This window comes from Hevea brasiliensis, chromosome 6, assembly GCF_030052815.1.
Source record: "Hevea brasiliensis isolate MT/VB/25A 57/8 chromosome 6, ASM3005281v1, whole genome shotgun sequence".
Taxonomy (NCBI): Eukaryota; Viridiplantae; Streptophyta; class Magnoliopsida; order Malpighiales; family Euphorbiaceae; genus Hevea; species Hevea brasiliensis.
In genome coordinates, this window is record NC_079498.1 from 41,941,950 (window position 1) to 42,014,038 (window position 72,089).

Genomic DNA, 72,089 nt, shown 5'->3' on the forward strand with positions numbered 1-72,089 from the left:
GGGAAGAATTATAACACCCTCACTATAGCAATTTTGTACATTATACTATTCTGGTGACCGGTGTCGGTCTGGATAGTTAGAATTTCTAGAAAAATATTTAGACTAGAGTGAGGAGTCATAAATAACTCAAATAATGGTAAGAAAAATTTAGAAAAAATTTTAGAAATAAAATACAACCGAGTTAAATGAGCCAGTGCCCTAGCGATGGATAACCTAGTGGGAAGTTGTTGTTTTTGCAGCTAGAAGCCCTAAACCCAGGGTAAAATTCATGAAATAATTTTTGGGACTCCAGAGAAGAGTCATTGAGGCTTCTATAGCATTAGAATGCCAAGAAAATGTTTAAAAAAATTTTTAGATTGGTACAGACAATTTTGGCTCGATAAGAAAAATAGAGGGCATTTTGGTCATTTCGTCTTCAGAGATGATTTTTGATCGACTTGTCCTGTTAAGTAAATAATTTATGTGACATAAAATGTGAATAAATATTGTTGAAAAATTGAATTGAAAATGAGTAAAAAAGAAAAGAAAAAGAAAATAAAATAAAACTCAAATTATGATATCACATGATGTCATTAAAGCACTCCCACCCAATCACATTGTGACACATGTCCATAAACCACTTAAAATGAGTCAATGGGCAGAAATTAAAGAAAAAAAAAAACAAATTCTTCTTTCTTTCTTCTTCTTATCGAGACTCCCTTTCTCTCATCCACCATTTTTCTTTTCTTTAGCTCAATTTCCCTTAGGTTTTCATCATAAAAACCCTAAGTCCCAATACTAAAAATTGTCCTAGAGTCTTGCTAAGGTGATTGGTTGCTAAGAAAGTGAAGGAAAAATTAAAGTTAGCTAAGGAAAAATTCTGCTCACAAGGTTAGTGCCATATCTCTTTCTTTTCTCTTTAAAATTGATGTTAGGAGTGTGAAATGAGTTAGAAATTTAAAGAATTGAAAGAATATGTTAAGGAATTGAAAGTCATAAATTTCTATAGCCATGAGGAATCTTGAGGAAATTATGATTTTGATGGAATTAAATTTTATTAGTATTGTTCTTGATGAGTTGTATATGGTAGAAGTTGAATTATAAGGTTTTATGCATGAATTGAGGTATTGAAAATTAGGGTTTTGAGCTATATTAGGGTTTGGCCATATTGATGGTAAATGGAAGTTTTAATGGTCAATTAATGACCATTTGGCTAAGTATAATGAGGAATTGAAGTGAATGGTAGCTTGGGATTTGAGGTTGGGTGTGCTGCCTTGAGTGCCTTGCAGGTCTAGATGTGAGTCCAGCATATTTGGGCAGCTATAACTTGGGTTGTGCAGGTTCAATTAGTGTAAGGCCAATTGGACATGAAATTAGACTCATAATGGCACAAATTTGATGAAGGAACCCTATCCAGAAACTAAACTTAGGATGCCCTAAAAATTGACCAAATCTAGGTAACACCAATTCTGCCTGGGCAAAATGACCAAATGAACAGTGTTTATTCATTTGGTCATAACTCAGTGTAGAAAGGTCCAATTAACTTGAAATTTATATCAATGGAAAGCTGAGGCAATTTAGAACAACTTTCATGTAGAACACATACTCAAATTCTAGACTTAACTAAATGCAATTGCTAGCCAAAGTTGAATTGCCAAATCTAGCAGAACTAAAAAATTGCCCAGAAATTCTGGGTAAAGGCAATCTGATTAGTTATGGTGAAATAGCCATAACTTGAGCTAGAAAGCTCCAAATGGGGTGATTCAAAAAGTGAAATGTAATTAGACGCAATAAAGAACAACTTTGATCAAGAACACTTAACCAAATTCTCATTGTATAATGGCCTAGTGGAACATTGAACTCTAGCACCCAAAACTGAAATTTTTGATTTATTTTCCATTGGTTAGAAGTATGGATTGGCAACTAATACCAACACTTTTGAGAACCAAAATGTGGTAAATCTATGTGATTAAAACTCATGTAACTATTATATATGGAAAAGACAATATTTTGACTTAAATGACCAAATGAACAGTAACCTTACATGTTAAGTACAAATATTCAAGAAATAGCTTTGTAATATGCCCTAGTAGGCCTAGTGTGATTGGTTTGGATAGGTTGGCATGCCAATAGGGTTCTGATAGTAGTACTGCATATGACTTCATGCCATTCTGTGATATGATTGCCTATGACTATACTAATTATGATGTTATACTTGGCTTTATGCCTTGTTGCTTTTATGGCTTATTAGCCAGTCTGTCTATGCACCGGGAGACAAATTGTGACCGATGGTGTGACGGCCTAAGGTACCTAGTACCCAGTGCTAGTTTACACGTTTATCCAGTTCGGTCAATTTGTATAGGTTACTTAGGCATGGAAAAGTATAAATGTTACTGAATTAATTATTAAAAGAAGTATGGAGATTAAATATCAAGATAAAGAACGAGAATGATTATAATAAAAAGAGGCTCAAAATCATCAAGAAAACGATTAATAAAATGATAGAAAGAATTGAAATGAACTGGACTGATGATAAAAAAAAAGTTATCTATTATTGGATGCACTGGGAACTTTAATTATTATGAAATAATTTAAGATAACCTATAAGGTATTGAATTAAATGATACAAAAAGATTAATAATAGAAATATAATTTAAATAAAAGTTACAAATGTACCTTGCATAATAATATTAAGTTAAGAATAATGCTATTAGAATATTAGTATATTGTATATTCTTACTGTAACCTTATGAACTAAGCATCTCCAAAGAGGACTAGATTAGAAAAAAAAAAGGATATTAAATGTTAAAAACCTTATTGAAGCATAATTAGATCTAAATTATCTGAACCATGTTTTATTTCTATCTATATTTTGTATATTATTTTCTTTGTTATATTATTGCACCACTAAGTAGTAATGCTTAGCGCGGTGGATTTGTTTCCTCGCGTAGGTACTGAAGGTAAAGCCCATCGAATATTAAACAGAGATTTTGGAGTTCTGATCTGCAGAAGTGTCTGAAGTATTCAAGGTTGTCACCTCCTCAGCAATGCATGTAGATAGGGCCCATATAGATCATAATTTGTATGTTGTATAAAATGCTTAGTTATATTATTGTAATATAAATTATGAAAATGTAATATGTGATGTAAATTAATAAATCGGTTAATTTATATGTGATTAAATTGTATATCATGTAAATTAATGAAGATTAAAAATTTTCATATATGAGTTGAGCATGAATGGGAATGTATCCAATTGGATATGAATGAAATTGTATGGATTTGAATACGAAATTGAAATATATAGATGATGCATAAAATGATGAGATTTTTATTGTGAAAATATTGTTGAATTTCAAACAGGTGAATAGTAAAACACGTCAAACGATAATAAAATAGGGAAAACTCCGTTGGTTTCTCCATAGAAAAATAATTGATATTAAAATATAATGAGAACAGATTATTAAATGAATAAAGTAAGATAAAATAGGGTGCTCCGGCACCGAGTGTGACATGTCTTGCTCGGCTACACTGTAGTCGGGTAAGGGGTGTTACATTTATTGGTATCAGAGCACGATTTAGGCGTTCCTTGGCATAGATAGATGGAAAGGAATAGTGTGCATAACATGCATTGCATTCATATGGGTCGAGGTGACACTAATGCAGATCCGTTTTCTCTGGTAAGGTGAAGAAATAAGAAAGTAGCAGCTCCTCGACTATTTACATAGGGTAAATTTCAAGGACAAAATTGTTGTTAGAGGGGAAGAATTGTCACACCCTCACTGTAGCATTTTTGTACATTCTACTACCGGTATCGGTCTGGACAGTTAGAACTTCTTGAAAAATATTTAGACTAGAGTGACGAGTCATAAATAACTCAAATAATGGTAAGAAAGATTTAGAAAAAATTTTAGAAATAAAATACAACCAAGTTAAATGAGCTGGTGCCCTAGCGATGGGTAACCCAGTGGGAAGTTACTATTTTCGCAGCTAGAAGCCCTAAACCTAGGGAAAAATTCATGAAATAATTTTTGAGACTCTAGAGAAGAGTCATTGAGGCTTTTATGGCATTAGAATGCCAAGAAAATGTTTAGAAAAATTTTTAGATCAGTACAGACGATTTTGGCTCGATAAGCCAAACGGAGGGCATTTTGGTCATTTCGTCTTTAGAGATAATTTTTGACCTACTTGTCCAGTTAAATAAATAATTTATGTGACACAAAATGTGAATAAATATTGTTAAAAAATTGAATTGAAAATGAGTAAAAAAGAAAAGAAAAAGAAAATGAAATAAAACTCAAATTATGACATCACATGATGTCACTAAAGCACTCCTACCCAATCATATTATGACACATGTCCATAAACCACTTAAAATGAGTAAATGGGCAGAAATTAAAGAAAAAAAAAAAGATTCTTCTTTCTTTCTTCTACTTGCTGAGACTCACTTTCTCCCATCCACCATTTTTCTTTTTTTTAGCTCAATTTCCCTTAGGTTTTCATCATAAAAACCCTAAGTCCCAACGCTAAAAATTGTCCTAGAGTCTTGCTAAGGTGATTGGTTGCCAAGAAAGTGAAGGAAAATTGAAGTTAGCTAAGGGAAAATTCTGCTCACAAGGTTAGTGCTATATCTCTTTCTTTTCTCTTTAAAATTGATGTTAGGAGTATGAAATGAGTTAGAAATTTAAAGAATTGAAAGAATATGTTGAGGAATTAAAAGTCATAAATTTCTGTAGCCATGAGGAATCTTGAGCAAATTATGATTTTGATGGAATTAAATTTGATTAGTATTGTTCTTGATGAGTTGTATATGATAGAAGTTGAATTATAAGGTCTTATGCATGAATTGAGGTATTAAAAATTAGGGTTTTAAGCTATATTAGGTTTTAGCCATATTGATGGTAAATGGAAGTTTTAATGGTCAATTAGTGACCATTTGGATGAGTGTAATGAGGAATTGAAGTGAATGGTAGCTTGGGATTTGAGGTTGGGTGTGTTGCCTTGAGTGCCCCGCAGGTCTGGATGTGAGTCCAGCATGTTTGGGCAGCTATAACTTGGGTTGTTTAGGTTCAATTGGAGTAAGGCAAATTGGACATGAATGTAGACACATAATGGCACAACTTTGATGAAGGAACCCTGTCCATAAACTAAACTTAGGATGCCCTAAAAATTGACCAAATCCGGGTAGCACTAATTCTGCCTGGGCAAAATGACTAAATAAACAGTGTTTATTCATTTGGTCATAACTCAGTGTAGAAAGGTCCAATCGACCTGAAATTTATATCAATGGAAAGCTGAGGCAATTTAGACAACTTTCATGTAGAATATAAGCTCAAATTCTGGACTTAACTAAATGAAATTACTAGCCAAAATTGAACTACCGAATCTGGTAGAACTAAGAAATTGCCTAGAAAATCTGGGTAAAAGCAATCTGATCAGTTATGGTGAAATAGTCATAACTTGAGCTAGCAAACTCCAAATGGGGTGATTCAAAAAGTGAAATGTAACTAAACACAACAAATAACAACTTTGATCAAGAACACTTGACCAAATTATCACTGTAGAATGGCCTAATGGAACAGTGAACTCTAATACCCAAAATTGGAATTTTTGATTTATTTTCCATTGGTTAGAAGTATGGATTGGCAACTAATGCCAACACTTTTGGGAACCAAAAAGTGGTAAATCTATGTGATTAAAACTCATGTAACTATTATATATGAGAAAGTTAATATTTTGACTTAAATAACTAAATGAATAGAAACCTTACATGTTAAGTACAAATATTCAAGAAACAACTTTGTAATATGCGCTAGTAGGCCTAGTGTGATTGGTTTGGATAGGTTGGCAAGCCAATAGGGTTTTGTGAAGGAGTAGAAGCATGAAAAACACAAGTTTATACCATTGAATTCAAAAATTTTCACCTAGGGTCACATGCATCATGCAAGATTTATTTTTATCTATTTGATTTCAATGATAAACAACATATTAAAACTCTTTTAACATGTTTTTGGATCTGTATTTGCCATTTAAGATTTTAAAATTAATCAGATTAATTTTAGAACCCTAGATTAAATCAAGAACGATTAAACTAACCTCTTGATGCACTGCAGCGTGTCTGCGCCTTTGAGATTCGTCTTCAGGACACCAGATGTTGTCCCTCTAGCTTATCCACACCAAGAACACCTATGGCAGCCCTTGAACAGCTTCTAAAGCTCTTTCTATTAATTAGAAATTCAAGTTATGCCTTTTAAGAGATTAGAGATGTAAACAGGACACTAGAAACAATTTCTAGCGTTCTTAATTCAAGAGATTGATGGCTAATCTCTTTGAATTGATGAGAGATGAAGAAAAATAGATGAAAAGCCTCAAAGTGGCGTGACAAAGGAGAGGAGTGGCTGCTGGTTGCTTTTTCTTTTCATAACAACACTTAAATAGCTAGGTTAACGCATTAAACCCTTGCCACATGTCACCCTTTGATTAGCTCTAGGTTTAAGTGACCCAATCACATTGTGCCAAGTGTCAAACCTATATTTAATCTTGATTTTAATCATCTTACATGATTAAAAAACATTTGGCAACCTTATGTGTAATCCCACGTGTCACCATCTCATGGTGCCACGTGTCACACTGTGAAATGACCAAAATGCCCTTGTGTCTTAACTTTGAGTTCTTAACCCAAAATAATTATTTTTCTTCTTCTAATCAATTTATATAAAATATAAATTAATTAATTAATCTCTATTAATTAATTTCTCATTAATTAAATTCATATTTAAACACTTTAAATATAAATTTAATTTATACTACACATCCAATAATCTAGATTTGGTTTCAAGTCATGCTAGGGACTTTGCAATTTAATTGCAAACCAAACCTATTTAATTAATCAATAAAACTCTTTAATTAATTAATTAAATTATATTTAAATAGGTGATAACTTGTGTATGTGTGTGACTTACTAGGCTCATCACTAATTGGCAATGAGACATGATATCAACTCTTAATATCATCAGAACTCTTTCTTACCATAAATGATTTCTCTAAATCATTTTATGAACCTCATAGACCATGGTTAACACCTAGCATAGCATGCCATGGCCACCCAATTAGTAATAAGGTTTACCTTAAATGAACCCATAATCATATGTTACCATGCACTAGAATCTCTCTGTTATAAAATCCCAACTCAAGCTAGAGTCATGGTTTATGTCAAACTCCATTTGCTATGAATATTATATTCTCTTTTAATTCTAGTTCTTGATTAAAAGGATTTTCTCATCAGAAACTCTTTTCTGAATAAATCTATCTGTGCTGGCCAGGAACTTGAAACATCAAGAACAATTAAATGAACATAGGATTTTATCTCTATTTACTTAGAGGAACAGATTCCATCTTGATCAACACCTACCTCCATATATAACTAGTAGGAGCCAACACATGCCCATATACCCATACATAGTACAAGTATGAAAGCAGTATCAAACTCAAACTACCTACATACAAGATAACTGTGCTATCTCAGGTCTAAAGATTATATGCACTGATATGATTTATGACAAAACATTGACAAGAGTAAACTCCATGTGCTTGTCATAAGTGTCACCGGTGGTTACCTACTTATCATTTATAAGTGCCTATCATGTTTGTTATATGGCATGAGACTCACCATTCCATCTTATTTATATCTCATATAAATAACTTGGGAACAAACATGAATACAATCTTTCAGGATAACTCATGTCCTTATTATGAAGTATCCTCGATTGTGAACCTATTTATGATACTTTGTGCTAGAAATATTGTCACTCTTATTCTTAACAACTTAAGAATAATATTTCTAACAAAATATCAATGGACCTTTTCTATTACACATAAATATATTATGTAAACGAAAAAGTGGAAATGCCTTTTATTAATAAAAATATGTACAAGATACATACTAAATGATATGCTCTAGGGCATACTACTAACAATCTCCCACTAGCACTAGAGCCATTCATTATAATATCTTAGACCTATCTTCTCAAGATGTCGGTCTAACTGTGTCTGTGACATAGGCTTAGTGAATGGATCAGCTGGATTTTCAGCTGATGCTATTTTCTGCATGGCTACATCGCCTTGCCCAACTATTTCTCTGATAATGTGGTAGCGCCTTTCTATGTGTTTGGATTTCTGGTGAGACCTTGGTTCCTTAGCTCAGATGATCGCTTTGCTCCATTGTTGTCACGATGTAATGGAACCGCCGACTTAATGGAAGGAACTACTGTAAGTTCTCATCACGAACTTCTTTATCCAAACAGCTTTCTTTCTTTGCGAGATTCGATGCAACAATATACTCGACCTCTGTAGTAGAATGCGTAGTCGTGCTCTGCTTGGAACTCTTCCAACCGATCGCACCCCATTACAAATGAACACATATCCAGAGGTAGACTTTCTATCATCGATATCTGATTGGAAATCAGAATCAGTATAACCATCCAATTGTAAGTCTCCACCTCCATAAATCAAGAATAAATCCTTAGTTCTTCTCAAGTACTTAAGGATATTCTTGATAGCTATCCAGTGTTCCAAACCTGGATTGGATTGATACCTGCTAGTCAAACTAACAGCATATGCGATATCCGGCCTAGTACACAACATTGCATACATTAAACTTCCAATAGCCGAAGCATATGGAATCCTGGCCATCTTATCTCTTCTTCAGGTGTCTTTGGAGACATTTCTTTAGAAAGGTGGATACCATGTCTCACTGGTAACAATCCTCTCTTGGAATCAAGCATGTTAAACCTCTTTAACAGCTTTTCCAAGTATAGACTTTGAGATAAACCAATTATTCTTTTCGCTCTATCTCTATAGATGTGAATCCCAAGAATATAGGTTGCCTCCCCTAAGTCTTTCATGGAGAATGTATTTGACAACCATACCTTTATAGTCGTCAACATACCTGTGTCATTACCCATCAACAGTATGTCATCCACATATAAGACAAGGAAAGTGATTGCACTGTCACTAACCTTCTTATATAGACATAGCTCATCCTCATTTTTGATAAAACCAAAGGATTTAATGGCTTCATCAAAACGGATGTTCCAACTCCTCGAAGCTTGTTTCAACCCATAAATGGATCGCTTTAGCTTGCATACCTTGGAACCATCTTGGGATTCAAAACCCCTAGGTTGTTCCATGAAAATGTTTTCTTCAATGTATCCATTGAGAAAAGTTGTTTTGACATCCATCTGCCAAATCTCATAATCATAGTATGCAGCTATTGCTAATAAAATCCTAATTGATTTAAGCATGGCAACAGGCGAGAAAGTCTCCTCATAGTCGATTCCTTGCCTTTGGCGAAACCCTTTCGCTACTAGCTTTGCCTTATAGGTCTCTACCTTTCCATCAGAACCAATTTTCTTCTTGAAAACCTATTTGTTCCCTATAGGTACAATACCTTCAGGTGGGTCAACAAGATCCCAAACTTGATTGTTATACATGGAATCAATTTCGGATTTCATAGCATCAATCCATTTTGAAGAGTCTATATCTGATATAGCTTCTTCATAGGTAAGTGGATCATCTCTATAATCTACTTCTTCATAAGTAGACAACTCTTGTTCTTCTTCATGAAGAAAACCATATCTCACTGGTGGGTGAGATACCCTGGTTGTTCTACGAGAAACAGCTGTAGATGTTTCATCAACGGGTATAGATTGACTAGATGGATCTATATCCATCTGATCTGTTGGTTGGTCAGAATTCTCCAATTCTAACTTTATTTGCCTTCCTTTGCCTCCTTCTTGAACAAACTGTTGTTCAAGAAATGTAGCATCTCTACTTATCATAACCTTTTGTGAAGTAGGCAAATAAAAATAATATCCAAAACTATCTTTTGGATATCCAACAAATCGACCTTTTTCTGATCTGGTCTCCAATTTATCAGTGTTCAGCTTTTTGATATAAGCTGGACAACCCCAAATCTTAACATGCTTAAGACTTGGTTTTTCTTCCATGCCTTATCTCATAAGGTGTGGAAGAAACTGATTTTGATGGAATCCTATTCAGAATATACAAAGCTGATTCTAATGCAAATCCCCAAAAGAAGATTGGCATATCAGTATAGCTCATCATACTACGTACCATATCCAATAGGGTAAGATTTCTCCTTTCAGATACACCATTCAGCTGTGGCGTTCCTGGAGGAGTCAACTGAGAAACAATGTCATGCTCTCTCAAGTATTCATCAAATTCAGTACTCAAATATTCACCTCCACGATTTGATCGAAGAGCTTTAATACTCTTTCCTGTTTGATTTTCTACTTCAGATTTAAATTCCTTAAACTTTTCAAAGGATTCATGTTTGTATTTCATCAAATACAAATACCCAAACCTTGATTTATCATCAGTAAAGGTAATAAAATAATGAAAACCCCCTCTAGCCATTTCTTTAAATGGACCACATACATCACAATGTATTAGCTCCAAAATATTTTTAGCTCTTAGCCCTTGTCCAACAAAGGGTGATCTAGTCATTTTGCCCTGAAGGTAAGATTCACAAGTTGGAGTAGGCTCAAAGCCCAATGAGGATAAAATCCCCATTTTCTCCAATTTTGCAATCCTATCTTCTACAACATGACATAACCTTAAGTGCCAAATATATTTTGAACTTGAGTTGGTTTTCACCATGGCATTGTATTCTTTTAGATCACTTGCATTCAATTTGTGTTTGTCATTATTATCCAAATAATAAAGACCATCATTCATATAACCCGAACCAACATATTTATTTCCAAAATAAATATTGCAAACATCATCTGTGAACTGAAATTCATAGCCATTTCTAGTCAAACTAGATATAGAAATGATGTTCTTAAAAGCATCAGGTACATATAAAATATTATCCAAACACAAAACATGTCCAAACATGTAAAAAGATTTAGATCCTATGGCTAAAGCTTCAACAGTTGAACCATTGCCAATCCGGACTCTAATATCTTGAGAATGCAAGCTGCTACTGTTTGCTAGTTCCTGCATATCATTAGAAATGTGAGAACTGGCACCAGTATCTAAAACCTAAGCTGTAGATGAATTATGAGTATCATCAGAATCTAAATAACAAGATATGGACATACCTTCCGAAGGTGTATCCTTCTTGTCCTTTAGAGAAGCAAGATACTCTGGGCAGTTCCTTTTCCAGTGCCCATCATTTTGGCAGTGGAAACACTTTCCTTTGCCTCTATCAGCTTTAGTCTTCCTTTTCTGTTTAGCTATTTTCTTGGAAGGACTAGGAATCTGAGGTTTCTTTTTCTTATTGCCCTTCTTCTTGTTGGACTTTCCAGCAGAAGAATATGCAACCAAAGCTACCTCTTTTCCTTTATTGACTGGCATATTCTTTTGGGCAATAACCAGCATGTTGAGTAAACCAGCTAAGGTGCATTCCTGTTTAGTCATATGGAAATTTGTCACAAAATTCCCAAAAGACTCAGGAAGGGACTGAAGGATGAAATCCGTCTATAGTTGGAAATCCATGTTGAAGTCAAGATGTTCCAACTGCTCAATCAACCGAATCATCTTGTGGACATGATCCCCAACATTCTATCCCTCAGACATCCTCATACGGAATAACTGTCTAGATATCTCATACCTAGCATTTCTGCTGTGCTCACCATACAACTCTTGTAGGTGAAGGAGGATCTCACTCGCACTCTGCATGTTCTCGTGTTGCTTCTGTAACTCATTACTCATGGAAGCAAGCATGTAACACTTAGCTCTCATATCATGCTCCTTCCACTTGTCCAAAGTTTCATGTTCCTCTTGTGTGGCCTCTAGAGGTAAGGGACCAGGAACATTTGAATCTAGAACATATCCGATATGTTCAAGGTTCAGGACAAGTTTCAAATTTCTTAGCCAATCAGACAGATTAGGTCCTGTCAACCTATTGTGATCAAGTATGCTTGCAAAGATATTGGATGGTGGTGGTTGTTTTGTGCTCATTTTTATCAGAAAATTAACTACAGAAAATAACCAGATTAATTAGTAAATGTATCATGTAATTAACCAAAATGATTGTGGTCTTTTAATCAAATTGGTCCTCCCACTAACTTAGCGAATCCTACACTTCCAAAGTAGAAAACAGAAATCCTAGTTGGATGGATTTCTAGTGGGTGATTGAATTCTTATAATTCTATTGATCATCCTCAGGTACTTCCATTATTGGAATTACAATAAACTATAAGTGAGCAACTCCTTGCCCATCACATCTCATGTGAGGTTCAATCCTTTACCTAGCCCCTAATGCTGAAAATCTCAGGTACATCTATTATTGACTTATCTTGCATTAGTTAAGTTGATCCCATTGAGCCAGTAATTATACAAATAATTTTAATGTCCTCAGGTACGTCCAATATTGGCCACTAAACCATTTACATATTTACAACATCTCATGCTTAACAATTATTCTTAAGAAAATCTCTTAAATTAATTACATCTCATGCAACTATTTAAAATTTCTTAAAATAATTGCCCTAATGGAGGGCCTATGTTATAATTACTTTAATTATAGAATTTCCAACTTAATCATTTGTTTGGAAGATTTTATGGTCATTCTAATTACTATTAAGGTCTCACTTTGCACATTATCAAATTAGCATGCATATATCATATAATAGCATACATTCCCATACATCTCATGCATTCATGGAAAAGCAATAAATATGGTATGATCATGGACTTTCTAAGGGATTCAATTCTGAGCCACCAAGAATTGAATCAGGGCATTCCTAGGTGCATTTCATTCATTCATTCATTTTACAAGAGTTGCTGAAGGAGTACATAATCAACACTTGATCTTGAATTCCTCCCACTGGTCCCACCAATGCTCTTGACCTCCTTGAACTTCTTGCAATCCAATATTACATAGTAATCCTTGGCATACCAAGGCGAATTTACAAGAACTTAAATAAATGAAATTACAACCCAAAAATTATTATAAACTTAATAATACATGCCCAAAATAAATTAAAATAAATTAATTAATTTACAATCCCAAAGAAACATAAAAGAAATAAATCTAATCACATTGGTCTTTTATAGTCCATGATCATCCATCATGCATATCACTATTTAACAATTAAATAAAACATACATACTTAAATTAAATTGAATATCTCATATTTAACTTAAAAATCCAGATTTGAATATGATTCAAATAAATTTAAAAATTCAGATTTGAATCTCATTCAAACAAATTTAAAAATTCAGATTTGAATCACATTCAAACAACTTTAAAAAATCAAATTTGAATCACATTCAAACATTTTATAAAAAATCAGATTTGAATCACATTCAAACATTTTTTAAAAAATCAGATCTGAATTTTATTCAATCAATTTTAAAAAGTCAGATTTAAATATGATTCAAACAACTTTAAAAATTCAGATTTGAATCACATTCAAACAACTTTTAAAATTCAGATTTGAATCACATTCAAACAATTTTTAAAATTCTGATTTGAATCATAATTTAATTGTGTGATTAAAAATCCTAATTAAACATTTTAATTAGTCATATGATAAACCTTTCATCATGCAACAATTGCAGAATTTAATAACAACCATGCGCACCATGTTGGAGTTCATCAAGCATGCCGCCACACCTCTTAATCCAACCAGCAATGGATCAATAATCTCAGGATCAAACCACATAATTAAATCATATAATCAACAATCTAAATGGAAAATATAGTGGCTCTGATACCAATTGAAGGAGCAGAAGCGTGAAAAACACAAGTTTATACCATTGAATTCAAAAATTTTCACCTAGGGTCACATGCATCATGCAAGATTTATTTTTATCTATTTGATTTCAATGATAAACAACATATTAAAACTCTTTCAATATGTTTTTGGATCTGTATTTTCCATTTAAGATTTTAAAATTAATCAGATTAATGTTAGAACCCTAGATTAAATCAAGAACGATTACACTAACCTCTTGATGCACTGTAGCGTGTCTGCGCCTTTGAGATTCGTCTTCAGGAGACCAGATATTGTCCCTCTAGCTTGTCCACACCAAGAACACCTATGGCAGCCCTTGAACAGCTTCTAAAGCTCTTTCTATTAATTAGAAATTCAAGTTCTGCCTTTTAAGAGATTAGAGATGTAAACAGGACACTAGAAATAATTTCTAGCGTTCTTAATTCAAGAGATTGATGGCTAATCTCTTTGAATTGATGAGAGATGAAGAAGAATAGATGAAAAGCCTCAAAGTGGCGTGACAAAGGAGAGGAGTGGCTGCTGGTTGCTTTTTCTTTTCATAACAACACTTAAATAGCTAGGTTAACACATTAAACCCTTGCCACATGTCACCCTTTGATTAGCTCTAGGTTTAAGTGACCCAATCACATTGTGCCAAGTGTCGAACCTATATTTAATCTTGATTTTAATCATCTTACATGATTAAAAAACATTTGGCAACCTTATGTGTAATCCCATGTGTCACCATCTTATGGTGCTACGTGTCACACTGTGAAATGACCAAAATGCCCCTGTGTCTTAATTTTGAGTTCTTAACCCAATATAATTATTTTTCTTCTTCTAATCAATTTATATAAAATATAAATTAATTAATTAATCTCTATTAATTAATTTCTCATTAATTAAATTCATATTTAAACACTTTAAATATAAATTTAATTTATACTACACATCCAATAATCTAGATTTGGTTTCAAGTCATGCTAGGGACTTTGCAATTTAATTGCAAACCAAACCTATTTAATTAATCAATTAAACTCTTTAATTAATTAATTAAATCATATTTAAATAGGTGATAACTTGTGTATGTGTGTGACTTACTAGGCTTATCACTAATTGGCAATGAGACATGATATCAACTCTTAATATCATCAGAACTCTTTCTTACCATAAATGATTTCTCTAAATCATTTTATGAACCTCATAGATCATGGTTAACACCTAGCATAGCATGCCATGGCCACCCAATTAGTAATAAGGTTTACCTTAAATGAACCCATAATCATATGTTGCCATGCACTAGAATCTCTCTGTTACAAAATCCCAACTCAAGCTGGAGTCATGGTTTATGTCAAACTCCATTTGCTATGAATATTATGTTCTCTTTTAATTCCAGTTCTTGATTAAAAGGATTTTCTCATCAGAAACTCTTTTCTGAATAAATCTATCTGTCCTAGCCAGGAACTTGAAACATCAAGGACAATTAAATGAACATAGGATTTTATCTCTATTTACTTAGAGGAACATATTCCATCTTGATCAATACCTACCTCCATATATAACTAGTAGGAGCCAACACATGCCCATATACCCATACATAGTACCAGTATGAAAGCAATATCAAACTCAAACTACCTATATACAAGATAACTGTGCTATCTCAGATCTAAAGATTATATGCACTGATATGATTTATGATAAAACATTAACAAGAGTAAACTCCATGTGCTTGTCATAAGTGTCACTGGTTCAGCCTACTTATCATTTATAAGTGCTTATCATGTTTGTTATATGGCATGAGACTCACCATTCCATCTTATTTATATCTCATATAAATAACTTGGGAACAAACATGAATACAATCTTTCTGGATAAGTCATGTCCTTATTATGAAGTATCCTCGATTGTGAACCTATTTATGATACTTTGTGCTAGAAATATTGTCACTCATATTCTTAACAACTTAAGAATAATATTTCTAACAAAATATCAATGGACCTTTTCTATTACACATAAATATATTATGTAAATGAAAAAGTGGAAATGCCTTTTATTAATAAAAATATGTACAAGATACATACTAAATGATATGCTCTAGGGCATACTACTAACATTCTGATAGCAGTACTGTGTATGGCTTCATGCCATTCTGTGATATGATAGCCTATGGCTATACTGATTATGATGTTATACTTGGCTTTATGACTTATTAGCCATTCTGTCTGAACAACGGGAGACACATTATGATCGATGGTGTGACGGCCCGAGGTACCTGGTAACCAGTGCTAGTTTACCCGTTTATCCAGTCCGGTCAATTTGTATAGGTTACTTGGGCATGGAAATGTATAAATGTAATTGAATTGATTATTAAAGGAAGTAAGGAGATTAAATATTAAGATAAAGAACGAGAATAATTGCAATAAAAGAGGCTCAAAATTATCAAGGAAACGATTAATAAAATGTTAGAAAGAATTGAAATGAACTGGACTGATGATAAAAAAAAAAGTTATTTATTATTGAATGCACTGGGAACTTCAATTATTATGAAATAATTTAAGATAACCTAGAAGGTATTGAATTAAATGATACAAAAAGATTAATAATAGAAATATAATTTAAATAAAAGTTACAAATGTACCTTGCATAATAATATTAAGTTAAGAATAATGCTATTAGAATATTGGTATATTGTATATTCTTACTATAACCTTATGAACTAAGCACCTACAAAGAGGACTAAATAATAAAAAAAAGGGATGTTAAATGTTAGAAACCTTATTGAAGCATAATTAGATCTAAATTATCTGAACCATATTTTATTTCTATTTGTGTTTTCTATATTATTTTCTTTGTTATATTATTGCACCACTAAGCAGCAATGCTTAGCGCGATGGATTTGTTTCCTCGCACAGGTACTGCAGGTAAATCCCAGCGAATATTAAACAGAGATTTTGGAATTCTGATATGTAGAAGTGTCTGAAGTATTCAAGGTTGTCACCTCCTTAGCAATGCATGTAGATAGGGCCCATATAGGTCATAATTTGTATGTTGTATAAAATGCTTAGTTATAGTATTGTAATGTAAATTATGAAAATGTAATTAATAGGTATGTAATGTAAATTAATAAATTGGTTAATTCATATGTGATTAAATTGTATATCATGTAAATTAATGAAGATTAAAAATTTTCATATATGAGTTGAGTATGAATGAGAATGTATCCAATTGGATATGAATGAAATTGTATAGATTTGAATATGGAATTGAAATATATAGATGATGCATAAAATGATAAGATTTTTATCGTGAAAATATTGTTGAATTTCAAACAGGTGAATAGTGAAACACGTCAAATGATAATAAAATAGGGGAAACTCCGCTGGTTTCTCTATAGAAAAATAATTGATATTAAAATATAATGAGAACAGATTATTAAATGAATAAAGTAAGATAAAATAGGGTACTTCGGTACCGAGTGTGACATGTCTTGCTTAGCTACACTATAGTCGTGTAAGGGGTGTTACATAATCCTTAAACTCTACTGCTGCTCATTTCACTTTCTTCTCTTCACTATAATTATGGCACTCAAAGATCATCTCAATCAACCTTTCCCATTCAATATATGCATCCAGATTCTCCTTACTATAGAAAGATGGTATTTTCATCTTTATGCTCCCCACATTTGCATCAACCCCCTAATTATGCACTCCCCTATTTCCATAGTCATTATACCTGAAATTTGTCCCACCAAACCTACCTCTAACTCCTCTAGCCCTTGGTAGCTGAAATCCCTTACCGCTAACTTGATAATTACCATGCTCATATGCTTCCTCAAACTTATCTTCATCCCAATCTAGTTCACCATATTCTTCTATCCTAGGTTTTGACCTTACACCTCTTCTACCTCTACCTTCATTTCCCATATTCACTTCCTCTTCTTCCTTTCTAGTACTAGGCCCTCTTTCATTCCTCATCAAATATTCCATCATCCTATTCAAATCAGTTCTTATGCCCTTTAATTCTTCATCATGATTTGCTGTTAGCAAAGAAAGCCTTTCAAATTGCTGTGCCAAGGCTTCCTTATACACTTTGTCATCTCCAAAATTCTTTTCTTCACCCCTAGCTCCACTACTACTATTAGTGTTTTGATCCATTTGAGCTACAAAGAAACAAGGTTAGTAGATAAATGGCTCACCCTCTCAAGTGTTTAGCACACTATTAGGCTTTTACCCTCTGAATGCTCTCAACACTCTTGCCTTTTATCACTCAGTTTGCCTTCCTTCGTTTCTTTAAGGAACTCAAGCACAAAACAATAAAAAAACTTGCAAACTTATCAAATGACCAAGAATGACAAGGAGTAAGACATGACACAAGAACAGGCAATGTGACACTGGAGTCAAAGATGAAAGATAGACACCAAATATAAAGATTTTATAAACAGGAAAAGAGACAACCTAAGGAAGTGATATCAAGCTCAAATATATAATTTCACAACCAACTTAGCACAGATACTAGCAGTTCACACAATTCACCAAAAATATGCACCAATTTTGGTTCACTGCACAAATGAATGTATTTTGATTTGAAATTTGTTAGGCATATACAACCCAATACTGACTAACAACTGGTAAAATTTTAGGAGTTTCTGGGTGGGTTTACTATGTGAACTAAATTTGATTATGTCTGCCATAAAATTTTGGTTCGATAAGCAAACAATCTCAAACAACATGGGAACTATTAAAATGGGATAAAAATATCTTGTAAATTTTTAGAGCTTTCTGGATTGGTATGTTATGTGAACTAAATTTGATTAGGTCTATAGCAAAATTTTGTTTCAGTAGGCAAACAATGTCAAACAACCCCTAAAATTGACGCAGGAACTACTGAAATGGGGTATAAATAGTCTGTAAATTTTTAGAGTTTTCTGGGTTGGTTTGTTATATGAACTAAATTTGTTCAGGTTTGCCATAAAATTTTAGTTCGGTAGGCAAAAAATGTCTAACAACCCCCAAAATTGATACACAATGTCCCAAACATGCTCAAATAATGCTGGTAAAATTTCAGGCCAAATGGATAAGTCTAAATTAATGAACCAATCAAGTCTCCAATTAGGTCTAGTATGCTATCAGGTATGAATATCACAATTAAGCAACAATAATGCACATCAATAGCATAAGACTCATCCCTAATCAGTAACTCAATTTCCAAAACAAACTATTAGGCTTGATATCAAATTCAAAGAAGTAAGATAGATAGCTAGAAAAAATAGCTACAGCTTGATTAACCCAAAACCCTAAGACAAACTCAACAAAAATAGGTTTTAAACAAAGAAAATCATACTAAACCCCTAAAGTTGGTTTTGGTCAAGCGTACAATGAGCAACATATGAATAAAAGAGACACACTAAGAAGTAAAAAAATAAGGTCCAAAAACGAAGAACTAAGCACAAGATGAACCCTAGACAGCCTATGGTATAACTGATTGGATTTTAGTGACTAAAACCAAACAGCAAGCATGGGAGAAGAAGCAAACAGAAATTAAACACTAGTAATAGAGATAAATACCTTGTTTAGATGTCCTATGCTCTGATACCAAGATGATAAGTACTCATAAATAGTACCCAAGTTCATCCAGCCAACAAGGCAGACTTTGCATCCACTCGATACAATATCAACCAATGTGATAAGACACTAAGAAGAAATGCAAAAGAAAATGTATTGATCAAGTATCAAGATACAATTAGAACCTGTCTAAGAGCACCTTGATAATTAAAATAAGACAAGTACTGTGATCAGATTGCTTGAATCCAAGTTTTTACAAGAAACAAGGAAGAAAATACAAGCTCACTCATTCAACAATGGTGGCCTAATTCTCTGGAGTGTTTTTCTCTCTAAAATAACTTTTCAAGTTACCCTAAAAAATAAAAAAAGATAAGTATATATAGATGGGGTACTAATAGAAAGCTGCCTACATGGCACTACAAGACAAAAGAAATAAAGATATTCTCTTTAAAATGTGGCGTCTGGTATGGGGAAGAAAATTCCAGATTTTGAATGGCTGGCATGGGAAGAATATTCCAGATTTGTTTAGTTGGCCAAATTTTCCAAAGCCATATGTACTGGGGAGATGGCAGCCAAGTAACCTCTAAATGCAAGGTTGGCCGAATGTGTGAGTGACATGTCACTACTTGGTTGATGATGTGGCACACTTGGGTGATGGCGTGGCATGCTTGGGTGATGACATGGCATAATTGACTGATGACGTGGCACAATTGGGTAATGATGTTGCACACTTGAATGATGACATGGAACAATTAGGTGATGACATGGCATACTTGAGTGATGATGTGGCACTGTGCGGCATATCTCCATTGCCTATTTGGGTGAGAAGGATTCACTTTGTCTCTAATAATAAGCATGACAGTCCAATGTGATTAGCATAAGTCTCTTAGTGCCTCCAATGCTCAATGACTAGATTTTGAAGTTCCCTTGCCCTTGCTTTAGTAATGGGGCCTCTGAACAATAGAAGTGGTTCTAGTGTCTCCTTATCATCTGGCTTGCCACCTGAGAGGGAGATTGATCTAGTGCTTGGTACTAGACCCATATCTATTCCTCCTTACAGGATGGTCATATCTATTCCTTCTTACAAAATGGCCCCCATAAAGTTGAAGAATTAACAGAACAACTATAGGAATTAGTGGAAAAGGGATTCATTTGACTGAATACCTCTCCTTGAGGTACCCCAATACTATTTGTAAGAAGAATGATGGATCCTTAAGGCTGTGCATTGATTATAGATAGTTGAATAAGGTCACTATAAAGAACAAGTACCCTTTGCCCTATATTGATGACTTATTTGATCAATTAGCTGGAGCTAGTTATTTTTTGAAGATATATTTGAGGTCCAGATATCACCAGTTGAGGATTAAGGAGTCAGACATTTCGAAAACTACCTTTCGGACCAGATACGAGCATCATGAATTTCTTGTGATGCCGTTTGGGTTAACTAATGCCACAATTGCATTCATGGATCTCATGAACAGTGTGTTTAGGCCTTATCTGGGTCACTTTGTGATTGTCTTTATTAATCACATACCAGTGTACTCCAAAAGTCTTAAAAAGCATTCACAACATCTAAGAATGGTTCTTCAAATGTTGAGGAAGCAATAGTTGTATGCGAAGTTCTCTAAGTGTGAGTTCTGGCTAAAGAATATATCCTTTTTGGGACATATAGTGTTAGAGAATGGAATAGAGTGGATCCTAAGAAGATAGAAGCAGTAGCAAATTGATTGAGGCCAACAACAATGACTGTGATCAAGAGTCTCCTTGGTTTCTTTTGCTATTATAGGAGATTTGTACTTGATTTTTCTAAGATAGTTGCTTCAATGTCTAGGTTAACTCAAAAGCATAAGAAGGTTGATTGGAGTGATGAATGTGAGGAGAGCTTTTAAAAGCTTAAGGAGTGTCTGATTTTAACACCAGTGTTGGCTCTGCCTACAGGCAATGAAGATTTCATAGTTTACTGCAATGCCTCCAGAGTGAATTTGGGATGCATTTTTATGCAAAATGTCAGAGTACTAGCTATTAGTCGTATGCCCTAGAGCATATCATTTAGTATGTATCTTGTACATATTTTATTAATAAAAGGCATTTTCACTTTTCCGTTTACATAATATATTTATGTGTAATAGAAAAGTTCCATTGATATTTTGTTAGAAATATTATTCTTAAGAATATGAGTGACAATATTTCTAGCACAAAGTATCATAAATTGGTACACAATCGAGGATGCTTCACACAGGACATGACTTATCCAGAAAGATTGTATTCATGTTTGTTCCCAAGGTATTTATATGAGATATAAATAAGATGGAATGGTGAGTCTCATGCCGTATAACAAACATGATAAACACTTATACATGATAAGTAGGTCGAACCAGTGACATTTATGACAAGCACATGGAGTTTACTCTTGTTAATGCATTGTCATAAATCATATAAGTGCATATAATCTTTAGACCTGAGATAGCACAATTATCTTGTATATAGGTAGTTTGAGTTTGATATTGCTTTCATACTTGTACTGTGTATGGGTATATGGGCATGTGTTGGCTCCTACTAGTTATATATGGAGGTAGGTGTTGATCAAGATGGAATCTATTACCCTAAGTAAATAGGGATAAAATCCTATGTTCATTTAATTGGTCTTGATGTTTCAAGTTCCTGGTCAGGACAGATAGATTTATTCAGAAAAGAGTTTCTGATGAGAAAATCTTTTTAATCAAGAACTGGAATTAAAAGAGAACAAAATATTCATAGTAAATGGGGTTTGACAGAAACCATGACTCCAACTCGAATTGGGATTTTGTAAAAAAGTGATTCTAATGCATGGTAACATATGATTATAGGTTCATTTAAGGTAAACCTTATTACTAATTGGGTGGCCATGGCATGCTATGCTAGGTGTTAACCACGGTCTATGAGGTGCATAAAATGATTTAGAGAAATCATTTATGGCAAGAAAGAGTTCTGATGATATTAAGAGTTGATATCATGTCTCATTGCCAATTACTGATGAGCCTAGTAAGTCACACACATACACAAGTAATCACCAAATTAAATATGATTTACTTAATTAATTAAAGAGTTTAATTGATTAATTAAATATGTTTGGTTTGCAATTAGATTGCAAAGTCCCTAACTTGGCTTGAAACCAAATCTAGGTTATTGGATGTATAATATAAGTTAAATTTATATTTAAAGTGTTTAAATATAAATTTAATTAATGAGAAATTAATTAATAGAGATTAATTAATTAATTTATATTTGATATAAATTGATTAAAAGAGGAAAAATAATTATTTTGGGTTGAGAACTCAAAATTAAGACATAGGGGTATTTTGGTCATTTCACAGGGTGACATGTGGCACCATGAGATGGTGACAGATGGCACTACACATAAGCTTGCCTATTATCTTTTAATCATGTAAGATGATCAAAGTCAAGATTAAGTTTAGGTTTGACACTTGGCACAATGTAATTGGGTCAATTAAACCAAGAGCCAATCAGAAAGTGACATGTGGCAAGGGTTTTAAGTGATGACCTAGCTATATAAGTGTTTTTATGAAAGAGTAAAATAACAAGCTGCTGTTTATTTCTTTTGTGATGCCACCCAAGGAGTCCTCTTCCTCTCTTCTTCTTCATCTCTCATCAATTCAAAGAGAATTGCCAACATTCTCTTGAATTAAAAATACTAGAAATCATTTCTAGTGTCCTGTATATATCTGTAATCTCTCTAAAGGCAAAACCTGAATTTCTAATTGATTAGAAAGGCTTGAGAAGCTATTCAAGGGGCTGCCATTGGTGATCTTGGTGTGGACAAGCTAGAGGGACAACATCTGGTGTCTTAAGTGCATCCCAAAGGTGCCAAACACAACTGCAGTGCATCAAAAGGTTAGTGCACTTGTTCTTGATCTAATCTAGGGTTCTAATGAATTAATCTGTTAATTCTAAAATCTTAAATGGCAAATGCAAATCCAAAAATATATTAAAAGAGTTTTAATATGCTTTTTATCATTAAAATCAAATAGATAAAAATAAATCTTGCATGATGCATGAGACCCTAGGAGAAAAATTTTTGAATTCAATGATCTAAACTTATGTTTTTCATGCTTCCGCTCCTACAATTGGTATAAGAGCCACTATATTTTCTATTTAGATTGTTGATTATATGATTTAATTGTATGATTTGATCATGAGATGATTAAATCATTGCTGGTTGCAATGAAAAAGGTGGCGGCATAATGAAGGCACCATTGGTGCGCATGGTTTGATCCATCCAACCATGCGCATGGTTCATTGGGTTTATTTGTGGGCTTGTTTCCAAGGCCCATAATGAGGCCCATGACTAATTAAAGTGTTTAATTAGGAGTTTTAATCACACAATTAAATTTTGATTCAAATATGAATTTTTAAATTTTTTTGAATGTGATTCAAATATGAATTTTTAAATTTGTTTGAATCGTATTCAAATCTAGATTTTTAAGTTGAATATGAGATATTCAATTTAATTTAAGTATGTATGTTTTATTTAATTATTAAATAGTGATATGCATGATGGATAATCATGGACAATAAAAGGCCAATGTGATTGGATCTATTTCTTTTATGTTTCTTTGGGTTGTAAATTAATTAATTTATTTTAATTTATTTTAGGCATGTATTATAAAGGTTGTAATATTTTTTGGATTGTAATTTTATTTATTTAGTTCTTGTAAATTCACCTTAGTATGCCAAGGATTACTATGTAATTGGATTACAAAAAGATCAAGGAGGTCAAGAGCATTGGTGGGACCAGTGGGAGGAATTCAAGATCAAGTGTTGATTATGTACTCCTTCAGCAACTCTTGTAATATGAATGAATGAAACGCACCTAGGAATGCCCTGATTCACTTCTTGGTGGCTCAGAATTGAATCCCTTAGAAAGTCCATGATCATATCATATTTATTATCCATGAATGCATGAGATGTATGGGAATGTATGCAAGTATATAATATATGCATGCTAATTGGATAATGTGCAAATTGAGACCTTAATAGTAATTAGGACGGCCACAAAATCTTTCAAACAAATGATTAAGTTGGAAATGGTATAATTAAAGTAATTATAACATGGGCCCTCCATTGGGGCAATTATTTTAAGAAATTTTAAATAGTTACATATGATGCAATTAATTTAAGAGATTTTCTTAAGAATAATTATTAAGTGTGAGATGTTGTAAATATGTAAATAGTTTGGTGCCCAATAATGGATGTGCCTGAGGACATTAAAATTATTTGCATGTTTACTGGCTCAATGGGATCAACTTAACTAATGCAAGATAAGTCAATAACGGATATGCCTGAGATTTTGAGCATTAGGGGCTAGGTAAAGGATTGAACCTCACATGAGATGTGATGGGCAAGAAGTTGCTTTCTTATAGTTTATTGTAATTCCAATAATGGATGTGCCTGAGGATGATCAATAGGATTATAAGAATTCAATCACCCACTAGAAATCCATCCAACTAGGATTTCCATTTTCTACTTTGGAAGTGTAGGATTCACTAAGTTAGTGGGAGGACCAATTTGATTAAAAGACCATAATCATTTTGGTTAATTACATGATATATTTACTAATTAATCTAGTTATTTTCTACAGTTAATTTTCTGATAATAATGAGCACAAAACAACCACCACCATCCAATATTCTTGCAAGCATACTTGGTCGCAATAGATTGACAGGAACTAATATATCTGATTGGCTAAGAAATTTGAAACTTGTCCTAAACCTTGAACATATAGGATATGTTCTAGACTCAAATGTTCCTGGTCCCTTACCTCCAGAGGCCACACAAGAGGAACATGAAACTTTGGACAAATGGAAGGAGCATGATATGACAGTCAAGTGTTACATGCTTGCTTCTATGAGTAATGAGTTACAGAAGCAGCATGAGAACATGCAGAGTGTGAGTGAGATCCTCCTTCACCTACAAGAGTTATATGGTGAGCACAGCAGAAATGCTAGGTATGAGATATATAGACAGTTGTTCCGCATGAGGATGTCTGAGGGCCAGAATGTTGGGATCATATCCACAAGATGAATTGGCTGATTGAGCAGCTGAAACATCTTGACTTTAACATGGATTTCCAACTGCAAACGGATTTGATCGTTTAGTCCCTTCCTGAGTCTTTTGGGAATTTTGTGATAAATTTTCATATGACTAAACAGGAATGCACCTTGGCTAGTTTACTCAACATGCTGGTTATTGCCCAAAAGAATATGCCAGGCAATAAAGGAAAAGAGATAGCTTTGATTGCATCTTCTTCTGCTGGAAAGTCCGACAAGAAAAAGGGAAATAAGAAAAAGAGAACCTCAGATTCCTGGTCCTTCCAAGAAAATAGCTAAACAGAAATGGAAGACTAAAGCTGATGGAGGCAAAGGAAAGTTTTTCCACTGCCAGTAGGATGGGCACTGGAAAAGGAACTGCCCAGGGTATCTTGCTTCTCTGAAGGACAAGAAGGATACACCTTTGGAAGGTATGTCCATATCTTGTTATTTAGATTCTGATGATACTCATAGTTCAACTACAACTTGGGTTTTAGATACTGGTGCCAGTTCTCACATTTCTTATGATATGCAGGAACTAGCAAATAGTAATAGCTTGCGTTCTTGAGATGTTAGACTCCAGATTGGTGATGGCTCAACTGTTGAAGCTTTAGGCATAGGATCTAAATCTTTTTACATGTTTGGACGTGTTTTGTGTTTGGATAATATTTTATATGTACCTGATGCTTTTAAGAACATCACTTTTATATCTAGTTTAACTAAAAATGGCTATGAATTTTCAGATGATGTTCACAATATTTATTTTGGAAATAAATATGTTGGTTCAGGTTATATGAATAATGGTCTTTATTATTTGGATAATAATGATAAACACAAATCTAATGTAAGTGATCTGAATGAATGCAATGCTATGGTGAAAATCAATTCAAGTTAAAAATATATTTGGCACTTAAGGTTAGGTCATGTTGCAGAAGATAGGATTGCAAACTGGAAAAAATGGGAATTCTATCCTCATTGGGTTCTAAACCTACTCCAACCTGTGAATCCTGCCTTCAAGGCAAAATGACCAGATCGCCCTTTGTTGGACAAGGGCTAAGAGCTAAAATATTTTGGAGCTAATACATAGTGATATACGTGGTCCATTTAAAGAAATGGCTAGAGGCGATTTTCATTATTTTATTACCTTTATTGATGATAAATCAAGGTTTGGGTATTTGTATTTGATGAAATACAAACATGAATCCTTTGAAAAGTTCAAAGAATTTAAATCTGAAGTAGAAAATCAAACAGGAAAAAGTATTAAAGCTCTTCGATCATATCGTGGAGTTGAATACTTGAGTACTGAATTTGATAAATACTTGAGAGAACATGGCATTGTTTCCCAGCTGACTCCTCTAGGTACACCACACCTGAATGGTATATCTATAAAGGAGAAATCGTACCCTATTGGATATAGTATGTAGTATGATGAGCTATACTGATATGCCAATCTCTTTTTGGGGATTTGCATTAGAATCAGCTTTGCATGTTCTGAATAGGATTCCATCAAAATCAGTATCTTCCACACCTTATGAGATATGGCATGGAAGAAAACCAAGTCTTAAACATGTTAATATTTGGGTTTGTCCAGCTTATATCAAAAAGTTGAACACTGATAAATTGGAAACCAGATCAGAAAAGGGTCGATTTGTTGGATATCCAAAAGATAGTTTTGGATATTATTTGCCTACATCACAAAAGGTTGTGGTAAGTAGAAATGCCACATTTTGAACAACAGTTTGTTCAAGAAGGAGGCAAAGGAAGGCAAATAGAGTTAGAATTGGAGAATTCTGACCAACTAATAGATCAGATGGATATAGATCCATCTAGTCAACCTACATCTATTGATGAAACATCTGCAGCTGTTCCTCATAGATCAACCAGGGTATCTCACCCACCAGTGAGATATGGTTTCCTTCATGAAGAAGAACAAGAGTTGTCTACTCATGAAGAAGTAGATCATGGAGATGATCCACTTACCTATGAAGAAGCTATATCAGATATAGACTCTTCAAAATGGATTAATGCTATGAAATCCGAGATTGATTCCATGTATAAGAATCAAGTTTGGGGTCTTGTTGACCCACCTGAAGGTATTGTACCTATAGGAAACAAATGGGTTTTCAAGAAGAAAATTGGTTCTGATGGAAAGGTAGAGACCTATAAAGCAAGGCTAGTAGAGAAAGGGTTTCGCCAAAGGTAAGGAATTGACTATAAGGAGACTTTCTCGCCTGTTGCCATGCTTAAATCAATTAGGATTCTATTAGCAATAGCTGCATACTATGATTTTGAGATTTAGCAGATGGATGTCAAAACAGTTTTTTCTCAATGGATACATTGAAGAAAACATTTTCATGGAACAACTTAGGGGTTTTGAATCCCAAGATGGTTCCAAAGTGCACAAGCTAAAGCGATCCATTTATGGGTTAAAACAAGCTTCGAGGAGTTGGAACATCAGTTTTGATGAAGCCATTAAGTCATTTAGTTTTATAAAAAATGAGGATGAGCCATGTGTGTATAAGAAGGTTAGTGATAGTGCTATCACTTTCCTTGTCTTATATGTGGATAATATTCTGTTGATAGGTAATGACATAGGTATGTTGACAACTATAAAGGTATGGTTGTCAAATACATTCTCCATGAAAGACTTAGGGAGACAACCTATATTCTTGGGATTCGCATCTATAGAGATAGAGCGAAAAGAATAATTAGTTTATCCCAAAGTCTATACTTGGAAAAGGTGTTAATGAGGTTTAACATGCTTGATTCCAAGAGAGGATTATTACCAGTGAGACATGTTATCCACTTTTCTAAAGAGATGTCTCCAAACACACCTGAAAAAAGAGATAAAATGGCCAAGATTCCATATGCTTCAGCTATTGGAAGTTTGATATATGCAATGCTGTGTACTAGACAGGATATCGCATATGCTGTTAGTTTGACTAGCAGGTATCAATCCAATCCAGGTTTGGAACACTTGATAGTTGTCAAGAATATCCTTAAGTACTTGAGAAGAACTAAGGATTTATTCTTGATATATGGAGGTGGTGACTTGTAATTGGATGGTTATACTGATTCTGATTTTCAATCAGATATCGATGATAGAAAGTCTACCTCTGCGTATGTGTTCATTTGTAATGGAGGTGCAGTTAGTTGGAAGAGCTCCAAATAGAGTATGACTGTAGATTCCACTACCAAAGCTGAGTATATTGCTGCATCAGATGCTGCAAAAGAAGCTATTTGGATATAAGGAACCTTAGTCTCATAAGAAATCCAAACACATAGAAAGGCGCTACCACATTATCAGAGAGATAGTTGGGCAAGGCAATGTAACCATGTAGAAAATAGCATTAGCTGAAAATCCAGCTAATCCATTCACTAAGCCTATGTCACAAACTCAGCTAGACCGATATCTTAAGAAGATGAGTCTAAGATATTGTAATGAATGGCTCTAGTGCTAGTGGGAGATTGTTAGTAGTATGCCCTAGAGCATATTATTTAGTACGTATCTTGTACATGTTTTATTAATAAAAGGCATTTTCACTTTTTTCGGTTACATAATAATTTATGTTTAATAGAAAATGTCCATTGATATTTTGTTAGAAATATTATTCTTAAGTTGTTAAGAATATGGGTGACAGTATTTCTAGCACAAAGTATTATAAATTGGTTCACAATCGAGGATACTTCACATAGGACATGACTTATCCAGAAAGATTGTATTCATGTTTATTCCCAAGGTATTTGTATGAGATATAAATAACATGAAATGGTGAGTCTCATGCCGTATAACAAACATGATAAGCACTTATACATGATAAGTAGGTCGAACCAATGACATTTATGACAAGCACATGGAGTTTACTCTTGTCAATGCATTGTCATAAATCATATCAGTGCATATAATCTTTAGACCTGAGATAGAACAGTTATCTTGTATATAGGTGGTTTGAGTTTGATACTGATTTCATACTTGTACTGTGTATGGGTATATGGACATGTGTTGGCTCCTACTAGTTATATATGGAGGTAGGTGTTGATCAAGATAGAATCTGTTACCCTAAGTAAATAGGGATAAAATCCTATGTTCATTTAATTGTTCTTGATGTTTCAAGTTCCTGGCCAGGACAGATAGATTTATTCAGAAAAGAGTTTCTGATGAGAAAATCTTTTTAATCAAGAACTAGAATTAAAAGAGAACATAATATTCATAGCAAATGGGGTTTGACATAAACCATGACTCCAACTCGAAGTGGGATTTTATAACAGAGAGATTCTAGTGCATGGTAACATATGATTATAGGTTCATTTAAGGTAAACCTTATTACTAATTGGGTGGCCATGGCATACTATGCTAGGTGTTAACCATGGTCTATGAGGTACATAAAATGATTTATGGTAAGAAAGAGTTCTGATGATATTAAGAGTTGATATCATGTCTCATTGTCAATTAGTGATGAGTCCAGTAAGTCACACATATACACAAGTAATTACCAAATTAAATATGATTTAATTAATTAATTAAAGAGTTTAATTGATTAATTAAATAGGTTTGGTTTGCAATTAGATTGCAAAGTCCCTAGCATGGCTTGAAACCAAATCTAGGTTATTGGATGTATAATATAAGTTAAATTTATATTTAAAGTGTTTAAATATGAATTTAATTAATGAGAAATTAATTAATAGAGATTAATTAATTAATTTATATTTGATATAAATATAAATTAATTAGAAGAAGAGATAATTATTTTAGGTTGAGAACTCAAAATTAAGACACAGGGGTATTTTGGTCATTTCATAGGATAACATGTGGCACCATGAGATGGTGACACATGGCACTACACATAAGCTTGCCTATTATCTTTTAGTCATGTAAGATGATCAAAGTCAAGATTAAGTCTAGGTTTGACACTTGGCATAATGTGATTGGGTCAATTAAACCAAGAGCCAATCAGAAAGTGACATGTGGCAAGGGTTTTAAGTGATGACCTAGCTATATAAGTGTTGTTATGAAAGAGTAAAATAATAAGCTGTTGTTTATTTCTTTTGTGCCACCACCCAAGGAGTCCTCTTCCTCTCTTCTTCTTTATCTCTCATCAATTCAAAGAGAATTGCCAACATTCTCTTGAATTAAAAATACTAGAAATCGTTTCTAGTGTCCTGTATACATCTGTAATCTAGCTAAAGGCAAAACTTGAATTTCTAATTGATTGGAAAGGCTTGAGAAGCTGTTCCAGGGGCTGCCATTGGTGATCTTGGTCTGGACAAGATAGAGGGACAACATCTGGTGTCCTAAGCGCATCCCAAAGGTGCCAAACACAACTGCAGTGCATCAAAAGGTTAGTGCACTTATTCTTGATCTAATCTAGGGTTCTAATGAATTAATCTGTTAATTCTAAAATCTTAAATGGCAAATGTAGATCCAAAAATACATTAAAGAGTTTTAATATGCTATTTATCATTGAAATCAAATAGATAAAAATAAATCTTGCATGATGCATGAGACCCTCGGAGAAAAATTTTTGAATTCAATGATCTAAATTTATGTTTTTCATACTTTCGCTCCTACACTAGCTTATGCTTCAAGGCATTTGAAGAAGCATAAAGCTAACTCATGACTTAGAGATGGCGGCCTTAATCTTCATTGACCATAAGAGTCTTCAGTATATCTTCAAGCACAATTAGTTGAATCTCAAACAAAGGAGATGGGTAGAACTACTCAGTGATTATAATTGTATAATCCAGTACCATCCAAGAAAGGCAAATATTATTACTGATGCCCTTAGTAAGAAATCATTTAGTAGTTTGGATCTTATATCCATAGAAAAGTGGCCTATCTTGAAGGAGTTGCACCAGTTAATGGGAGAAGGGTTACAACTAGAGTTATCAGCTAAGGGTATCTAGGTAGCTCAGATGAAAGTAACACCAGTGTACCTAAGGCAAATAATAGAGAAATAACATAAAGAATTTGAGTTGGTAAAGATAGTAGAAGCAGTACAGAAATGTAAGATTAATGAGTTCCATTTCGATGGGAAATAAGTGTTAAGGTATGGCAATAGGTACCAAATGACATCAAACTCATGGGAGACATTATGAGAAAAGTTCATAATGCTAGGTACAGTGTGCACCCTGGAGCCACCAAAATGTATCAAGATTTAAAGAAGGTGTATTGGTGGCCTTTCATGAAGAAGGAGATTACACAGTTTGTGTCTACTTGTGAGGTCTATTAGAGAGTGAAGTTGGAGCATCAGAAGCTAGCGGGAATGCTCAACCCACTGCCCATTCTAAGTTAAAATGGGAAAATGTGACCATAGACTGTGTTGTGGGGTTACTAGTAACCTCTAACAAACATGACTTGATATGGGTTATAGTGGACAGGTTAACCAAGATTGCTCACTTTATTCCCATTATAGCTAACTATTCTATGGATAAGTTAGCTCGGGTATACTTGGCAGAGATAATAAGATTGCATGGAGCTCCAGTGACAATAGTCTCTAATAAAGGATCACAGTTCACATTAAGGTTTTGATGCCATCTTCAAAAAGAGTTAAACACCATGTTAGATTTCAGCATGGCTTTTCATCCTCAGATAGATGGACAGTCAGAAGAAAACCATGCAAACTTTAGAGGATCTACTGAGAATATGTGTACTTGACTTTAGAGGATCATGGAAAAAGTACCTTCCTTTAATTAAGTTTGCTTACAACAATAGCTATCACTCTAGCATCGAAATGGAATCGTACAAAGCTCTGTATGGGAGAAAATATAGGTCTCCTAAGTGTTGAGAAGAAGTAGGTGAAAGAACCTTAGCAAAAATGGAGTTGGTGGAAATCACCAATCAAGCCATGCTTTTAATTTGGGCAACGTTAAAGAAAATAGCCAGTAAATAGAAGAGTTATGCAGATTTCCATAGATAAGAAGTGGTTTTCTAGGAGGGGGATATTGTGCTTCTAAAGGTATCTCCAATGAAAGGTGTCATTTGGTTTGGAAAGAGAGGCAAACTTGCTCCAAGATATACTAGACCATTTAAAGTGCTACAAAAGGTCGAAAATGTATCTTATAAGTTAGATTTGCCACTAGAAATTGAAAGAATCCATTCGATTTTTCATGTTTTATGTTGCAAAAGTATGTATCAAATTCGAACAAGGTTATAAGTGAACTAGGCATAGAAATAAGTGAACTAGGCATGGAAATTTTGAAAGATCTTTCCTATGCTGAGTAATCTATTTAGATTATGGACACACAGATAAGGAAGCTGAGGAATAGTGAGATACCTATTGTCAAGGTATTATGGAATCGTTACAACATGAAAGAGTGCACATGGAAAACTCGTGACTCCATAATACAATAATATCCCCATTTTTTCTAGGTATGTTATATATGTTATGAATGTTATGTCATGCTTGTTATGCGTTTGTTTTAACATTCGAGGACAAATGTTCTTAAGAAGGGGAGAATGTAATACCCACCATTTCTTGACATCAGAATTTCTATCATAGATGGAATATTCTGGGAAATTTGAAGGTTTCATAGATAAGGAAATGGGGGTAAAAGTATATATGTGTGTGTGTGTGTGTGTGTGTGTGTGTGTGTGTTCAAAATGCTTTTAAAAATGAAAATGTTTTATATGGTTTTGACCAAAAAAAAGTTTTTAAGTGTGTTTTAGGCAAAAGGAACTTCAGTAGCCAAAATCTTTTTTACTGTTTAAAACCATTTTAGACAACATGGACTCCGACAGCCGAAACTAAGGCTTTCGGTTGCCAAAAGTCCCTCGATAGTGAGGGTATAAAAAGGGACCTAAGCTCATTTTTCTATAAAAAAGAACTTAGGTTTTTCTCTTCTTCTCTCTCTCTTTCAACTACTAAAGCATACAAGGAGCTTTTTGAAGAGAGTTCCTTAGGTTTTTCAAGATCTAGAAGTTAATTCCTCCATAAGGAAACTTAGGAGAGTAGATTCAAGCATTGGATCTTTAGTTCTCTCACTCCAAGCTCCAAGAAAATAGTTAACTCTCTTTTCTTCTTGATCAAATAGGTAGATTAAAGCATGTTAATGAGAAATTAGGTTTTATAACTTCAGTTTCATGTGAAGTTGTGTTTAAAATGAGTTCTGGATAGTTTATGCATGTTAAAGTTAGGGTTTTGTGATTTTATGTTGAAATTTCATGTTTATTATTAGTTTAGTTATGTTTAAGTACTACGTGTCTTAAATGGCTAGTTTCTCTGGATGGATTTGAGGAAATCCTCATTTATGTTATGCTAGTTTTGGGAAAAACCTAGGTTTTGTGTTCTTAGATGATGTATGCTGAAATTTAGCATAATTTCAAGTTGTTTTAGGCCTTGGAGAAGTGTATATGTGTTTAGTTTATGTTTTGGAACTTTAGGATGAGTTTGAGGCTTTTGGCGAGTTTGAATTTGCATGTTTTTTACTTGGAAATTCTAGAAATTCCTAGGTTTAGATGCCGAAAACCATAGTTTTGGCAGGCAAAGCATATAGTGTTTTTAGAAAATCTAGAAAATTTCTAGGTCCAATAGCCAAAGTATAAGACTTTAGCAGCTGTAATCAGCACTGGAATAAAAGGCCATTCAAAGCATGAGACTTTGGTAGCCAAATTTCAAGACTTTGACAGCCAAAGTAGGTTCTGCCTAACTTTTTCTCCTTTCTTTTTTAAAATTTGAAAACATGTTTTATGGTTCCTAAGGGCCTAGAATGATATGTTTAATATGTGTATAGAGTCTTAGAACCTTGTAAAACTCTTTAGGGCTCGATGTTATAGGATTAGACTTGAGGGACTCTAGAAGTTAAGGATTTGAGGATAGTTAGTGTTCGAGTTAGGTGGTTGATAGGCTAAAGAGGTGAGTAATTCTAGCCTTAATAAATGTAAACTTTCTAAATTTAATTTTTGATTATCCTCATGCATCATATCATATTTATTTAGGATGAATGTATCTAGAATACGAATATGTTACATATTTGCATTTTTATTATTGGTGCATTGATGGATGATGGATAACCCATTGACTCCCCTTATGTTATGATTACATTATGTTATGTATATTATGGATCCATAAAAATCCAAGGGGAGATCTTTACGATGCCCCGAGTGCATGACACAGGTCATGCTTTAAGCGAAAGTCCTCAGGAGCTTTTGTATGAGCTAGGCAAAGAGAAAGAGGCTTAGGGGTAGCTTTAATGCTCTTCTTTATGTATGATGTATGTAGATGGAGATATAAAAGGTGAATGCATAGTACTGTGCTAGTAATTATAGAAAATTGGACTAATTCTACTGGTAATTATACAAAATTGGACTATATAGCATTTTAAGTACAATTGGTAATGCTTATGCTTATGTTAAATCTTGTGGGAGTATGTATGCTGAACCATTATACTTTTAGAGTTTTATGTACGTTAAGGTTCAAATTATGAATCACTTTTATGTTATAGACGTTTATGTATGGATAAAAAGACTAAAGGATAATGGTTTGTTATATGTTTGAGTGTTAATAGTACAGGTATTAAAGGTATGTTTACAGGCTTTAGACTTGCTACAGGTTCTGACAGCCTTAAGTTGACTCAATCCCTAGCCTCGATAATGGCCCATAACTTGGGTTGTTATACCATCTAACAAAATAAGGAAATGCTATTAAACCATTTTGTACCATACTATCTTTCTAAACATGTTAACAATAAAGCCAATACCAAGCAATACAATATTATATAATATAATATAGTAATAAATCATACTGCACTCAATCCAAACATGGTGTAAGAGAGCTATAGAACTTGTTTGATTAGGATAAATTCACTCAAGAACTTAATGTTTTAAGAAGTTAATAAATTCAACCCATTTAATTGTTAGGAAATAAATGAAATAACTTCCTTAAATTCAAGAAAAGTAAGGGTAAGTTACTATAATAATCCAAATATGAACTAATACCAATGCTATAGCACTAGAAAGTATGAAAGAATTAGAACTCGTAGCAAACTTGACTTCAACATTTTTCTTTATATACATACATACATACATATATATATATATATATATATGTATGTATGTATGTATGTATGTATGTATGTATGTATGTACGTGATACCCATAAATTTATTATTCATCAAAATCTCATTTTATTTAGCATTTCTCAATTTACTAATAGATTTCACTTCTATTTCATTTAACTCATCTCATAAGGCTTAGGCATGATTTATCATCATATTCATTCACATTCTTTCATTTGAAATTGAAATTTGTGTAAATGGGTATGTATATTCCTTTTCCTTTTTAGCCTATTTGACATAGGTATGATTTATCATTATATTCATTTTCATTTTTTTATTTGAAGTTGGAATTTGTGTAAATGGGTATGTCTATTCCTTTGCCTTCTTGGTCTATTTGAAAATAATATACTTATAATATTGCAGTACTATTTTAGTATGATCTTATTACAAAATATAGTAGCAAGCATGGTGCCAAAATAGTCAAAATGATATATGTCTCAATATAGCACACAAAATGGTACAAATTACATAGAATTTTGGAGCTTAGTTATCTAAAATTTGTTGATTGCTGGCTTACACATATCCATAAAAAGGGATAAACAAAAGAAGGAGAGGAGTGAGTAGAGAATTACATGGGAAAGGAACATGTATTAATAAAATATATTTTCAAGAGTGGAGCTTTTACGAGACCTAAGGGGCCCTGTCCCCCTTTCAAAAAAAATTTAAAAAAATTTCTTATATTTTGTATCAAAAAATAAAAGTTTTTTATATAATAATTTGTCTATTATTAACACTTTTAAAGTATTTATTTTGGTAAAATGTTTACGCATAAATTTTCAAATTTTTTTTGAAAGAAAAACTTTCTTATATAATTATTTTTATAGAAATAAATTTTATAATATTTATATAATTAATTAATTAATTAATTAATATTTATCTCATCAAATCTCACAATTATCTTAATTATCATTTGATAACTTACGTTAAAAATAAAATTTTTAATTTTGAATAAGCCTTCATATCAAACTACATTACACAATAAATAAATTCTATAAAATTCTCAATTTTAATTTTAATTTACATGAAATTGTCTTAGAAAATTTTAAAACAGGAATACAATAAGCAAATGATCGTGATTGACCACTCCAAATTAAGCTTCTTAGCTTTGCCACTGATTCCTATGAATGGTTTCACAACACAAATAAGTCACAATAAGGTAGCTATATCACCAAAGGTTCTCTATCCTATTTCCTTTCATTTCATTTCATATGTCCAATGTGCTCGGCTCATTAAAGGAGTTTCTCAAGACTTTTTCTTAACATTCTACACATAATGGATACGAGGGACACAAAAATTATGACTTAGCTGAGGTGGATCCTAGAATCCTTAGCACCGGATATCAAAAACACATAATTGTCTTACCTGACATCCCTTTCCATTACTTTCATAGATGAGCTCATAATGCATACATGCTCTTTCCTTTCCTTTTCCTTTATCTTTCTCGTTAATAAGTTGGGTCATCCATAGCTACCAGCATAACACAATTAAAAAACATGTAACATCTTTGTGAATTTAATATTACATTATTATACATGCAGCACAACACAATTAAATAGCATGCAGCATTTTCGTGAGAATTTAATACTCTTGTAAGAATTATATACATTTATTAAAATAGTTGAGTGATGTATGATTGTAAATGCTTAATAAACATAATTTAAAAAAAAATTATAATTTCTACTCACCTAGGCAGCAGTCCCTTTACCTTTAACACTTACTATTAATTTGGTATCTTTACCTTCCCTTTAGCTTTTGTCTTTAAGACTCTATTGCCCAAGTTTATAATTAAAAGTACATAAAATATATTCAGTTAATTGCTTTATTTAAACTAAATTATACTTTATATTTTTAGTTGTAGGCAATTTTAGCAACTGATCCTGTGCATTTTTGGCTCCTGAAGTTGCATACATGACGTCTTTTCTATTTACATTACCATTTGTGTACTTTGGCTGCCGAACCTTGATGTTTTGGCCGCTAAATCTGCATTAACCAGAAGCCTTATTTCAACTTTATTCTTTTATTTTACTATTTGATTATCCCATTACTTATCCTCAAGGTTGGTATCATCATTTGTTTATTTAAGAAGGCTTTTACTTCAAAGTTACTCATTTCCTTCCTAATTTAATCATTTTATTCTATCCCTGTACAATTTACCTCATACAAACCCTAATATCAATTACTTCTTATAGAATAACCCTAGCTACTGAGGTTGCATTTAAATATTCTAATTAAAAGATATGAGCATTGATACTTATTGATAGTTTTAGGGCTCCCTACTTTTGTGCACTTTTCCCTTTTATTTACTTTGGATTCTCCTTTCCAGTTATTTCTAGTATTCTTTAGGTTGGGGTGTATTTGGGATAGCTCTTATTCTCTAAGAATTTTAGGATAAAGAGGGAGAAGGGTGTGGGAAAGGATAAAGGGAATATGAGGAAGAAAAAGAGAGTAGGAAGTTTCTAAGGTATAAAGAAAATGGGTTGTAAAAATATCTAGGTTCTCTCGTTTTTCGATTCTACCTATCCAAGTTTGGCATCTGAAATTGCTCTATCTCTTAGTGCTCTAGCATCCCAACTAATTGCTCGAGATCAATTTTTCATAGCATATGGGTTAGTATTTCATCTTGTCATTAATTCTACTAGGGTATTTCCTTATTTTGGGAGGACACTCTATCCCCTAAAAGCATATTATGACCTACATTGGTGAAAGGTATCATAGTTGCTTCCAGGGAAGTGAATGTAATAGCCCAATTCGAGCTACTACTAGCGCTAAGGGAATGAGTAAACAAAAAGCCACGAGAACCCATAAGAAGCCTAAATATTACTTTCATCAATATTGGTGGGGCCCATTCCAATCATAAAACACATTTAAATATATATGAAAAAAATAATTTATATCATAAAACTTTTGGTGACAAACACTATAAACCTATATACATTTACATATCATTAAGGAGTCCCACTACTTTCCTTTTATACCTTTCTATATATAATAAGGCAATAACCTTTGGAACTTAGAGCCCAAATATGTTAACTGTGTCTTTAACTCTTGTCCCTAAAAGTGGTAGACAAAAAAGGGGAATAAGCTTTGGTGCTCAATGAGTAAAAGCTTAATTTTGGAAAGAAGACATATATTAAAACAATTATATACTTACATATGCAATGCAATAGCCACATGATGTTTTCATAACTCAAACAATTTGCGCCGGAGTAATTCATGTCACTAGTGGTTCCTCAGCTATCATATATGTCCAATGTGCTCAACCTATTAAAGAAGCTCATTAGGACTTCCTTTTAAGATAACACATAATGGATACTAGAGGCGCAAAATTCATGGCTTACTTGAGGAGTGTTAGTAGTATGCCCTAGAGCATATCATTTAGTATGTATCTTGTACATAATTTTATTAATAAAAGGCATTTCCACTTTTCCGTTTACATAATATATTTATGTGTAATAGAAAAGGTCCATTGATATTTTGTTAGAAATATTATTCTTAAGTTGTTAAGAATATGAGTGACAATATTTCTAGCACAAAGTATCATAAATAGGTTCACAATCGAGGATACTTCATAATAAGGACATGACTTATCCAGAAAGATTGTATTCATGTTTGTTCCCAAGTTATTTATATGAGATATAAATAAGATGGAATGGTGAGTCTCATGCCATATAACAAACATGATAGGCACTTATAAATGATAAGTAGGCCGAACCAGTGACACTTATGACAAACACATGGAGTTTACTCTTGTCAATGTTTTGTCATAAATCATATCAGTGCATATAATCTTTAGACCTGAGATAGCACAGTTATCTTGTATATAGGTAGTTTGAGTTTGATACTGCTTTCATACTTGTATTGTGTATGGGTATATGGGCATCTGTTGGCTCCTACTAGTTATATATGGAGGTAGGTGTTGATCAAGATGGAATCTGTTCCTCTAAGTAAATAGAGATAAAATCCTATGTTCATTTAATTGTTCTTGATGTTTCAAGTTCCTGGCCAGGACAGATAGATTTATTCAGAAAAGAGTTTCTTATGAGAAAAATCTTTTAATCAAGAACTGGAATTAAAAGAGAACATAATATTCATAGCAAATGGAGTTTGACATAAACCATGACTCCAGCTTGAGTTGGGATTTTGTAACAGAGAGATTCTAGTGCATGGTAACATATGATTATAGGTTCATTTAAGGTAAACCTTATTACTAATTGGGTGGCCATGGCATGCTATGCTAGGTGTTAACCATGGTCTATGAGGTTCATAAAATGATTTAGAGAAATCATTTATGGTAAGAAAGAGTTCTGATGATATTAAGAGTTGATATCATGTCTCATTGCCAATTAGTGATGAGCCTAGTAAGTCACACACATACACAAGTTATCACCTATTTAAATATGATTTAATTAATTAATTAAAGAGTTTAATTGATTAATTAAATAGATTTGGTTTGCAATTAAATTGCAAAGTCCCTAGCATGACTTGAAACCAAATCTAGATTATTGGATGTATAATATAAGTTAAATTTATATTTAAAGTGTTTAAATATGAATTTAATTAATGAGAAATTAATTAATAGAGATTAATTAATTAATTTATATTTGATATAAATTAATTAGAAGAAGAAAAATAATTATTTTGGGTTGAGAACTCAAAATTAAGACACGGGCATTTTGGTCATTTTGCGTGTGACACGTGGCACCATGAGATGGTGACACATGGCATAACACATAAGCTTGCCAAATGTTTTAAATCATCTAAGATGATTAAAATCAAGATTAAATAAAGGATAGACACTTGGCACAATGTGATTGGGTCACTTAAACCTAGAGCTAATCAAAAGGTGACATGTGGCTAGGGTTTAATGTGTTAACCTAGCTATTTAAGTGTGGTTATGAAAGAAAACATAACCAGCAGCCTCTCCTCTCAATTGTCACGCCACTTTGAGCCTCTCCAGCTATTTCTCTTCATCTCTCATCAATTCAAAGAGATTAGCCATCAATCTCTTGAATTAAGAACACTAGAAATTGTTTCTAGTGTCCTGCTTACATCTCTAATCTCTTAAAAGGCAGAACTTGAATTTCTAATTAATAGAAAAGGCTTTAGAAGCTGTTCAAGGGCTGCCATAGGTGTTCTTGGTGTGGACAAGCTAGAGGGACAACATCCGTGTCTCAAGACGAATCTCAAAGCGCAGACACTGCAAGACATCAAGAGGTTAGTGTAATCGTTCTTGATTTAATCTAGGGTTCTAAAATTAATTTGATTAATTTTAAAATCTTAAATGGCAAATACAGATCCAAAAACATATTAAAAGAGTTTTAATATGTTGTTTATCATTGAAATCAAATAGATAAAAATAAATCTTGCATGGTGCATGTGACCCTAGGTGAAAATTTTTGAATTCAATGGTATAATCTTGTGTTTTTCACGCTTCTGTTCCTTCAATTGGTATCAGAGCCACTATATTTGCCATTTAGATTGTTGATTATATAATTTAATTGTGTGTTTGATCATGAGATCAAGAGATTCATTGCTGGTTGGATCATGAGATGTGGCGGCACACATGGTGAAGCCACCATTGGTGGCGGCAACAATGGTTCCTTGGGTGGTTCAAGGTTTGGCTTTTAATTCTGCAATTGTTGTATGATCTAAGGCCTATTCTTTGACTAATTAAAGTGTTTAATTAGTTGTTTTAATCACACAATTAAATTATGATTCAAATCAGAATTTTAAAAATTGTTTGAATGTGATTCAAATCTGAATTTTAAAAGTTGTTTGAATGTGATTCAAATCTGAATTTTTAAAGTTGTTTGAATCATATTTAAATCTGATTTTTTAAAATTGATTCAATAAAATTCAGATCTGATTTTTAAGAAATATTTGAATGTGATTCAAATATGATTTTTGAAAAAATGTTTGAATGTGATTCAAATCTAAATTTTTGAAGTTGTTTGAATGTGATTCAAATCTGAATTTTTAAATTTGTTTGAATGAGATTCAAATCTGAATTTTTAAATTTATTTGAATCATATTCAAATCTGTATTTTTAAGTTGAATATGAGATATTCAATTTAATTTAAGTATGTATGTTTTATTTAATTGTTAAATAGTGATATGCATGATGGATGATCATGGACTATAAAAGACCAATGTGATTGGATTTATTTCTTTTATGTTTCTTTGGGATTGTAAATTAATTAATTTATTTTAATTTATTTTGGGCATGTATTATTAAGTTTGTAATATTTTTGGGTTGTAATTTCATTTATTTAATTTCTTGTAAATTCGCCTTGGTATGCCAAGGATTACTATGTAATATTGGATTGCAAGAAGTTCAAGGAGGTCAAGAGCATTGGTGGGACCAGTGGGAGGAATTCAATATCAAGTGTTGATTATGTACTCCTTCAGCAACTCTTGTAAAATGAATGAATGAAATGCACCTAGGAATGCCCTGATTCAATTCTTGGTGGCTCAGAATTGAATCCCTTAGAAAGTCCATGATCATACCATATTATCGCTTATCCATGAATGCATGAGATGTATGGGAATGTATGCAATTATATGATATATGCATGCTAAATGAATAATGTGCAAAGTGAGACCTTAATAGTAATTAGGATGGCTATAAAATCTTCCAAACAAATGATTAAGTTGGAAATGGTATAATTAAAGTAATTATAACATAAGCCCTCTATTGGGGCAATTATTTTAAGAAATTTTAAATAGTTGCATGAGATGCAATTAATTTAAGAGATTTTCTTAAGAATAATTGTTAAGCATGAGATGTTGTAAATATGTAAATGGTTTAGTGGCCAATATTGGATGTACCTGAGGACATTAAAATTATTTACATAATTACTGGCTCAATGGGATCAACTTAACTAATGCAAGATAAGTCAATAATGGATGTACCTGAGATTTTGAGCATTAGGGGCTAGGTAAAGGATTGAACCTCACATGAGATGTGATGGGCAAGGAGTTGCTCACTTATAGTTTATTGTAATTCCAATAATGGATGTACCTGAGGATGATCAATAGAATTATAAGAATTCAATCACCCACTAGAAATCCATCCAACTAGGATTTTCGTTTTCTACTTTGGAAGTGTAGGATTCGCTAAGTTAGTGGGAGGACCAATTTGATTAAAAGACCATAATCATTTTGGTTAATTACATGATACATTTACTAATTAATCTGGTTATTTTCTGTAGTTAATTTTCTGATAAAAATGAGCACAAAACAACCACCACCATCCAATATCCTTGCAAGCATACTTGATCACAATAGGTTGACAGACCTAATCAGATTAGCTAAGAAATTTGAAACTTGTCCTGAACCTTGAACATATAGGATATGTTCTAGATTCAAATGTTCCTGGTCCCTTACCTCCAGAGGCCACACAAGAGGAACATAAAACTTTGGACAAGTGGAAAGAGCATAATATGAGAGCTAAGTGTTACATGCATGCTTCCATGAGTAATGAGTTACAGAAGCAGCATGGAAACATACAAAGTGCAAGAGAGATCCTCCTTCACCTACAAGAGTTGTATGGTGAGCACAGCAGAAATGCTAGGTATGAGATATCTAGGCAGCTATTCCGCATGAGGATGTCTGAGGGACAGAATGTTGGAGATCATGTCTACAAGATGATTCGGCTGATTGAGCAGTTGGAACATCTTGACTTCCACATGGATTTCCAACTACTAACGGATTTGATCCTTCAGTCCCTTCCTGAGTCTTTTGGGAATTTTGTGACAAATTTCCATATGACTAGACAGGAATGCACCTTAGCTGGTTTACTCAACATGCTGGTTATTGCCCAAAAGAATATGTCAGGCAATAAAGGAAAAGAGGTAGCTTTGGTTGCATCTTCTTCTGCTGGAAAGTCCAACAAGAAGAAGGGCAATAGGAAAAAGAAACCTCAGATTCCTGGTCCTTCCAAAAAAATAGCTAAACAGAAAAGGAAGACTAAAGCTGATGGAGGCAAAGGAAAGTGTTTCCACTACCAACAGGAAAGTGTTTCCATTGCCAGTAAAAAAGTGTTTCCACTGGCCAGAGTAAAGCAATCTAAATGAATGCAATGCCATGGTGAAAACCAACTCAAGTTCAAAATATATTTGGCACTTAAGGTTATGTCATGTTGCATAAGATAGGATTACAAAATTGGAGAAAATGGGGATTTTATCCTCATTGGGCTCTGAGCCTACTCCAACTTGTGAATCTTGCCTTCAAGGCAAAATTGAATAGATTACCCTTTTTTGGACATGGTCTTATAGCTGAAAATATTTTTGTACTTATACATAGTGATGTATGTGGTCCGTTTAAAGAAATGGATAGAAGTGGTTTTCATTATTTTATTACCTTTAGTGATGATAATTCAAGTTTTTGGTATTTATATTTGATGAAATACAAACATGAATCTTTTGAAAAGTTCAAAGAATTTAAATCAAGTAGAAAATCAAACAGAAAGAATATTAAAGCTCTTCGATCGATCGTGGAGGTGAATATTTGAGTAATCGAATTTGATGAATACTTGAGAGAGCATGGCATTGTTTCTCACCGACTCCTCCAGAACGCCACAACTAAATGGTGTATCCGAAGGAGAAATCGCACTTATTGGATATGGTACGTAGTATGATGAGCTATACCGATATGCCAATCTCTTTTGGGGATTTGCATTAGAATCACTTTATATATTCGAATAGGATTCCATCAAAATCGCTTTCTTCCACACCTTATGAGATATGGCATGGAAGAAAACCAAGTCTTAAGCATGTTAAGATTTGGGGTTGTCCAAATTATATCAAAAGTCAACACTGATAAATTGGAGACCAGATCAGAAAGAGGTCGATTTGTTGGATATCCAAAAGATAATTTTGGATATTATTTTTATTTGCCTACTTCACAAAAGGTTGTGATAAGTAGAGATGCCACATTTCTTGAACAATGTTTGTTCAAAAAGGAGGCAAAGGAAGGCAAATAGAATTAGAATTGAGAATTCGACCAACCAATCAGATCGATGGATATAGATCCATCTATTCAACCTATACCCATTAATGAAAAATCTACAGATGTTCCTAGTAGAACAACCAGGGTATCTCACACACCAGTGAGATATTGTTTTATTCATTAAGAAGAACAAGAGTTGTATACTCATGAACAAGTAGATCATAGAGATGATTCACTTACCTATGAAGAAGCTATATCGATATAGACTCTTCAAAATGGATTGATGCTATGAAATCCGAGATTGATTCCATGTATAAGAATCAAGTTTGGGATCTTGTTGACCCACCTGAAGGTATTATACCTATAGGGAACAAATGGGTTTTCAAGAAGAAAATTGGGTCTGATGGAAAGGTAGAGACCTATAAGGCAAGGCTAGTAGCGAAAGGGTTTCGCCAAAGGCAAGGAATAGACTATGAGGAGACTTTCTACTTTGTTGCCATGCTTAAATCAATTAGGATTTTATTATCTAGAGCTGGATACTATGATTATGAGATTTGGCGATGGATGTCAAAATGCTTTTCTCAATGGATACATTGAAGAAAACATTTTCATGGAACAACCTAAGGGATTTGAATCCCAAGATGGTTCCAAGGTATGCAAGCTAAAGCGATCCATTTATGGGTTGAAACAAGCTTCGAGGAGTTGGAACATCCGTTTTGATGAAGCCATTAAATCCTTTGGTTTTATCAAAAATGAGGATGAGCCATGTGTATATAAGAAGGTTAGTGACAGTGCTATCACTTTCCTTGTCTTATATGTGGATGACATACTGTTGATAGGTAATGACAACGTATGTTGACAACTATAAAGGTATGGTTGTCAAATACATTCTCCATGAAAGACTTAGGGGAGGCAACCTATATTCTTGGGATTCGCATCTATAGAGATAGAGCGAAAAGAATAATTGCTTTATCCCAAAGTCTATACTTGGAAAAGGTGTTAAAGAGGTTTAACATGCTTGATTCCAAGAGAGGATTGTTACCAGTGAGACATGGTATCCACCTTTCTAAAGAGATGTCTCCAAAGACACCAAGAAAGAGATAAGATGGCCAGATTCCATATGCTTCGCTATTGGAAGTTTAATGTATGCAATGTTGTGTACTAGGCCTGATATCGCATATGTCGTTAGTTTGACTAGCGGTATCAATCCAATCCAGTTTGGAACGCCGATAGTCATCAAGAATATCCTTAAGTACTTGAGAAGAACTAAGGATTTATTCTTGATATATGGAGGTGGAGACTTGCAATTGGATGGTTATACTGATTCTGATTTCCAATCAGATATCGATGATAGAAAGTCTACCTCTGGATATGTGTTCATTTGTAATGGAGGTGCAGTCAGTTGGAAGAGTTCCAAACAGAGCACATCGCAGATTCCACTATTGAAGTCGAGTATATTGTCGCATCGATGCCGCAAAGGAAGTCGTTTGGATAAAGAAGTTCATGACAGAACTTACGAGTTCCTTCCATTGAGTCGCCAGCTCCATTACACCGTGACAACAATGGAGCAACATACTGAGCTAAGGAACCAAGGTCTCACCGTAAATCCAAACACATAGAAAGGCGCTACCACATTATCGTGAGATATAGTTGGGCAAGGCAATATAGCCATGCAGAAAATAACATCACCAAAAATCCAAATTGATCCATTCACTAAGCTTTTGTCACAAGTTCGATTAGACCGGCATCTTGAGAAGATGGGTCTAAGGTATTGTAATGAATGGCTCTAGTGCTAGTGGGAGATTGTTAGTAGTATGCCCTAGAGCATATCATTTAGTATGTATCTTGTACATAATTTTATTAATAAAAGGCATTTCCACTTTTCCGTTTACATAATATATTTATGTGTAATAGAAAAGGTCCATTGATATTTTGTTAGAAATATTATTCTTAATTTGTTAATAATATGATTTTCTATATTTCTATCTCATTGTATGATAAATAGGTTCACAATCGAGGATAGTTCATAATAAGGACATGACTTATCCGTAAAGATTGTATTCATGTTTGTTCCCAAGTTATTTATATGAGATATAAATAAGATGGAATGGTGAGTCTCATGCCATATAACAAACATGATAGGCACTTATAAATGATAAGTAGGCCGAACCGTGACACTTATGACAAGCACATGGAGTTTACTCTTGTCAATGTTTTGTCATAAATCATATCAAGGCATATAATCTTTAGACTAGATAGCACAGCTTATCTTGTATATAGGTAGTTTGAGTTTGATATCGCTTTCATACTTGTACTGTATGGGTATATGGGCATCTGTTGGCTCCTACTAGTTATATATGGAGGTAGGTGTTGATCAAGATGGAATGTTCCTCTAAGTAAATAGAGATAAAATCCTATGTTCATTTAATTGTTCTTGATGTTTCAAGTTCTGCCAGACAGATAGATTTATTCGTAAAAGAGTTTCGATGAGAAAATCTTTTAATCAAGAACTGGAATTAAAAGAGAACATAATATTCATAGCAAATGGAGTTTGACATAAACCATGACTCAATTTGAGTTGGGATTTTGTAATAGAGAGATTCTAGTGCATGGTAACATATGATTATATTTTCATTTAAGGTAAACCGTATTACTAATTGGGTGGCCATGGCATGCTATGCTAGGTGTTAACCATGGTCTATGAGGTTCATAAAATGATTTAGAGAAATCATATATGGTAAGAAAGAGTTCGATGATATTAAGAGTTGATATCATGTCTCATTGCCAATTAGTGATGAGCCTAGTAAGTCACACACATACACAAGTTATCACCTATTTAAATATGATTTAATTAATTAATTAAAGAGTTTAATTGATTAATTAAATAGATTTGGTTTGCAATTAAATTGCAAAGTCCCTAGCATGACTTGAAACCAAATCTAGATTATTGGATGTATAATATAAGTTAAATTTATATTTAAAGTGTTTAAATATGAATTTAATTAATGAGAAATTAATTAATAGAGATTAATTAATTAATTTATATTTGATATAAATTAATTAGAAGAAGAAAATAATTATTTTGGGTTGAGAACTCAAAATTAAGACACAGGGCATTTTGGTCATTTTGCAGGTGACACGTGGCACCATGAGATGGTGACACATGGCATAACACATAAGCTTGCAAATGTTTTTAATCATGTAAGATGATTAAAATCAAGATTAAATATAGGTTTGACACTTGGCACAATGTGATTGGGTCACTTAAACCTAGAGCTAATCAAAAGGTGACATGTGGCTAGGGTTTAATGTGTTAACCTAGCTATTTAAGTGTGGTTATGAAAAGAAAACATAACCAGCAGCCTCTCCTCTCAATTGTCACGCCACTTTGAGCCTCTCCAGCTATTTCTCTTCATCTCTCATCAATTCAAAGAGATTAGCCATCAATCTCTTGAATTAAGAACACTAGAAATTGTTTCTAGTGTCCTGTTTACATCTCTAATCTCTTAAAAGGCAGAACTTGAATTTCTAATTAATAGAAAAGGCTTTAGAAGCTGTTCAAGGGCTGCCATAGGTGTTCTTGGTGTGGACAAGCTAGAGGGACAACATCTGGTGTCCTGAAGACGAATCTCAAAGGCGCAGACACGCTGCAGTACATCAAGAGGTTAGTGTAATCGTTCTTGATTTAATCTAGAGTTCTAAAATTAATTTGATTAATTTTAAAATCTTAAATGGAAAATACAGATCCAAAAACATATTAAAAGAGTTTTAATATGTTGTTTATCATTGAAATCAAATAGATAAAAATAAATCTTGCATGGTGCATGTGACCCTAGGTGAAAATTTTTGAATTCAATGGTATAATCTTGTGTTTTTCACGCTTCCGTTCCTTCAAGGAGGATCCTATGGATGTTAGAGACATAGAAATGTCGTACCTAACATCTTTTTTTCCTTTATAGGCATATGGATCTCGTGCAACCGTCTTGGAGTATGCCCATTCACCTTAGGGAGTCTATGAGTCCATCTAGCATGCATGCATTTTCTTTTACTTTCAGCACATCACAATTAACTTATGTAGCATATACATGAACATAATCATACATCTTATAAATAAACCAAAAGATGCATTTATATCTATTAACATATACCATGATTGTGGGTGGTGGGGTTCCAAATAGTTTAGCTCCATTTTCTCATGAATATAAATGCCTTAAGAGGTAGAAGATTGATTGGAGTGGCCACCTAGATGATGATCGGAACAAATACTTAAGAAAACACGTGGATGATGGTTGTACCCCTCGTAGAGGTCTACTACTCTTCTCTTACCATGAGCCCAATGGACTAGGATTGAGATTGTTAGTAGTGTGCCCTAGAGTACATCATTTAGTATGTATCTTGTACATATTTTTATTAATAAAAGGCATTTCCACTTTTCCATTTGTATAATATATTTACGTGTAATAGAAAAGGTTCATTGATATTTTGTTAAAAATATTATTCTTAAGTTGTTAAGAATATGAGTGACAATATTTCTAGCACAAAGTATCATAAATAGGTTCACAATCGAGGATACTTCATAATAAAGACATGACTAATACAGAAAGATTGTATTCATGTTTGTTCCCAAGTTATTTATATGAGATATAAATAAGATGGAATGGTGAGTCTCATGCCATATAACAAACATGATAGGCACTTATAAATGATAAATAGGCCGAACCAGTGACACTTATGACAAGCACATGGAGTTTACTCTTGTCAATGTTTTGTCATAAATCATATCAGTGCATATAATCTTTAGACCTGAGATAGCACAGTTATCTTGTATATAGGTAGTTTGAGTTTGATACTGCTTTCATACTTGTACTGTGTATGGGTATATGGGCATCTATTGGCTCCTACTAGTTATATATGGAGATAGGTGTTGATCAAGATGGAATATGTTCCTCTAAGTAAATAGAGATAAAATCCTATGTTCATTTAATTGTTCTTGATGTTTCAAGTTCCTAGCCAGGACAGATAGATTTATTCAGAAAAGAGTTTCTGATGAGAAATTTCTTTTTAATCAAGAACTGGAATTAAAAGAGAACATAATATTCATAGCAAATGGAGTTTGACATAAACCATGACTCCAGCTTGAGTTGGGATTTTGTAACAGAGAGATTCTAGTGCATGGTAACATACGATTATAGGTTCATTTAAGGTAAACCTTATTACTAATTACGTGGCCATGGCATGCTATGCTAGGTGTTAACCATGGTCTATGAGGTTCATAAAATGATTTAGAGAAATCATTTATGGTAAGAAAGAGTTCTGATGATATTAAGAGTTGATATCATGTCTCATTGCCAATTAGTGATGAGCCTAGTAAGTCACACACATACACAAGTTATCACCTATTTAGATATGATTTAATTAATTAGTTAAAGAGTTTAATTGATTAATTAAATAGGTTTGGTTTGCAATTAAATTGCAAAGTCCCTAGCATGACTTGAAACCAAATCTAGATTATTGGATGCATAGTATAAGTTAAATTTATATTTAAAGTGTTTAAATATGAATTTAATTAATGAGAAATTAATCAATAGAGATTAATTAATTAATTTATATTTGATATAAATTGATTAGAAGAAGAAAAATAATTATTTTGGGTTAAGAACTCAAAATTAAGACACAGGGGCATTTTGGTCATTTCACAGTGTGACACGTAGCACCATGAAATAGTGACACATGGGATTACACATAATGTTGCCAAATGTTTTTTAATCATGTAAGATGATTAAAATCAAGATTAAATATAGGTTTGACACTTGGCACAATGTGATTGGGTCACTTAAACCTAGAGCTAATCAAAGGGTGACATGTGGCAAGGGTTTAATGTGTTAACCTAGCTATTTAAGTGTTGTTATGAAAAGAAAAGCAACCAGCAGCCACTCCTCTCCTTTGTCACGCCACTTTGAGGTTTTTCATCTATTCTTCTTCATCTCTCATCAGTTCAAAGAGATTAACCATCAATCTCTTGAATTAAGAACACTAGAAATTGTTTCTAGTGTCCTGTTTACATCTCTAATCTCTTAAAAGGCAGAACTTGAATTTCTAATTAATAGAAAAAACTTTAGAAGCTGTTCAAGGGCTGCCTTAGGTGTTCTTGGTGTGGACAAGCTAGAGGGACAACATCTGGTGTCCTAAAGACGAATCTCAAGGCGCAGACACGCTGCAGTGCATCAAGAGGTTAGTGTAATCGTTATTGATTTAATCTAGGATTCTAAAATTAATCTGATTAATTTTAAAATCTTAAATGGAAAATACAGATCCAAAAACATATTAAAAGAGTTTTAATATGTTGTTTATCATTGAAATCAAATAGATAAAAATAAATCTTGCATGATGCATGTGACCCTAGGTGAAAATTTTTTAATTCAATGGTATAAACTTGTGTTTTTCACGCTTCCGTTCCTTCAATTGGTATCAGAGCCGCTATATTTGCCATTTAGATTGTTGATTATATGATTTAATTGTGTTATTTGATCATGAGATGATTGATCCATTGCTGGTTGGATCAAGAGGTGTGGCGGCATGCTTGATGAAATCCAACATGGTGCGCATGGCTTGGGAAGATCATGGTGCGCATGGTTGTTATTAAATTCTGCAATTGTTGCATGATGAAAGGTTCATCATATGACTAATTAAAATGTTTAATTAGGATTTTTAATCACACAATTAAATTATGATTCAAATCAGAATTTTAAAAATTATTTGAATGTGATTCAAATCTGAATTTTAAAAGTTATTTGAATGTGATTCAAATCTGAATTTTTAAATTTGTTTGAATCATATTTAAATCTGATTTTTTAAAATTGATTGAAAAAAATTCAGATCTGATTTTTCAAAAAATGTTTGAATGTGATTCAAATCTGATTTTTTAAAAAATGTTTGAATGTGATTCAAATCTGAATTTTTAAAGTTGTTTGAATGTGATTCAAATCTGAATTTTTAAATTTGTTTGAATGAGATTCAAATCTGAATTTTTAAATTTATTTGAATCATATTCAAATCTGGATTTTTAAGTTGAATATGAGATATTCAATTTAATTTAAGTATGTATGTTTTATTTAATTGTTAAATAGTGATATGCATGATGGATGATCATGGACTATAAAAGACCAATGTAATTGGATTTATTTCTTTTATGTTTCTTTGGGATTGTAAATTAATTAATTTATTTTAATTTATTTTGGGCATGTATTATTAAGTTTGTAATAATTTTTGGGTTGTAATTTCATTTATTTAAGTTCTTATAAATTCGCCTTGGTATGCCAAGGATTACTATGTAATATTGGATTGCAAGAAGTTCAAGGAGGTCAAGAGCATTGGTGGGACCAGTGGGAGGAATTCAAGATCAAGTGTTGATTATGTACTCCTTCAGCAACTCTTGTAAAATAAATGAATGAATGAAATGCACCTAGGAATGCCCTGATTCAATTCTTGATGGCTCAGAATTGAATCCCTTAGAAAGTCCATGATCATACCATATTTATTGCTTATCCATGAATGCATGAGATGTATGTGAATGTATGCTATTATATGATATATGCATGCTAATTGGATAATGTGCAAAGTGAGACCTTAATAGTAATTAGAATGACCATAAAATCTTCCAAACAAATGATTAAGTTGGAAATGCTATAATTAAAGTAATTATAACATAGGCCCTCCATTGGGGTAATTATTTTAAGAAATTTTAAATAGTTGCATAAGATGCAATTAATTTAAGAGATTTTCTTAAGAATAATTGTTAAGCATGAGATGTTGTAAATATGTAAATGGTTTAGTGGCCAATATTGGATGTACCTGAGGACATTAAAATTATTTGCATAATTACTGGCTCAATGGGATCAACTTAACTAATGCAAGATAAGTCAATAATGGATGTACTTGAGATTTTGAGCATTAAGGGCTAGGTAAAGGATTGAACCTCACATGAGATGTGATGGGCAAGGAGTTGCTCACTTATAGTTTATTGTAATTCCAATAATGGATGTACCTAAGGATGATCAATAGAATTATAAGAATTCAATCACCCACTAGAAATCCATCCAATTAGGATTTCCGTTTTCTACTTTGGAAGTGTAGGATTCGCTAAGTTAGTGGGAGGACCAATTTGATTAAAAGACCATAATCATTTTGGTTAATTACATGATACATTTACTAATTAATCTGTTTTTTTCTGCAGTTAATTTTTTGATAAAAAAGAGCATAAAACAACCACCACCTTCCAATATCCTTGCAAGCATACTTGATCACAATAGGTTGACAGGACCTAATCTGTTTGATTGGCTAAGAAATTTGAAACATGTCCTGAACTTTGAACATATAGGATATGTTCTAGATTCAAATGTTCCCGGTCCCTTACCTCCAGAGGCCACACAAGAGGAATATGAGGATAGAAGGTATGTCCATATCTTGTTATTTAGATTCTGATGATACTCATAGTTCATCTACAGCTTAGGTTTTAGATACTGGTGCCAGTTCTCACATTTCTAATGATATGCAGGAACTAGCAAACAGTAGCAGCTTGCGTTCTCAAGATATTAGAGTCCGGATTGGCAATGGTTCAACTGTTGAAGCTTTAGCCATAGGATATAAATCTTTTTACATGTTTGGAAATGTTTTGTGTTTGGATAATATTTTATATGTACCTGATGCTTTTAAGAACATTATTTCTATATCTAGTTTGACTAGAAATGGCTATGAATTTCAGTTCACAGATGATGTTTGCAATATTTATTTTGGAAATAAATATGTTGGTTCGGGTTATATGAATGATGGTCTTTATTATTTGGATAATAATGACAAACACAAATTGAATGCAAGTGATCTAAAAGAATGTAATGCCATGGTGAAAACCAACTCAAGTTCAAAATATATTTGGCACTTAGGCTCTGAGCCTACTCCAACTTGTGAATCTTGCCTTCAGGGCAAAATGACTAGATCACCCTTTGTTGGACAAGGGCTAAGAGTTGAAAATATTTTGGAGCTAATACATAGTGATGTATGTGGTCCATTTAAAGAAATGGCTATAGGGGTTTTCATTATTTTATTACCTTTACTGATGATAAATCAATGTTTGGGTATTTGTATTTGATGAAATACAAACATGAATCCTTTGAAAAGTTTAAGGAATTTAAATCTGAAGTAGAAAATCAAACAGGAAAGAGTATTAAAGCTCTTCGATCAGATCGTGGAGGTGAATATTTGAGTACTGAATTTGATGAATACTTGAGAGAGCATGGCATTGTTTCTCAACTGACTCCTCCAGGAACGCCACAGCTGAATGGTGTATCTGAAAGGAGAAATCGTACCCTATTGGATATGGTACGTAGTATGATGAGCTATACTGATATGCCAATCTTCTTTTGGGGATTTGCATTAGAATCAGCTTTGTATATTCTGAATAGGATTCCATCAAAATCAGTTTCTTCCACACCTTATGAGATATGGCATGGAAGAAAACCAAGTCTTAAGCATGTTAAGATTTGGGGTTGTCCAGCTTATATCAAAAAGCTGAACACTGATAAATTGGAGACCAGATCAGAAAAAGGTCGATTTGTTGAATATCCAAAAGATAGTTTTGGATATTATTTTTATTTGCCTACTTCACAAAAGGTTGTGATAAGTAGAGATGCCACATTTCTTGAACAACAGTTTGTTCAAGAAGGAGGCAAAGGAAGGCAAATAGAGTTAGAATTGGAGAATTCTGACCAACCAACAGATCAGATGGATATAGATCCATCTAGTCAACCTATACCCGTTGATGAAACATCTACAACTGTTCTTCAGAGAACAACCGAGGTATCTCATCCACGATGAGATATGGTTTTCTTCATGAAGAAGAACAAGAGTTGTCTACTCATGAAGAAGTAGATCATGGAGATGATCCACTTACCTATGAAGAAGCTATATCAGATATAGACTCTTCAAAATGGATTGATGCTATGAAATCCGAAATTGATTCCATGTATAAGAATCAAGTTTGGGATCTTGTTGACCCACCTGAAGGTATTGTACCTATAGGAAACAAATGGGTTTTCAAGAAGAAAATTGGTTCTCATGGAAAGGTAGAGACCTATAAGGCAAGGCTAGTAGCGAAAGGGTTTCGCCAAAGGCAAGGAATCGACTATGAGGAGACTTTCTCGCCTGTTGCAATGCTTAAATCAATTAGGATTTTATTAGCAATAGCTGCATACTATGATTATGAGATTTGGCAGATGGATGTCAAAACAGCTTTTCTCAATGGATACATTGAAGAAAACATTTTCATGGAACAACCTAGGGGTTTTGAATCCCAAGATGGTTCCAAGGTATGCAAGCTAAAGCGATCCATTTATGGGTTGAAACAAGCTTCGAGGAGTTGGAACATCCGTTTTGATGAAGCCATTAAATCCTTTGGTTTTATCAAAAATGAGGATGAGCCATGTGTATATAAGAAGGTTAGTGACAGTGCTATCACTTTCCTTGTCTTATATGTGGATGACATATTGTTGATGGGTAATGACACAGGTATGTTGACAACTATAAAGGTATGGTTGTCAAATACATTCTCCATGAAAGACTTAGGGGAGGCAACCTATATTCTTGGGATTCGCATCTATAGAGATAGAGCGAAAAGAATAATTGGTTTATCCTAAAGTCTATACTTGGAAAAGGTGTTAAAGAGGTTTAACATGCTTGATTCCAAGAGAGGATTGTTACCAGTGAGACATGGTATCCACATTTCTAAAGAGATGTCTCCAAAGACATCTGAAGAAAGAGATAAGATGGCTAGGATTCCATATGCTTCGACTATTGGAAGTTTAATGTATGCAATGTTGTGTACTAGGCCGGATATCACATATGCTGTTAGTTTGACTAGTAGGTATCAATCCAATCCAGGTTTGGAACACTGGATAGCTGTCAAGAATATCCTTAAGTACTTGAGAAGAACTAAAGATTTATTCTTAATTTATAGAGGTGGAGACTTGCAATTGGATGGTTATACTGATTTTGATTTCCAATCAGATATCTATGATAGAAAGTCTACCTCTGGATATGTGTTCATTTGTAATGGGGGTGCAGTCAGTTGGAAGAGTTCCAAACAGAGCACGACTGCAGATTCCACTACAGAGGCTGAGTATATTGTTACATCAGATGCTGCAAAGGAAGCTGTTTGGATAAAGAAGTTCGTGACAGAACTTACAGTAGTTCCTTCCATTGAGTCAGCAGTTCCACTACACTGTGACTATAATGGAGCAGTCATACAGGCTAAGGAACTAAGGTCTCACCCAAAATCCAAACACATAGAAAGGCAATACCACATTATCAGAGATATAGTTGGGCAAGGCGATATAGCCACGCAGAAAAATAACATCAACTAAAAAATTCAGCTGATCCATTCACTAAGCCTATATCACAGACTCAGTTAGACCAACATCTTGAGAAGATAGGTCTAAGATATTGTAATGAATAGCTCTAGTGCTAGTGGGAGATTGTTAGTAGTATGCCCTAAAGCATATCATTTAGTATGTATCTTGTACATATTTTTATTAATAAAAGGCATTTCCACTTTTCCGTTTACATAATATATTTATGTGTAATAGAAAAGGTCCATTGATATTTTGTTAGAAATATTATTCTTAAGTTGTTAAGAATATGAGTGACAATATTTCTAGCACAAAGTATCATAAATAGGTTCACAATCGAGGATACTTCATAATAAGGACATGACTTATCCAGAAAGATTGTATTCATGTTTGTTCCCAAGTTATTTATATGAGATATAAATAAGATGGAATGGTGAGTCTCATGCCATATAACAAACATGATAGGCACTTATAAATGATAAGTAGGCCGAACCAGTGACACTTATGACAAGCACATGAAGTTTACTTTTGTCAATGTTTTGTCATAAATCATATCAGTGCATATAATCTTTAGACCTGAGATAGCATAGTTATCTTGTATATAGGTAGTTTGAGTTTGATACTGCTTTCATACTTGTACTGTGTATGGGTATATGGGCATCTGTTGGCTCCTACTAGTTATATATGGAGATAGGTGTTGATCAAGATGGAATCTGTTCCTCTTAGTAAATAGAGATGAAATCCTATGTTCATTTAATTGTTCTTGATGTTTCAAGTTCCTGGCCAGGACAGATAGATTTATTCAGAAAAGAGTTTCTGATGAGAAAATCTTTTTAATCAAGAACTGGAATTAAAAGAGAACATAATATTCATAGCAAATGGAGTTTGACATAAACCATGACTCGGCTTGAGTTGGGATTTTTGTAGAGAGATTCTAGTGCATGGTAACATATGATTATAGGTTCATTTAAGGTAAACCTTATTACTAATTGAGTGGCCATGGCATGCTATGCTAGGTGTTAACCATGGTCTATGAGGTTCATAAAATGATTTAGAGAAATCATTTATGGTAAGAAAGAGTTCTGATGATATTAAGAGTTGATATCATGTCTCATTGCCAATTAGTGATGAGCCTAGTAAGTCACACACATACACAAGTTATTACCTATTTAAATATGATTTAATTAATTAGTTAAAGAGTTTAATTGATTAATTAAATAGGTTTGGTTTGCAATTATATTGCAAAGTCCCTAGCATGACTTGAAACCAAATCTAGATTATTGGATGTATAGTATAAGTTAAATTTATATTTAAAGTGTTTAAATATGAATTTAATTAATGAGAAATTAATTAATAGAGATTAATTAATTAATTTATATTTGATATAAATTGATTAGAAGAAGAAAAATAATTATTTTGGGTTAAGAACTCAAAATTAAAACACAGGGGCATTTTGGTCATTTCACAGTGTGACACGTGGCACCATGAGATGGTGACACATGGGATTACACATAAGGTTGCCAAATGTTTTTTAATCATGTAAGATGATTAAAATCAAGATTAAATATAGGTTTGACACTTGGCACAATGTGATTGGGTCACTTAAACCTAGAGCTAATCAAAATGTGACATGTGGCAAGGGTTTAATGTGTTAACCTAGCTATTTAAGTGTTGTTATGAAAAGAAAAGCAACCAGCAGCCACTACTCTCCTTTGTCATGCCACTTTGAGGTTTTTCATCTTTTCTTCTTCATCTCTCATCAATTCAAAGAGATTAGCCATCAATCTCTTGAATTAAGAACACTAGAAATTGTTTCTAATGTCCTATTTACATCTCTAATCTCTTAAAAGGCAGAACTTGAATTTCTAATTAATAGAAAAAGGTTTAGAAGCTGTTCAAGGGCTGCCATAGGTGTTCTTGGTATGGACAAGCTAGAGGGACAACATCTGGTGTCCTAAAGACGAATCTCAAAGGCACAGACACGCTGCAGTGCATCAAGAGGTTAGTGTAATCGTTCTTGATTTAATCTAGAGTTCTAAAATTAATCTGATTAATTTTAAAATCTTAAATGGAAAATACAGATCCAAAAACATATTAAAAGAGTTTTAATATGTTGTTTATCATTGAAATCAAATAGATAAAAATAAATCTTGCATGATGCATGTGACCCTAGGTGAAAATTTTTGAATTCAATGGTATAAACTTGTGTTTTTCACGCTTCTGTTCCTTCAGAGATAGTGGGCACAGAACCTGAACTTACCTTAGAACAAAAGCCAGCCTCTTTATTTTTACTTTACCATGTTTCCCTAAGTTAATTTACAAACTATTTAGGTGATTTGAACAAGTAAAAAAAAAACAGATAAAGAAAGGAGGGAGGAGAAAAGATTATAACCCCTTTAATAAGCCTACAACTAAAAGAATAGAGGGAGGAGAAAATAGTTATAAGCCCATAAATTTTAAAGTTAAAATCCTATTCTATATTACATGGTCCATTAGCCCATTTCCCGATGCAAGGGTGTTGAAGTCCTCCTTAGGGTTTCCTTATTGGTTTTGGTCCACCTACCATAATTAGAGAGATTACCTTCCTTGTTTGGGTACTTGCCATTTTTAGGCCACTTACTGTATTGATTTTCTTACCATATTAAACTACTTACCATTTTTATAAAACTGACCAAAATTGAAAATTCAAATAAAGAAAGAAATAAGCAAACAAATTAACTTAAAAAAAAAAATGAAACTCCTTCTTATAGTCCATCTCCCAAATTGACTAGGGGTGTGAATCAACCCTAACCACCTCATTCTTTGGTCAAACCACATTTCCAGAGGCCCAAGAGCACCAAACAAAACAAGCAAAACATGATAGAATAGATTAAATGATGAAATAAGCTAAATTAACAATAAAACTAAAAAAATTACCTTTCTGTTTGGAGGCATTAGCAATAAAAATTACATAAAAAATAAGAAATGTGCATAAAAATGAATTAAATTTTATGAAGATGCTCTTAAATATTAATGAAAAACTTAGAAAAAAGAAAGAAAAAAAAAAGAGCAAAGGAAAAATTAAATTCAAATTTGAAAGAAGTTGTTGTTTGCTTGTACCCAAATTTTGTCCTATCTTTTTGAAACAAGTTTGCATATTAATATGTATAGAATTGGATAGAACTCAAAACATAAAGTTTTTAAAGGACATTTTGTACTCCAATTTAGGCTTAAGAATCACCCAAAAAGGTGAGTTTATCACCGATTTATCCCTCCTAAAGTTTTGGGTCTTATAGAATTTTACAGAATCAAATATGAAACTCAAAATCTAAAAATCAGATTAAGATGAATTATATATGAAAATTTCACGATTTTTCATTAAAAATCTAGGAAAACTAAGTTTAAGAATTTAAACCTACCTAACTATAACTTGTAAGCTAAGTAATTGCAATTCAACTTGAAGAACATAAATAGAAATATGAGTTGCGCTCAAAATAGGCTTTATGACATGTGTAACTAAAAGAAAACCAAAAGGTACATGACAGAGAAGTAAAAGAGATGTCTTACATATTTTTATTTTATTTGCATCACATTCTTATGTCTTACATATTTATATTATATTTGCATCATATTCTCACCTCTAGAATTAAATGTAAAACATAAAATATATATAAAAAAAGAAAAAGTTGCAAGAGGCTAGATGTTTAGGAGGCTATAAAGAGGGTGTGGTGTGTAGTGTGGCTATTAGGGCTGGGAGAGAGTGGCTACAATTAGTGATAAGTGTCTTGTTTAGGAGTTTAGAAAGGTATTTATAGGCTTTTAGCTATTTAGGAGGATTAAACCTAGTCTAATTAGGAAAAGATTTGACTTGATGCTCTCCTTCCTATTTAAGTGATTTATTTTCCTAAAGAGTAAGATTATTTCTGGCAAAGGCAAATTGGCTGCCCATATTTGTATTTTTATTTATTTTTTAATTATTTTCTTCCTATTTTGGCTTGATTTCTCCTTAGGTGCATGAACAAGTCCACATTCATTCTCTACCTACTCTTGTTGGATGAAGTGGGATTGAAGCAAGGTCCTAATGGGCCCTGCTTCAGTTGGCACTCCCTAGGCTCACTCTAGTTCATGCAGCTCTGGACTGGGTCCAACTAAAGCACAGGAGATCCATGTCTTGCTTATAGGTCTACTATAAACTTTAACCTATTTTCTTAACTTTTCTATGTCTATTATTATTATTATTATTATTATTATTATTATTATTATTATTATTATTATTATTATTATTATTATTATTATTTTGTTAATTTTTAATAGGTACACTACAAGAAAATGCTGAAATAGAAATCAAATTTAGAAACAGATTCATGTCAATTTGTAATTTGAAATGGTGTTTGAAATGGAAATTGAGTAGAACTGATCAATTACTTTCAGATTCAAATTTAGGCTTTTATCTATTTAATTTATTAAATTTGAGTTGAAATTAGAAACTAATTTTGATAAGTTTCTAATTCCTTTAATTATATTTAGAAACTGATTGTGTTCGGTTTCAAAAATAATCTATTATTTATTTCATTTATGAAAATTTAAGTTCAAATTAAAAATTGATTTTGATCAGTTTCTAATTTAACCTATTATCTATTTAATTTATTAAATTTTAAGATGAATTATAAACCGATTTTAGTTAGGTTCTAATTTCTTTAGAATCAATTATTTTTTGTTTCAAAATTAATTTATTATCTATTTTATTTGTTAAATTTTAAAGTTAGGTTAGAAAATGAAATTGGTCATTTTCTAATTTAACCTATTATCAATTCAGTTTATTAAATTTGAAGCTAAAATTAGAAATCAATATTGGTCGATTTCTAATTCATATGGCTATATTTAGAAACCGATTGCTTTTGGTTCCAAATTTAATCTGCTATCTATTTTATGTTTTAAATTTTAAAGTTATATTAGAAACCTATTTTGATCGATTTCTAATTTAAAGTATTATCTATTCAATTTATTAAATTTGAAGCTAAAATTAGAAAATGATTTTTGTCAGTTTCTAATCCTTTAGTTATATTTAGAAACTATTTGTTTTCGGTTTCAAAATTAATCTATTATTTATTTTACTTTTTAAATTTTAAGGTCAATTTGTAAATTGATTTCAGTTGGTTTCTAATTTATTCTATTAATTTATTAAATTTGATGCTGAAATTAGAAACCATTGTAATTGGTTTCTAATTCTCTTAGTTATATTTAGAAACCGATTATTTCAGTTTCAAAATTAATCTATTATTTATTTTACTTTTTAAAATATAAGTCACATTAGAAATTGATTTTTGTCGATTTTTAATTAACCTATTATCTATTTTATTTTTTACAATTTAAGGTCAAATTGGTTTCTAATTCCTTTTATTATATTTAGAAATCAATGGTCATTAGTTTCAAATTAACCTATTAAATTACTCGTTACATGAACTTTTTGATTAAAATTTTCCTTGGCTTCTATTTCACACAAAAACTATTGCACATTAGACTATTAAAGACTATTGAGATCTATTAAACACTGATCATTGCCTTCCTCCTTCACTGACTAATAAATCTTATCACTTTAGAAATTGAGCTCTGTAGTTCTTTAGATTGAGAAAAAGGTTGAGAGTTGTAATGGCGAGTGAAGGGTACAAAGATTCGAGCGAGAAGATAAGCTATGCATTCAAGGTAGTGCTAATTGGAAATTCGGTGGAGGCGAAATTGCAAATACTAGCTCGATTTGAATTAAATGAGTTTAACTTAGACTTTAAGGCTACTATAAAAGTTGAGTTCCATACTAGAACCTTAGTAATCAAGCACAAGAGCGTTAAAGGCCCAAATCTGGGATATTGCTAGTCAAGAATGCTACTTATTTACTTTTGTATATGGATAAAGAAAACTGTTCCATAATTATCATGTTTTGGGACCATCAAAACAAGTTTAGCATCATCTTTCCATAACACTACCATAATGCTTGGATATTAACACCACAAAGGTGGAGGAAAGGAGTCGTCACCTGAGTAATAATTGGGATGAATTTGTAAGAAGGGATATGAGTGGCAACTTACCTTGCAGAGGTCCACTACCCTTCTTTTACCATGAGTCCTGTGATCTAAATTTGAGATAGTAGGTGCGAGAGAGGAAAGGTGTTAGGCACCCTCTTTGCCTAGACTTATCTTAGAGTAAGAGCCAGTCTCTATTATTAATTCCTAAATCTTTTTTTATCGTTTCTTTTATTAATTTCCTTTAATTTCCTTAACATACGTTCATACAAGCTAAAGTTGCACACACAATTAATCCAAATAAATCAACCATGTACATGCACAAGTAATTCCTAACATGCCAAATTTTTAAGTTTAAGTGATATTTACCAAATTATCGTCTTACCCTATATGCATATTTAACTAAGTTAATTATGTATAACATCTATTTATAAGTCATACATAGTAGACAAAAGAAATAGTCTTATGCATCTCAATCTAAAGTACATGCATAAAAAAGAGATGGTCCTAAACATGTCAAAGTTTCTAGGTTATGTACTTGGGCCCATTAATTACCATGTTCCCCTATATTCCTCTTTGCTAAGCCCAATTACATAGCAATGGTTCATTTGAAAACATTCAAGATAATAAAAAATTAAATTAAATTCCTAATCTAAGTAAAGAGGGAGGAGAATAGATATTAAAAACCTTAAAATGGTCTTTACAACCCATAATAAAAAAAATAAAATTAACCCTAAAATTATTACAAGGTCTTAGGTCCATTAACCTTAGGCAAGAGACTTTGGAGTTCCATCTTAAATTTTAGATTGGGCTTGATCCACCAATGGGTCCATCTTGCTCCTTAAATTATGCATGGATTGGCTTATTGGGCTAAATAGGCTTTTCCTTTTAGGCTTGGGCCTATTTATTTTTTATTTTTCATGCATGTACTCAAAATAACATAAAACATAAATAATTAAATAAACATAAAAATAATTAAATAAAATAAAAAAATAAAGTCAAAATTGAAAAAAAAAACATACTCATATTAAGACTTTAATTAGGAATTTTGGCCAAACTAAATGTCCAACCTATCTCCAATTTTAAAATCTAATCCTAGTAGGTCTAAACAACATAATAAACAACAAAAGTAAAGAAAACACGATGGATTATGGATACAAAAAAAAAGGCTTAATTCAACTAAAACTTTCATAGATCTAGAAATTTCCAGATCTGGATAGAAATAATAAAAAAATCATAAAAAAGAAAATAACCATTAAATAATCCAAAGAAATACCATATGACCCTAACATGTCAATATAAAATATTGAAAAAAGAAACTTGCAATTTAAGTTCATGTGGAGCATGCATAAAATAGAAACTGTCGACCCAACTGCATATAAGTCAATTCTGGAAGGCAGATTTGTAAAATATATTAAAAATAGTAAGCCTATGTGAAAAATTATGAAATTTTGTGCAACACTAGCTAACATGTCATATTAAAATGTGGAAAAGAAAACTAATTGAAACCTACATGGATTTGTATGTAATTACTAAATAAGATACTAATTGTGCAAATAAAACATAACTTGAGCTATAATTATTAAATTAATTTTGCACACTAAAATATTCAGAATATTGCAATTGTAAAAATATGAAATGAAAGCTGACATCTTATGGTACAAATTAAAATAAAAAAGAAACAATTAAATTGACCAAAAAAAGCCTTTGAAACAATTTATCCAAATTCGGGTATGAGATGATTCAGTTCATACAGGTCCAAACTTTAAAAAATTATAACTAAAAAACTATAACTAATTAGAGAAAAATGACTTTGGGATCATTAGAAAAATAAAATTACATAGAAATACCCTATGAATTCACTAAAAATAGTCCCACATGCAGATTAATACATTTACGTGAAGAAATAATAAGAATAGTTTCAAGCAAAAAAGAACATGCAAGCATATGAAGTTATCAAGGACCCTTTTAGATCTTACCTTGTTTAGAGATTGATTCTTCAAATTAAGGAGTTCTAGAGGCTCCTTTGGGACCTTAAAATGGATGGTAAGCTATAGGAAAAAACTTGATTAATTATAGAATAAAATTAAAACCTGAAACTAAAGCCAAATTGAACAAAAATGTGGGGTGTGTGTGTGCATGTATAGCCTAAATGGCATTTATGGCATTAGAGGTTAGAGAGCTTTTCTAATTAGCTTAGAACCTCTCTAAACATCTCTTAATCTGATGTCTTTTGAGTGTTTAATTGCTTCCTCCTAGCCAAAAAAATCGCACCCCCCCCCCCTAATATTAAAAATTAAAGTGGTTTATATAATGCAAGGTTGGAGAGTTTATATTAGATCAAGCTTAGGAGTTTAAACCTATCTAAATCCGACCCTTATCATTATAGATTTGGCTGCTAAGGATTATTTATCCCTTTTTTATCTTTTATTTTCGTGGTGGGGTTATATGACATGAGGTGAAAGATTATCTACTAGGATCACATAAAGTGCACTAGGTAATGCTCAAGAAAGATGGTGGAGTCAGATCGGTCTCATTTAAGTACTAGCTCCTTAGAAAGCATTTCCTAGAACTTACAATCTTAATATAATCGGGTCCACTAGTAAGTAATGCTATTCCATAATATTATCATGGTACTAAAGATTTATGCAGCAAAAAACATAAGAGATAGGAGTCGTTACACGGATAATAACCGAGACATATTCATTGTTTTTTCTAAAGGACATCTGATTGAGATATCATTTCTGAAGGGACAACCGAAGGGACTTTATAACACCCCGAACCTCAGAGCTCTGAATAGTACCATTTTTTGTCAATGAATAGTACTATTCAAAGCCACCTTGAAGACCCAAAAATAAAGGGAAAATTTATTGAAATAGACACAATAAAAATTTAGGTGAACAAAAAATCTAAGGACTCATCGGATATTATGAAAGAGATGGATTATAACTCGATGAGGGGTATTTTGGTCAATTCACTTCAAGAGTTGACTTTTAACCAAAATGTTTAAGTTAAATGAAATTAATGAATTGAATTATGGAGTAATTTTTTAGGACAATTCAAGTAAAATGTGTAAGGGAAAATAAAAGAAATGAAAACCTAGAATTTTAACTCCATTAGGACTTAATTAAAAAATAATGACCAATGGGCATTGGACAACTCAATTAAATGCTTTAAATAAATCAAAATTTAGGATAAATATAAAAAGGAAACAAGTATTCTTTCCTTTCCCATTGTGGCTGCCACCCTCCCACTCTCTCTCCCTCTCTCTTTCTCTCTTCTTCTTCATTCTTCCACCATTGATGCCCTTCCAAGCTTTTGATTTCCTTGAATTTCCTCCATAAATCCCCTAGCTATTAGAACAAAAACTTAATCTTGGACATTGATAAGAAGATTACAGACAAGAGAGAGAATAAATCTTGAAGAAATTAGGAGATTGGAAACTCTCCAAAAGAGGTAAGCTTCTTTCATGCTTAATTAGTTATATAAGCTTTGAATCAAGTTAGATTGTGATGAAATTACATGAGGAAGCATGAGAATCATGCATTTAGGAGGAAGAAAATTTTTGGCTAGCCATGGAAACCTAAGGTTTGATGTGTTTTAATTTAATTGATGATGAATTCAAGTTTAATTGAAGTAGTATACATGATTGGGGTAGTGAAATTTCATGGGATTTGCATAAATTGGAAAATGGAAGATTAGGATTCATGAGAAATTAGGGCTTTTGTATTACGTTATGCAATTGAGGGTTATAAGACCTAATTATGGTCATTTGAAGTTCCTTGAGTGTGAATTGACATTGAGTTGATGAAAGGAATTAATGGAATGGTATGGATTAGGGAAATTGCAAACTAGGGTTTTGGAAATTTGGGGATTTTGTGCCATATTGTGAAATTGATGTTCTTATGTCCCAATATTAACCAATTGATGTACATTGAGTGTGAATTGAAGTTGGTTGTTGAGATGAATTCATGGATGGGCGGTGTGTTGAGTTGCTGAAATTCAAGACACTGAGTCTAGTATACTTGGCAGCTTATAAGTTGAGCTACACAACTCCAATTGGTGTGAAGCCAATTGGAAATGAAACTTAAGACATAGGGCTAGAGCTGTCATGAACATACCCTACCCAGAAAATGACCATAAGTTGACCTAAATGAGCCTTCAATCTGGAAGTGGCAATTCTAGACCCTATACAATGACCACGTGAACAGTAATCTTAAAATTGTCATAACTCACTCTAGGGCACTCCAATTGACCTGATTCTTAAACCATTGGAAACATAAGACATAGAAGAACATTTCATATTAAGAACTTGAGGCTAAATTATAAACTTGACTTTGGATCAACAAATTTGCCCTGCACCAGAACCAAACTTGGAAATTCTGAATTTTTGCATACCTGACTAGTTTTGGTAAAAATGCCATAACTTGGTCTACAAAACTGAAAAATGCAATTATTCAAAAGCCAAAATTCTCATAACATATAGAACTATAATTTTTATGTTTTGACCAGAACCCAGATCCTAGAGAAACTTAGAGAAATTGTTAGGAAAATTTAGGATGACAAAGCTGGAATTCCTGAAATCTAGCAAATTGGCCGTATGACCCCAGCATGGTTAATAGGTCATAACTTTATCTATGAAACTCCAATTAGAGTGATTCAAAATGGGTTGGAAACCTAAGAAGAGACCTACAATATTGTTTTAAGGGCCTGGATCAAATTATAAATGTAAGAGGCTGGGATGTTAGATGCAAAATTGGGAGAAATTCTGAAAATTTAGAATCTGCAGAATTTGTCACGTGAATAGTAAAAGTAAATTAACTATAACTTGAGCTAAAAAACTCCAAATTAGGTGATTCAAAAAGGGAAATAAATATGAGACCTAGAGGAACAATGTTCATGAAGAACACCTCATCAAATTATGATTGGAACTAGGTAAAAATTTGGGTTCAAAGATCAAACCACTAAGCTACCAGAACCCAAAATCTCATTGAATTTGCAAAGCTAACTTAGGTATGCATTGGACAATTATATAATGAGTTCTTGGCAAGAGTTGAAATGAGTATTAAGATATTCTACTTGTGTGTTTTCAGTAGAAAAAGAGGTTGGTATAGACAAAGAGAAATAAGTAAAGAAGAAGGAGACCCATTGAAGGTTTGTGCACAACTTACCTTTTTCTTTGTTTTGAACTTTGTAAATTGATTTGAATGAGTTTATTTTGAATGAGATATGGTTTTTCTATTGTATTTGAGAAATTTCGGTGTTGCCACCTCTATATGGGTTTTATGATGATTTGAATGTGTTTATTGATTTGCAAATATGATTGTTGATTTAGAAACTTTTGAAAATTGTTGTAAAATCATAGTTAAAATGACGGTCCCTTTCGGAACTCCCCAGTAGTAGCGGCTGCTTGGGGTTTGATATTTGATTATGATTATGTCTCCCATTAATAATGGTTAGTAGAGTAAGACTATATGATTACTCATTAGCTAGCTAGCCCTTCCTTCATTAATAAAGGTTAGTGAGGTTGATTTGCTTTATCGTGGTGTACAACACGGCATTGATCGTGAAATTTTGTGTCATGGTCTAAACTGTGTGTTGATATTGGCAACACTTATGCTTTATGATTTGTGATTTGTGAATTATGATCTTTTCATTGAAAGGTGATTTCAATAAATGGTTCTTATGGACTTAGAAATTATGGTGATATTTTCATGATTATGGAAAATATGATTTGTTATATTTTGACAAGTTGTGTTTTACTTTAAGTTTTAAAATTATTAGTTATGCACCACTGAGTGATATACTTAGCAATAGCTTATTTATGCTATCGCAGGTAAGGGAAAGGAGAAGGCTACCGAGTGAGAAACTTGGAAGCAGCTTTTGTATTAACTTTGGGTATTTACATTAGGTATACCCCTGTAATTCCTTTGATATATTTTGTAGCTATATGTATGATGTACGAACATTAAGCAGCTTGTATTAAAAAGCATTACATTGCTAAAGCATTTTAAGTTTGTAAATATTTGCACTTCATTTTGAGACTTATGTAATTTTAACTTTTGTAATATTAAGTTTATTTTCTCTAATGAATGTCTACTTGAAATATAATTGAATTTATTATACTTGTGAAACAGATTGAAGGAAATCTTTTACTTGATTTATTTTATGATTTCAACAGGTTATAAATTTTGGGTTTTGCTAAAATTTTAACCACCACCATGCAGTTTTCCACAATATAAAAGTAAAATAAAATGTTATGTTTTGTTTAAAATCTATTATAGTATCTTTAATAGGTTATCGGAAGGTGTAGTTCAGTAATTCATTAGATATGTTATGGAAACATATCATGCCTTACAAGGGATAAGGTGTGACGGACTTAATTAATGTACTCAATTTTCTGATAGGGTTGTGAATGGCAACTTACTCCTTGCAGAGGTTCCATAACCGTCATCACCATAACCTAATGTCTAGGTTCTAGATAGTGGGTATGAAAGGGAAAGGTGTTAGACACCCCTTACACTTAGTCTAACCTCATTAATTTGAGTACTAGTCCTCTGCTAATATTTTTGAAAGTTTTGTTTATTATTTCTTTATCAAACTTCTTGCCTAAAAAAGCAATTTCTAAACCTGTACACACAAATAATCTAAATAGGAGTTGTTATTTACAAAATAGTTTTCATGCAAAGGTATTTCCTATCCATGCAATCACTAAATTTAATTAAGTGATAGTTACTAAGTGACCAAAATTAATTAATTATTAATAATTTAATTTATAAACAAATTCAGTTTATAATCAACCCTAAGTTTCAATATAACTAATTAAAGTATTTATTTACCAAGTTACTGTAAGGGTAATTAAACTAATTAAATCATGTGCATGTTGCAATTTATTCAAACAAACACATAAAAGGTCAAGCAATTACATCCTAAAAAAAAATTTATTTCTAACATGCTAATTTATTTTATTTCTTACCAAATATTTAATTACATTTAATTTACATGCCAAAGTTAGTTTTTTTATACAAATCAAATTTAATTTTAATTTACCTAATATTTATTTAATTAAATTTCATACAAGTGGGTTAAAGATACCAATAAAATTGATTTTATTATTTACTAAGGAAATCCTTATTGTTACTATGAATTTCATGCAAAAAAAATTTGTTATTTTGGAATTTAGAGTACTTACCTTCATAATAATTGCAATTGTCATTGGGACAAGCTACCCTTTAAAAAAGGTCTTCTATTCTAGTATGGCATGATTATCCTTATCTTACTCCTGTTAAACTCCACATAAGCTCTACGCAATTATAGCCCCTTTTGGTACTTACCTTAGATTGCTTTCTAATTTTATTTATAATATAAAATAAATTAATAACAAATTGTGTTGAAATTTAACTCTAATCTCCGAAGTGGTTGTTTAAAACTAACTAATGGCCAAAATATCTTCTGACTTAATTTTAACACTTCATAATACTATGTCACATAATATATATTATTAAAATTAGATCAAGATACAATTTAAAACTTAAACACAATATATATATATATATATATATATATATATATATATATATATATATATATATATATATAAACCAACATAGAATTTCCAGATTTGGCAAATTCACTATGCCTTTGCATTAGAATTTCTAAAAATTAAACAAGTATAAAAATTACATAGGCAAGATAAAACATCATATCAAATTATAAGATTAATAACCAGATCAAAATCATTACCAAATAAATTACAAAAATTGAAACTTTTGGCAACAATGAATTTGCACTACTTTTTCAAAACTGCAATATCTCACAAACTAAAAAAGATTTTTTCGTGAACAATGAGAAAAATTAGACAAGATCATGAATTTAATTTTAGACCCAAGAATTGCAGAAGAAGATGAAGAATTGAGAGAGATATGAGAATTGAAAGTCAGCTGTACTGCAAAATTGCAATCTGCATACATCCTAATTTTGGATAGCTGTAACTTAATTTAACAACTTTTTTCATGGTTCTTGAGGCTAAAATTATTAGAATTTTATGAAGATTACAAATAAAATTTTTATAGAAACAAAAATACATGAAAATTAATTTAAAATGGAGTGACAAAAATAAGAACATATACAGAGTTATTATCACCCTCAAATTTATCACATATACATGTAAATTATGAACATATAAGGTTAATTTAAGGCATATAAATATAAAACAACTATAATATGGCATGAATCTTGAAAAAAAAGTTTCAAGAATCCTTACCTTGATTAAATCTTAAAGAACCTTTCTTGAACTAAAGAAAAGAAAGAAAATAGAAAGAAGAAAGAGATAAATTTAGGGAGAGCTCTAAGGGGCTAATCTTGAGTGTTTTTCCTTCTTCTCTCTAGTGGGGTATTTATAGGGTTTGGGTATAGAATTGTGATATGACTGAAAGGCCTATTGACAGAGTTTAGGAAGAGATAAAGCAAGAGATAAAATAAAAAAGAATTTTAGTAAAACAAAAGGAGAGTGAGGGATGCCAGAAAGGGAGAGAGAGCGGAAGAGAACAAATTAGTGAGAGAGAGAGAGAGAGAGAGAGAGAGAGAGAGACGGAGGGAGGGGGAGCTGATTAGTGGGGAAGAGGGAGCCAATTGGTGGAGAGAGGGGGAGAGAGGGTCAGCCAAGAGAGAGAGAGAGATGGGGAGAGAGAGTTCATGTGGGAGATAGATAAGGATAAATTTTCCTTTGTTTAAAAATTTTAGGTAGACTTTTATTTAATTAAAATCTCTACTCAAACCTTGTTGGGCCCATAAAACCCAATTAGGTTTAGTTAGGTTTTTAATAAAATAAATTCCCATTATTAAAAATAAATTTTATTCAATTTACCATTTTCTACATTTCAAAAAATTTTCTTCAAGAATTATGCCATACATATAATTATTTATTTTTTGTCCTTAAATATGCCTTATAGTCATGTAATTTTTTCATCATTGGGTTCCTCATGACCTCAATTCATATGCCCATAAGGTCACAAAAATAGAGGTCTATAGTTTTGCCTCCCACTTTGGTGGGATTTGTAATCAATGCGAAGGCATTGCTCAAATTTCATCAAAGTGAAAACACAAATTTTTGAAAACTATTTGAAAGCAAGTGAAATATCAACAATTAGGATCGAGTATGTCCTACTTTATTGACACACTTTGCCAGAGTTAAGTTTAGGACTTTGAGTTATGAGACTAGCTACAGTCTCATAACAATGAAAATCAATTGTATCTTACTTTGTCAATACACCTTTTGTGTCATGGGACTAATTATGTTCCCACAACAGCACAAATCGAGTGTATCTTGCTTTGTTGATACACTCTATGTGTCATGGGACTAGCTACAATCCCACAATAGTGCAAATCAAGTGTATCTTATTTTGTTGATATACCCTACATGTCATGGGACTAGCTACAGTCCTACAACAGTGACAATTGTGTAATTTAAAATTTCATGGACTTGTATTTACAACCATGGTCTTAAACTACCTATGTATCCCTTTTTTCTAAGAGGAATCAGACCCGCATGCAGTTTGACACTTAAAAACAATGGTGATGCATGATTTTCTATGCCTATAGGTGACATGTTGATGCATGATCTTCTACTCCATATGCAACTATGTCGTGCACCCTAAATAAAGTCTAAGGACTTACCAAAAAAATAGACATGTGATTTGAAAACTATGGTGATGCATGATCTTCTATGCCTTGTATACCTATAGGTGACATGTTGATATATGATCTTCTATACCTTATAAATTATGTTATGCGCCCTAAACAAAGTCTAAGGACTTACTAAAAAAATTGATCTGTGATTTGAAAACTAAGATGACTAGATCTCAAAACTACCTGTGATCCATGTGCTTTTTGTCCTTCATGTATGCATGTCACACCTCACCCCTCTGTAAGGCATGACATGATCCCGTAGAATACCTAATGAACTACTGAACTTCACCTACCGATAATTCATTAAGTACACTATAAGGGATTTTAAAACAATTTTCTCACATTTTGGAAGTGGTGAGCATATTGGGAGGAATTAAAAACCATTTATTCAAAGTTTAAATACTAGTAAAAATTTTTGTCTATTTTAATTTTGCCACAAATTTTATAAAAATTTTGACAGAGTTCCGTTTGTATTTGGAGAAAACAGTTCTTGAAATACCTAAAAAAAAACACTTCCAATAATTTTCTCAACTCCCAACCTCCAATAAATCTCAAATCAATTCAATTCAATTCACTTCAAAATAATTCCACAATCCAAATCAAAATTTATCGTCTCAAAATATTTAATAAC